The 72,089-nt window shown below is 36.4% G+C and overlaps 1 protein-coding gene and 1 long non-coding RNA gene across 4 annotated transcripts; both read right to left on the reverse strand.

Moving 5' to 3' along the window:
• Positions 1 to 17,199: 17,199 nt before the first annotated feature.
• On the reverse strand, positions 17,200 to 55,648 carry LOC149557013 (uncharacterized). Of its 2 annotated transcripts, none has more exons than XM_089831666.1 (2): positions 55,212 to 55,643; positions 17,200 to 17,467 (listed from the first exon to the last, which is right to left on the reverse strand). In XM_089831666.1, the coding sequence occupies exons 1-2, from the start codon at positions 55,520 to 55,522 to the stop codon at positions 17,260 to 17,262; spliced, it is 519 nt and encodes a 172-aa protein (XP_089687792.1). In that variant the 5' UTR covers positions 55,523 to 55,643; the 3' UTR covers positions 17,200 to 17,259. The 2 variants fall into 2 exon arrangements, with proteins under 2 accessions (XP_089687792.1, XP_089687793.1); XM_089831667.1 differs by lacking the exon at positions 17,200 to 17,467 and adding an exon at positions 43,630 to 44,062 and having other exon boundaries at positions 55,212 to 55,648.
• Positions 40,855 to 43,471, reverse strand: LOC149557014 (uncharacterized). 2 transcript variants are annotated; one of them, XR_016364830.1, is made up of 2 exons: positions 43,238 to 43,471; positions 40,855 to 43,067 (listed from the first exon to the last, which is right to left on the reverse strand). It is a non-coding gene; the product is annotated as an uncharacterized LOC149557014 (long non-coding RNA). The 2 variants fall into 2 exon arrangements; XR_016364829.1 differs by having other exon boundaries at positions 43,221 to 43,471.
• Positions 55,649 to 72,089: the final 16,441 nt, after the last annotated feature.

Here is a 72,089-nt window from a genome sequence, read left to right on the forward strand (position 1 = left end):
ATTGTGGATTATGATTATGTTTGATGAGACTACTCACTTATTACCACATAGATTGTGGGTATTCCTGCAAAAAAGAAAAGCACGTCGTGATTCTGAAACTAAGAACTATGATTTGCTTGAGCTTGATGGTAAGGAGAGTAATTTATGCAAATTGAGGAGTATGTGAGGTAGAAGAAAGAGTTGTGAGCCAGGAAGTTGCAAGGAATGGAAGCAAAAGCTTGAGATTTGGGGCGTTTTAGAATAAGGAAGGTTTACGGGTTTCATGGAGAAACTCAAGGGATGCAACTTGGCTATTACGAAGTAGTTCATCAAAACTTGGAAGAATGGTAGTATTTTGGTGGGTAAATAGAGAATGGAAGTCACAGAGGAAATTATTTTTGAAGCCACTGGTCTAGAAGCAGAAGGTATCAATTTCTATAGAGACAAGAAAATTTCAGACAAAGTTGTGGATGTGTTTGCAAAGACGGCCAAGGAGAGAAACAAGTTGGTCAAAATTAACAACTCTTACTTCAGCCTGCATTCTATTTCTATACCATTGAGGTTTGTTATGTTTGTTGTTATTGAGTATTTAACCCTAAAAGGTTTTTTTACTAAGATTTATGGCCACCATTTCATGTTGATTAATCACTTTAGGCATAGGGTTAGAATAAATTCCCCTTTCTACCTAAGGCTCTCTAGATACTACCATCTTAGCCCTTCAGAATGACCTCGAAGGAGATCATGCTTGTCATGAGGGTTTGATGGTGTTGGTTATTTATTTGCTTAAATCCAAAAAAGTGGACAGACCTCACTTCAACAAAAAGATTTTGGAATGTGATACCGAGGGGACTGATTCAAATGAAGCCTATGAAGATGATATTGAGGAAAAAGAAGTTGAGCAGTGGTAAAAAAGAGGAAAATCTTTCCCTGGGGGCTTGACTTCTAAGAAAAGGAAAAGAAATGAGGTGGAGTATGATACAGAGACTGGGATGGATGAGGATTCTGAAGAGGAAAAGGGGAAGAAGACTGGGGGGGAAACTAGTAAATTTAAAACAAAAAATAGTTTGAAGACGGATGATAAATATTTGAACATCCCCTCAGATGATGATCTTCTAATCCAAAAAAGGAGGAGGACCTGAAAGTCAAGAAGATTTTGTTTCATGGGAAGGATGATGATAAAGGCATTGAGGATGCTGACCTTGGGAAATATAATCTAAACATTCATGAGGAAAATTTGAACTAGACTAGTGCCCAAGATGATCAAGGGCATATTAAGGGTGTCTTTGGCAACCTCGATGAGATGAGAAGGGACATCAGCAATATGAAGGACCAGATGCAGGATATAAGAAAGGATTTTGAACATCTGAGCAAGACTAGTAGAGGTGAGCTAACTTTAGGCCATCACTTAGATAATCTCTCAGAGGTGATTGGGAATGTTGAAGAAGTTAAGAACTTGATGAAGAGAGTACCACCTCTTGAAGCCAAAAACAGAGCTATGGAACAAATGTTGAAGGACATGCATAAGAAGATGGATAGCATGAAGAACAAAGTTGATAGTACTAAGAATGGGTTAAAGAATTTTGCTGATAAAAAATGTTCAATATCGAAAGTTGTCATGGAGAATACCAATAATTTGTTGAATAAGTTGGAATAGGGGAGAAACTACGGTACAAAGGATATGAAAGATGATCAAAGACCCAACAAGCACACAAGGGAAAATTCAAAGAAGGCAGACGTTATGGATGACAAAGAGATTGATGAGTTGAGGGCCTCTACTATGAACATGAAGATCTCAATTGATCATGTTGCTGAATTACTGAAGACCTTATAGTTGTCCTAATATTGTCTTTTTGTTGTGCTTCTTCCTACTTGATTTTTTTTGGTTTTTTGTACTAGCTTGTCTAGTTGTGTGGTGTTGATGCACATTTTCTCATGGGATTTCTTTGCTTATCTATTTGTTACTTTGTAAAAGGTTTTGGGTCCTTTCAAAACCTGTTTTTACTTAATCAAAACAATTACTCAACAACATAAATGGCACTATGAATGTATAAGTCAACATGGTCAAACACATGAGTAAACATTGTTATAGGAATCTAATCAAGTGCAAAAAGACGAATAATACACAATGCAACCAGTGTTCCATTTTAGGGTAATCACATAACAACATTGTGATACCATATCGATCTAGGTTACAATTGGTACAAACCATAACAAAACCATCAAATACATTGTATTCTTATAAATTAGGCATAAGCATAATCAACTAGCTAATGCAACAATATAATCAAATCACCCCAAGGGTGTAGACCACTCATGGGTCCCAATCATGGTCACTCACAAAGCAAGATCATCAAGGTTGCATCCATTAAGATGAATTACAGAAATTGAATAGGAGGGACACTACATCCATCATCTTGGACCCTATTTAATCTCCTCTTGATCAAACCCATCTCATTTTTACATCTCCTCAACGTCATTTTAATTTCAATTCTAAGGGGGGGAATATAATATCATCACCTTTCAAAACTGCAAAGTAATCAAGACCCAACCGCTAGGGGCATTTCAGCTTCATCACTTCACATCAAGTTGAGATTATTTGATCCTCTACATGAGTGATTTGATTGCTCCAAGTCAAATTGCTCAAGATAGGAACTTAACTTAAACATGTACATATCATTTCTCATTGCACCACATTAGTCTAATAATGTCTGAATCAATCAAAATTAGTCCTATGTTCATTTTCATCGTTTCACATCAAGCTATACATTTACAATCTTCTTCATCAATTCTAGTTCAATCAAGTTCAAATTCGGTGAAACTAATTTTCGTTCGATCAATTCGGAAACAATTTCCTCACAAGCTTGTTGATTTTTGTGTGATCAGACTCGAAACTATTTTCATATCAAGCTCACTAACTTTTTGTTGATCAAGTTCATTGCTCTTTGTTTGATTCATTTCTTCAAAATAGTTGTTTGACATTGACATATTATTTGACTCAATGTATTGCTCGCATAATAAATTAAAGAGAGGAAAACATAATCATCCATTTTTGTTCTAGTAAAATATGTGCCCCTAATCTGAAATAATAAATTTAAACTAAATATTAGACCCTATTATGTATTAAATCAAATCTTGCATAGTTAAATTCATCATTTTAGCCAGTTAATCAATTTTATCCTAAGGTTTGACTGTTTAATCCTAAGTCTATTTAGTTAAAAGAACCCTTTCCTCTTTTAATTAAATAAATTAAAGCACCCCTTTTAATGTGCACATGAAATAAATTTTTAAAATTTCAAATAAAATAGATTAACTCCTCTTAAGTGCACACCTTTGGGAAGTTTCAAAAAACAAGAGCACATGGATCACTAATGGGAATATCTTCATTTCATCTCATTTGTTCGTCTCATTCTCACATATATGAATTGAGGCCTCTATCTTAGTTCATAGGATCCTAACTTTTGTGCTATTGTTATGTTGCTTCTTTGAGTCATTACTTTGAGCATTTTTAGCTTTGTTGATTATCTAGTTCATTTCTCTTTGAACATTATATTAACTCACATAGCTTAATTAAAACGGTTGTAATAAATCATTTTATTTACCTTATCTTGCATTTTAGCTTAGCAATCATCATTTTTCATGCATTCATAGAGTTCTTGTGATCTTGCAAATCCATTATATGATTCCTCTTTGAATCTTCTATTTTCCAGTGTACCTTGCAAATGTTTCATTGCTCAATCTAAGAGAATATCAAATAACAAAGACTTTTTGTATACTGTGAATAGGAAGTTGCAAGTCACTTTTCAAAGATTTAGATCAATTAATCTTTGAATATAATGTTCTACAAAAGTATCAGTGGCTTAACTTAGCTATCACAAATTTACCGATACAAGCTCTACAATGGGGAGTACTAGATATACATAAATTGAGGCATTACTCACTTGATTACAAACAATAGCATAATCATAAACTTCTCTAAGGAATCAAATGCATACAAGTGCATATAAATACCAAGAGCATATATATCAATAAAAGTACTCTAAGAACAATAACTACAAGAGTACAATGTACATACATCATGAGTTAAGTAAAGCATATCCCAGAGCACTCAATGCTCAAAATCTCTAAACCTGGAGGAATCCCACCACGTGTACATCAATCCTCAACAATGGTATAACAATGCAATGCCACCCTACTATGTGGAACCCTCAGGTCAACCCCATCATGCTCACGTAGATAATAGCATAGCCATAAACACAAGGAAAACATGCAAGAAAGAAATGACCAACACACGTGCTAAGAAAATGCATAGTCTCATAATAGAGACATAGTAATTCAGTGTTGGTGAAAAATGCATGTTAAAAGAAACATAGAGATCACCTAACATGTAAACCAACATCCAATCTCAAATGTAGAAGCATGTATCACAACTCATCAAGGTGTTTCTCAACACTGCTGGACCTAGATACAAGAGTGCTAATCATCGAACGTATCACACCCACACAAGGATTAATCCTGACATCTAGGGTTGCTTGCACAAGTGTCTATTTGCTTTAGTTTTTGTTATTTTTGATGTGGAAACAATCTTTCTCTATCCATGGACTATGAGTTTTAATATTTTGGGTCTTTTTAAATTTATAGAAGATTTTATTTTCGTAATTATTTTAATTGTTGGTTTAGTGTGTGCATGGAGAAAAGAAGCATTGGAATGGTATTAACCCCCTACATCTGGGCTCGAGTACCATATACTACCCAAGCAAGGGTCAATCCTAACAACCAAGGAATACCAATTAATCTTATTTAATATTTTTAACCCAATTATTTTATTATGTTAGCATTTCTTAAATTAAACCCCTAAATGCCTCCAATGCAACCACTTATGGGTTAGGGTCAACGTAAGGAGCTACTCCCTATAATAAATCCACATACTTATTCCAAGGCTCAACATCCCAAGATAGAGAACAACAAAATAATATAAACTTAATCTACATGAGGAGGTAACAAGTATCCAAGGACAATAATAACAACATCATCCACGTGTCTAAATGAGGACAGCATAACCCGAGATTGTCTACTCATCTACATGAGGAAAAACATGTAATGTATCATCATGATGAAGGGTGATCCACTTAATACCATAAACACATAACAAAAATAAAGAAATGGCAATAATTTGCTAGAACAGAAAAAGGGCTTCTTATTATCTCCAAAAGTATGGAATTATAGATTTCAAAAATACAATATACAAAGCCACATGGGCATTTTCCTTACAATATCATGTAAGACAGATCTACAAACCACCACCTAGAACTTCCCTAGACAACCCCATGGGCCTTCCTTATATGCGCAATTTATATAGCCCAACAAGGTTCTAGATATTTAGCCCTAACCCTTGAGGCTCAAAAATCCTTAAATTATATTTTTTTCACATTTAGAATCAACTCAAGACAATTAAAATTTGTATTTTTAGGTAGCCCAACTTCCAGAGGCCATTACTTTTAAACCGTAGACCTAATTGGCAATTGTAACCACTTTTCGAAAATTGGAACTCCTGATCTATAGCAACTAACTATGCAAGCATCTATTGGCCAAGATTTGACCTCATTTTGGAGCCTCTAAGGCCTCAAAATTGAGCTCAGTTTCTATACTAAAAATCTTCAATAACTTCACCAACACATATGATATGGTAATGAAACTCAGCGAGTAGGCTGTTATATCCAAGATGAACCTCCACCTATGAAATTAGAACATTCTAAGGTCATGTGACTAACTTACTAAAATAGTAAGCTTCCACAAATAGAAACTCTATACTAAAATAACCCTTATTGAAAAACATAAACACAAATATCTTTGGGTTATGCAAAATTTCTCTTACACCCATGATGCTCAAGCATCAGACACCAAGAATAATTTGAGAAGTGACTCGGTCACGTCTTACATGTTCAAAGGAAAAAAAAGACAATTAACCTCCTCCCTTTTCAACCAAGATGAATCTTCTATAGGTCGTCATTTCCTCTTGACCAAATATTATTCATATGTTTTGTTCCTTGTGCTTCTACCAATATGACCATCTAGAATATCATCAATCTCCTTTTTAGTTAAAGTAGTTTTTAAATACTCCACTACACTTCAGTGACCTTGTCTTCAACACCTCCTTCATGATACTCTATGAGTACTATAATGTTAAAAACTAGTGAAATATTCAACTCAGTGGGCAACTTTACTACATAAGCATTTCTTGAACCATGCTTCTTCACTATCTTACATGGTCTAAACTTCTTTATTTTCGACTAGTTATATATACCTACTAAAAATTGCTCCTTCTGTAAATGAACCATTACTTCATCCCTAATCTAAAATTCTTTATGCTTCCTTAGTCTTGTGTTGTGTATTCATATTGGTAATGTGCTTCCCCAACTCCCCATGGATGTTCTTTAAGTATTCTACAAAATCTTGAGCTTTGGCACTCCTTATTCCCCCCCATCCAGTTTCCTCAGTTCTTAAGCTTTGATTGGACTACTTCCATATACAATCTTCAAGGGTGATTTACCAATGCTTCTATTGACACAATTATTATATGCAAATTCTTCATATGATAAAATTAAATCTCATCATGTTGGCTTATCTCCAACCAAACATCTCACTGAGCTCCCCAAACTTCTATTCACCACATTTATCTATCTATTAGTGTGTGGATGATGTGATGAGTTGAACTTCAAATATGTCTTAAACTTCTTTCACAATGTGTGCTAGAAATACCCAAAAAAAAATTGGTGTCTTGATCTGAAACTATGCTCTTTGATAGACCATGTAGTCTCAATAGTTCTTTGAAAAATAATTTTGCCACATGAACAACATCATTAGTCTTCTTGTAGGGCATGAAGTATATCATCTTTGAAAACCTATCAACCACCAAAAAATTTGAATCATGCCCTCACTGAGTTCTTGGTAAACTAAGAACAAAGTCCATGCTAACACCTTCCCATGACTTCTCTAGTATAGGTAGTGGTTGATGTAGCCCTATATTTTTCTTTGCTCATTTTACCATCTCACATACTTTACAACTATGTACAAACTTCTTAACATCTTACTAGCCAGTAATAATTCTAGCTAACTAGAGAAATATTTTTATCTCTACCAAATGTCTAGCCAATCCTCCACTATGTTTCTCCTTGATGAGATACCTCATAGATTTTCTTGAAATGCACAATTGACTTCCTCTAAATAGAATTCCATCTTGAATGATCAAATCTAATCACTTTTCTTTGTCAAATGTAACAGGTTTTGTACAAACTACCCAAGCTTCACAAAAATCAAGATCCTCTAGATACAAACTCTTGATTTCCTTGAACCCAACCACCTCAATTTACATCTCTATCAGCAAAAGTTGCTCTTACTAAGAGCATCTGCAACCCTATTAGACTTCCCACTCCTTTGTTTAAAAAAAAAAGTATAACATTGCAAAAACTCACCACATTTCAGATGCCTCTGATTCAACTTTCCTTGACTATTCAAATATTGCAAAGCTTGATGGTTAGTATACAAAACAAACTCCTTTAGAAGAAGATAGTGTCTCCACTTCTTCAATGTCTGGACTATAGCATAAAATTCTTGATCATAAATAGAATACTTCCTCTTGTGATCATTTAACTTCTCACTGAAGTAAGCAATAGGTCTACCGTATTTGCTTAAAACAACTCCATTTGTAGTACCACTAGCATCACAATCCACTTGAAATGCCTTATTAAACTCTAGAAATGATAAAATAGGTTTTTTTGTAAATTTCTATTTCAACAAATTAAAACTCTTATCTACTCTTGTAGTCCACTTAAACTCCCTATTCCTTGCATTGTTTTGATCAAGGGTCCACAGACACTGCTAAAACTCCTGACAAAATTTCTATAAAAGATAGTCAAACCATGAAAATATTTACCTCAGTAGAAGTACTTGGAGTAGGCCATTTAAGGATAGCTTTCACTTTCTAAGGGTCCACTTCTAGACCTTCTACTGAAACTACAAATCCCAGATACACTAACTCCTTCACAAAATTGCACTTCTTCAAATTAATCAACAATTTCTCTTCCTTCAACTTCTCAACCACCCTATGAATATGCATCATATGCTCCTCCAATGTCTTATTGAAGATCAAAATATCATCTAGGTAAACAATGATAAACTTACACAAAAATTCTTTCAGTACCTCATTTGTGAGATGCATGAAAGTGCTCAATACATTGGTTAACCTAAAAGGCATGACTAATCACTCATAACACTCTTCCTTTGTCTTGAAGGAAGTCTTCCATTTGTCTCCTTTCTCTTCAAATTTATCTTTCTGAAATACACCACTCTACTTAAATAATCCATAATATCATTCATCTTTGACAAAGAAAATATACACTTGATTATGATCTTATTAATAGCCTTATACTTTATACACATCCTCCATTCTAGATTCTTCTTTGGTGCTAATATTGCTAGTATAGTGCATGGACTCATACTCTCTCGAATCAACCCCTTCTACAATAGCTCATGTACTTATTTGTTCAACTCTATGCTTTCTGTTGTTGTCATTTTGTGTGTTGCCATATTTGGCACACTAGCTCTTGGAATCAAGTCCATCTAATGATTGATCTTTCTTACTGATAGTAATTCAGGCATATTATCAAATATAATTTTCTAAAACTCATTCAACAAATCTGCAACTTCTACAGGCATATCTTCTACTTCTTCTTTACCATCTTTTGGAATTAGCAAAACACGTATGCTCATGTCTCATACCCTCTAGGAACTTCGTTCCATCGACAAAACTTATTTTAGTATTACTACATACCTTTCATTCTATGTCCTTTACTAATTTATCTTATGTATCACTCCGTCCTTTGTTACAAAATAGGTATTTGCATGACTATCATGCAGAACATGTCTGTCAAACTACATTGATCTACTCAACAACATATGACATGCTTCCATAGGTATGATATTACACAGTACCTCATCATGATAGCTAACAATCTAAAACTTTGCTAGGCATTATTTATTTCCCATGACCTTTTAGTCGTCCTACATCTAGGTAATTATGTATGAGTGTAGGTGTTTTTGCCTCTTGAGCTTTAACTATGTGACCATCTTTTATGACACCAAATTTTCAATGCTTCCACCATCAATAATCATCACAACACTTATCCTCTCACTTACACCTAGTGTGTAACAAGCTCCTCATTTTCTCAGGTTCATTCTCACCACTCAGTACGACTCTTTTGTTAACTAGAACTTCTCATCTTTTAGCATCTTTAGAATGTGATGACTTGTCATCCTCATCAACATGTGCAACTATTGTCTGGTGTTCAGTTCTCCTATCACTGCTTCCTTGGCATTGAGGACATTCATAAGTCCAATGACATTCTTCTTCGTAGTAAAGATATGTTCCACTTAAACCTCCTCTTCTAGGTTCTTGGCCTTGTCCTCTTCCTCATTGATCTTTATTATTCTAATCATGGAAACAATTGAAATTTTTTCCCTACGAATTCTAGCTCATTCTTTTTTTTATGATCTTCATTTCAGCCTCCATAAAATTATCTGTTGGATCTTTCACCATGACCTCTTCCACTCTATCTACTCACAGACTTCTTGTTCAACTTTTCATCTACTCTTCAGGAAAGTTGGTATGCCTCTTCAATACCAATCATTCTAGCCAAACACAACTCCTCCTGAGTATGTGGTCTTAACCCATTAAGGTAATAGGAAACTTTCTCCTTGTCAGCTTCCGCATGACATTTTTTAATGAGGGCTCAATAGAACTCTTCGGTATACTCCTCAATAGATATTCCCGCTTGCTTCAACCCTTGTATTTTTGTTATTAGATCAAGCTTATGATCAACAAGAACGATCTTCATTTCAACCTCCATAAAACTATCTGCTGGATCTTTCACTGTGACCTCTTCCACTCTATCTACTCTTGAACTTCTCGTTCAACTTTTCATCTACTCTTCAAGAAAGTTGGTATGCCTCTTCAATACTAATCATTCTAGCCAGACACAACTCCTCCCGAGAATGTGGTCTTAACCCATTAAGGTAATAGACAACTTCCTACTTGTCAGCTTTCGCATGACATATTTTGATGAGGACTCAATAGAACTCTTTCGTATAATTCTCAACAGATATTCTCACTTGCTTCTACCTTGCATTTTCATTAGCAAGTCAAGCTCATAATCAACAAGAACGAATTGTCGCTTCAATTTATCCACCATCTGATCCCATCTTGTCGTCTTCTCATTTCCTCTTCTATTTTGCTCTAATTGAATCTCCTACCACTAGATTTTCACATAACCCTTCAGTCTAGTCTTTGCAAACTTAACCCTATCAGTATCATTGATATCTTCATACTCAAAATATTCTTCTAACTTATTGATTTAGTCGACCAATTCCTTGAGTTTAAGATTTCTCGAAAATTGTTGGGACCTCAATCTTAGGTGTTTTCCCAATTTGGGAAATGGCTCTAAAAAATTTCTTCCTTTTGGTTCAAAACTTTGTCTTACTACAAAGTTTTCCTTCTTCGATTTCATCCTCGATTTCATCTCTTACTACAAGATTCATGCCTCTGCAAATCTCTACTTGCAATGCATGCACTTGCCTCTAAAGGGCTCTAACCTCAAATGACACATCTTTGTCTCTTCCACCATGTTCCCTTTGTGGAGACATTTTTACACTTATCTACGAAACCCTAAACCATGGTCCTAGTGCAAATTGCCTCATAGTTGGTGATCTATCTCACACTCAAGAACTCATGCTCTAATACCACTTGACGACAGGTGCTCCCCTTAATACCACAAACACATAACAAAAATAGAGAAAAAACAACAATTTGCAACAACAAAAAATGGGCTTCTTGTTATCACTAAAAGTATGGAACTACATATTTCAGAAATACAATCTGCAAAGCCACATAGGCATTTCCCTTACACTATTTTGTAACTCAGCCACAAATCACCACCCAAAATTGCCCTAGAAAACCTTGCGGACCTTCCTTATATAGGAAAATTCCATCACCCGGAAAGCTTCTAGATATTTATTTGTAACCCTTGAGGCCGACAAATCCTAAAATTATACTCTTTTCATATTTTATTACATAGAATCGGCTCAAGACAATAACAAATTATATTTCTAGGTTGCCCTATATTTCTAGGTTGTCCTACTTCCAAAGGCCATAACTTTTAACTATAGATTGAATTGACTATTATAACCACATTCAGAATTAGTAATTCCTACTCTACAATGACTGACCATGTAACTCTACAAGGTTTGACCTCATTTTGGAGCCTCTAAGGCCTTCAAAATTGAGCTCAAAGTTTTCATACCGAAAATTTATACCAAGAATGCTCAATAACTTGACCAGTACATATGATATGACAATAAAATTTAATTGGCGCGCTGATATAACTAAGATAAACCTCCATCTATGGAATTAAAACAAAATAAACTCGTGTGACCAACTTACTAAAAATACTAAGCTTCCATAAATAGCAACTCTGCACTATAATGACCCTTATTAAAAAGATAGAAATAGAAATATTTTTTGGTAACGCAAAGTTCTTACACCTAGGATGCTCCTACATCACATCATCATGGTCTACACAAATGACATAAACCAATAATGCATCAAAAGCACAAAGAATGAGTTGGAGGAAAAAACCACATCAAAACACTCAAGCACCAAAAGCGAGAATAGATTCTTGAGTCAAATCTATAAGAAGCAAGGTAAACTCAATTGGCCTCAATCCAAGAGGTACAAGTGACTCAGAACTTGACATAGGAAGATAGCTCAACTACATGCATGAATGTAGTTTCAACACTTGACATCCACTCATTACATGCGAGCTCAATCTCAAGCATGGATTATGCCAACACAAGGCACAAGAAACAACAATAAAGGCAATAACAAGAGGATGACTTAACTCCCAAATCACTCAAGAAGAAATTGAGCAAAACAACAAATAGCTCAACTGGTCACTATGCCATGAGCATGGTTCCCATGGAGTCCATCAAACTTTATTGTTATAACATGAGGTCAACTCCAAAAGCCAACAAGAAAAGGTTAGAGGATAGGGCACTCCCAAACAATATAGGCACCCAAAACTAAGTGAAATTAACAAACACCCAAAAGCCCAAACTACTCATATGGTCGCTATGCCATGAGTTTTAATTCTTAGAAAATCCATCACACGTCTAGTGGAAACACAAGGAAGACTCACAAAGATCAAAATGAACAAAAACCCAATTTCTGTCAATTTTTGACGAAGTGCAAAATTTAGCAAATAAACATCAAATGAGCATATTTGAATTGCAATAAAATACAATCAAAAATTCATCTATATAGTATGTCCTTGCAACATTACAATACTTGGAGGACTACCAATAACACTCAATCGTTCTCGCCTAACACAGTTTTACACATCTTTTGGGTAGCATGCAAAATGAGGAAAACATAAAAATGCACAAAATTCAAACATCTCAAAAATCAATGAAAATAAAAACCCATTAGTTTAATCCATCCATAAATCTAATAAAATTTCACTTCTAACATAATGGGAGAAAACAAATAGGTTCACACTAGAAAACTTTCAACTAAAAATATCATACACTCGTGCACACCCAAACATGCAGAATAAGCATAAAGGAAAGTGGGGAAACATCTAGTTACCATCCCATAATGAAAAAGAAAACAAGAATAAACTCAAATAGACAAGGATTGATTAAAAACACAAGAGCCCTACCTCTCACCATGTTGAAGACCCTAAAATGACTAGAAGAAATGATTACTCCGCATAAATGTGAATGGCTTCATAGGGGCTAGAACAATTGCCACCCAGTTCTAACAAGTTGCTACCCATATGGATTTGACATTTGGATCAAACCAAACATGCAAAACAAGCATTTTCGCTAAAGCATTTTGGAGAAAATCGCCATTTTCACCAAAAGAAAATTGAAAATTGAAGAAAACTATTTTTTTTCAATTAAAAGAGACTTTTTTGAAAAATATATGGCACTAAAATAAATTAAACTAACTATAGACTTTTTCAAGTCACCCCAAGTTAATTCCAATTACATGGAATTCAACTATGACCAAATAATAGGTGATCAAAATAATTTAAATTAAATCAATTTAAATCCCCAACTATATAAAAAACTCTGTTAGGGATAGTGGCTCGTCTCAGGACACTTTGGGGGTAGATTTGATGGTTGTTGATGGTACGAATGTTGACCCAACGGTGGTGACCTCTTCTGTTCTCCCTCCTTTGGATTCTATCACTAGTGTTTCAATTGTAGCCCCTCTTGTGGATCTCTCTCTAGATGTTGTTGTTGTACCTTCTTCTGATGTGGCTCGAATTTCTCCCCAGGTCGCAGGGGTTTTGGGGGTTGGTTGTGGTGTTGATGACTTTGCATGGCAGAAGGCCACTGGTATGGTGGAGGATGGTTGGACAACAGAAAAATTAAAAAAGGTCAAGTCCACCAATCTAGCTTCTGATAAGGCATTACATTCTCAAAAGAAGGGACCGAAAGGGAAATCTTGAGCCCCTGTCCTGTTTCGGCTCTCTTGGCTTTTTTGGCCTACTGTACTTTGTAGTTTTTACATGGTTAGGGATTTATTGTCTATTTCTTTTTTAACCATGGGGTTTTAGGTGCCCGATCAAAACCTATTTTGTGGCTGAGGTATATTGTGTTATCTGTGTTGCCACCATGGTCACTTGGTTCTTTGGCGACCTGTTCCACCTATGGCTTGTAGTATTGTTTGGGTTGGGCTACATTGAAATATTTTCCAATTTGTAAAAAGGGTTCAGGCTCCCTTCAAAACCTGTTTTCCTCAATCAAAAACATATTTAATAAATCCTTCGACAACAATTATAGGAACTCTAATGTTGGCACACGCAATCACTATCTCAACACAAGTACATCATGAAGTCTCAATTCATCAACATGTATCAAATGGATAATAATATAACATGGATACATTACACATACAAGGATGACATTAGTTCAATATGTAAGGCCAAAGTCATTATCTCTCAGTGCCACTATTGGGATATAGACACATACTCAAATCTTGTACCTTAGGATGAATGTATCTAGTACTTGTTCACTCTAAACATGCAAACATCAAGTGCAACTACTCACAATACATAAATAGCCAAAGTACATATAATATCAATAAGTGCCTAATGGCACTCTAGTGACACATTCAGACATAAAGAGTGTTGTGGCACTGGCCATCCCATACGCTACTCCTCAATGTACATGGATATTAAATAGCATTACATTTATATTAAACATTCCATTTAAAATACAATATTCAAATAATCATTCTATGGCTATTTTGCATAAATCAATGAAAGCAATAATTGATATCTACATCATGAAAGCACAATATGCCACTTCAATCCAACAACATCATAATAATCATAATCAATAGTCTTGAATGTAAAATAGATCAAATATCAACATAAGGCATCACCATGTAAATATGATCAAAACATTATAATAGCATAATCTAATAGATAAAATCAACAATGTTGTAGCAACATAAAAATAGTGTTGTAATCAAATGCATCAAACACAGTGCAACCACCAAATCATATCACAAGCACTAGCACTAGCACACACATCACTGAAACCATTACTCACATTGACCTCAACCTCAATAGTAATCCTAGGAATGAGCATAGAACTAAAATCATAACACAAGATTAGTAACCAAGTCACATAATCAATATAAAATCATAACACAAGATTAGTAACCAAGTCACATAATCAATTCAACTTGTATAAAGCATAAATAATTTGTCGGTGCAACAACATAAATCAGGTCATCTTGAAGATACAAACGTCATATGGATCTAACATGATCATACAATACAAGCATGAGAGTCCAAGTCACATCCATTAGGATGTCATGCAAAAACTAAATGGGAGAGGCACTAAAATGATCTTTTAGATGGACTTGTATCATCAGTGCAAATTTTTGATTCGTGCAAATAGATAGTTCCTATTGTACTTATTACTAAATTGGGCACCACGGAGCATATATAATATTATATATTTTGTTCTCCTTAAGGAGACAATTCTAAAATGTAAATGTGAACGTGAGATGATTATTTGAAATGTAATGTTTTTGAATAAGTGAAAAGAAGTTTTGAAGGGGCCCTAAAACATTGTACAAAATAGGTTTGAGAGCGACTTGAACCCCCACAGGTACAGATTTTCAAGATATCTCGCAAGATGAGACAAGACACAACCAAGGAAAAGGGGCAAAACCAACAAGCTCCCCCATCAAAATGAGATGTTGCATGAGAAGGAATAGAACTCAAAAGATATTGGCATACAACCCAAACCTACCAATACAACTAAGATTTTGCTTTCGTCTTACCCTTATGGGAACAAAGGCTCATATCAAATGAGGACTATGAAGAATAAGATTTATTATTTTTAATTGTAATCCAACCCTCTTCCACCCTAGAAGTAGCTTCCTACAATGACAAGGAATCCATCACTAAAGTATCCCCACCTAGGAAGACAAACAAGATCCCGAGGAAGGGTCTAGTAGTAACAGAGACAATTGAAATAGGAGAAGGAAAGATTGAACCCAAGGATCTAACAAGAACAATAGAATAGGCAGGACTGACATGAATCTAAAAAGGCAATGTAGATCTAGTGGAAGCATGAGATCTAGAACCAAAGACAATCACACCCTGATCAAGTATACCACACTCAAGATGACCAACACCAATGAAACTAGAAAAACTAACATCAATCAACCAGTCACCTGGCAGAGGTAGAAGTAACAACAGTACATTGTACCACATCAACATCTGAAGGATTAAAATCAACATTCAAGGAATCTTGTGTTAGCACTTGAGAAAAGTGCTTCTTTCAAGTACTGTAATGATCTGAAGAAACTACTTTCCACCAAGAGACAAAAAAAAAAAAAAATTCCTAGTTCGCATTGAGCATACACATGACCAGCCTTGAAGCACCCTATGACATCTACAGTAGATGCCCTCATAATCAAGTGCCTAAATCCATGATACCATACAAGAATCAAACTTGATCTGAGTAGGGAGACCCTTAGAAATATTCAAATCAATGAAAATATAAGCATAAGTAGAGTAGAAGATTCCAAAAGAATCATCATCCAACATCAAACAGTCCCCAAAAGGTTCTCATAATTCCTCCAACACAGAGTCTATCCAAAGATGAAGGGGCGGGTTGGGGAGTCTAACCCAAATGGAGATCTTTCGTAACAACTCTTAAGAGAGATTAAAATTAAGTTGCGATCGTTTAATCATCAATATATATTTATCCTCCCAACTGAAAATTAATCACACAAGACCTTGGATCTATCTTCAACAAAATCATATTTAGCAGTAAAAAAAACCTTTTACCATAGGGAAAATGTGAACAGTACTTGCAAGGATTGGTTCCCAAATTTTGGATATCCACTCGTGGAGTTGACAGAGACTCAACCAAAAACCCCAAGAACGACAGATCACCCCATGAGATGAAAAGGTATTGGTATTATGGGCAATCTCCTTCTTTGTCATTGTAGAAAGCTGAAAGGCAATAGATTTGCACACCAAAAATGGGTCTTTATGTTGCAACTCAGCATATTTAACCAAAGGCACACCAATAATAGTGCCATGACACGTGCTTGCACCCATAGAAATAGTGGCAAACAAATGAGGTTAATACAAATGCCAAAGTAATGTATCATAGAGCTATCATTATGTGTAGTAAGTTGCAAGCTTAATGTTTAAGTTAATATTTGTAAATGTATTTTTTTTTTTAAATTCTCATTCTTTAGCATTAACATGGTTGTCCTTGCTAGTCCCTAGTAAGGTGTTATATCATGTTAGATTATACTATGCATTAGATGCATAAGAGATAACAAACCAAATAAATTTGAAACCCTTACCACTAATTATTGAAAAAAAACAAAAGGTATTATTTATTGAAAATAGTTATGTGAGGCTTCTTTATGCCAAAGAATAAAATAATAGATAATTGACTAGTAATCCAATCTATAAATCACGATTTTGTTGTTAAAATTTTAGTTCACAAGTACTTTGCTTCTACTAACTTGGTCATAAAAATAAGGAAAAAAATTTTAAAACACGAGTTCCCAAGTACCATCAATACATTAGAGAGGTTGAAAAAACTTACAAACAAAATCACTTAGAAAATTTATGATTTATTTATTAACATTTAGTCAGGGAGGAAGCATTCAAGGAAAGCCTAGCGCTTAGTTTTCTTTTTCTTAGACTTGATCTTGGAACCAAATCCTCTTTTCACATTTTCATTTGAACCAAGATTCTCTTCTGATGCAATGAGACTACTTTTTGCAACGTCGTTACTAGAATCTGTCTCTTTGAAAACAGTATCTTTGAATATCATATCGGGCACCACATAATTTCCCAACCAAAAAATCAGCAGAAGTATTGCACTGTGACACAAAAATAAAATGCATGTATGAATTATACAAAATTATCGATTTAATATAAATAAATCAGCTGCTTGATTTCTGTGAAAGCAATGATAAATTGCATACGAAAAAGTATAAAGCCATGACTATCATCCAATAATTCCATACGTTTATAGGTAAATAAGATTTTTTTTTCAAATTCAAATATTAAAAAAAATCAACTATATAATGAGTTGAATGCTATAAAATCAAAAAAAAAATTAAATCCAATACTACAAGCACACAAGACTCCTTTTGTTATCATTACAATACCTTATCAAGAACTCTTCAAATAACTCCTTTTGTTATCATTCTAATACCTTATTAAGAAAATCTTCAAATACATCATGTAAAAACAAATGAGTAAGCATTAGACAAAATAAGTTTAAGAATGAAACACATTAGTTTAAACAAATTATCTATATGAATTATATTTTAAAGATTTGTTCACTTTCATACCTGTGCATTAGACAAAACAAGTTTAAGAATGAAACACATAGGTTTGACCAAATTATCTCTATGAATCATATTTTAGAGATTTGTTCACTTTCATGCCTGTAAATTAGGTCAGTTTAAAATTTGTAATTCTTGATTATGAAAATTGCCATCTTCTTGTTCTTTTGTGGACACTATTTGGTGCTCCTTTGTCTACTATCTTCTTGGTTGTAAGCTTCCAGTCCCATAGACCCAAGTTGTGGTCTTTTGTTGGACATTAATAAAATTATTTGATCTTATCTTATCTATCTAGACCACTTATCATAGAAATTTTCATAATAATAATAGAATATAATTAATAATTATCATTTTGCTTTCACATAGTTTAAAGTCCACCTTGGAATTCAACTTTATAGAGATTAGAGGAATAACTAATTCAAGGTTAAAAAGAGGATTAAATAATCTCCACAAAGATAGCTTTTATAAAGTCTATTGCATCTTACAATGTGAAATTCATCTATTTATCTACATAAATTAAAATATAGCTTGGTTTTGTCGTCAACAAAATACCATGATCAATATTTTTTTATTACCTTGAGAGCTCAAATAACACATATAAGAGATGAAACACTCATTACTCTAACCAAAATAGCCCTTGAGAGGTAAGAATGTCATTTGGCGGACTAGATCAAGTAGTGAGAACAACTCATTCAAAATACATACATATATTGATTAGAATCAAACAAATAGACAACAGTTAAACTAACATCATATCTTGAAGAGAGTTAAAAAAATCATAATCTAGAAAAATAAAAGCAACGATAACATATTTATAATGAGAACATATGCAAAACGCACTTGTCAATCTAGATGGTAGTATAGTCACTTCAAGGCACTAAAATTATGAATAAGCTCCAAAAAGATTGTAGCATTTAAGTCACTAAAATAGCATATAATAAAATTAAAATGTTTTTGATTAAGTAAAACAAGTTTTGAAGGGTGCCTGAAACATTGTACAAGTCTAAAGAATTTCAATAAGTACATAAACAAAAAATACAACAAACAAAAGCAAAACCGGTCACCCCCCAAACAAAGGGTAACCAAGGTGACAGAAAAGCCTATCACTAGCCAAAACCAAAGATCCAGCTAGAAGGCAAATGAGAGCCAAATACTACAATGGAGCTCACAATTTGCCCTTTGATTTAGAGCCTCCCTTGCACAATCAAAGGTTCATTTCTAAAGGAGCAGATGGCTTAGTTTTCTTTCTTTTTACCGCAGTCCAACCATCCTCCACCTTAGTTGCCTCAATAATCCAATCCCCAGAAGAAACTGAACAATGGAGCCCAGGGGAATCAAAAGCAACAACAATCTCCCTAGAAGAGCCCGTAGCCAGCTGGCCCCCCACAAGACCAGGAGGAACATCTGATACAAGGACAGGGGCAAGAGAGGGTACAGGGTCCTAGCCCCCAACAGGACTAGGAGGAACATCCAAAATAGGGGCAGGGGCAGGAGAAGGAACAGGGACCTGACCAGGAGTCCGAACATCCACCGCTATCTCCGACACCAAATGATCATCAGCAGGGAAATCATCCGCAGGGTCATCCACTGAATCTAGAGGCGCATCCATGGACTTAACTACCGTATAGTGTTCAGAAGAGGCCCCTGACCACCAGGAAGGTGGTCGCCTTGATTTAGTCTTCACAGGTGCACAACGAGCAGCAATGTGACCTGTCATATGACATTTTCTATAGCGAAAAGGGATACCTTCATAATCCAATATTTGGGTCCAAGAGCCTCTCGAGGATTCCAAGCAAACCTTCTTAGGGAGGCCCTTTGAAATATCCATCTCTACAAGAATTCGAGCACATGTCGAATGGAGAATATCCTAAGTGTCTGAGTCCACATATAAAAAATCACTGATGGCATCCCCAATAGCTTCATAAACAGAATCTAGCCAGAGATGCATCAGGAGATTTGAAATCCGGACCCAAATAGGAACCATGTTAAAGGATTCTATAAGCGGATTGAAATCCATATGCCACAATTTGGCCATAAGTGGAAATCTATCCTGCCATGAAAAACTGTTATCGCACAAAATAGTCTTCCTCTCTTTAACAATTTTAAACTTTACTATGAAAAATTAAAATGTTGAACATCATTGTAAATCAAATTATAACTCATTGATAATATAAAAGTAATCCAAAACAAGCATAATTTGACGTAACTCACTAAGTTCATGTCATCTATTTAAACTATGACAGTCTCTCTCTCAATCATAGGTTCCCTTTATGGCAATGAACCATGGCCCACAGTGATAGTGGTTATTACAACTCTTTTTGTTGATAGTGTTTACTTTGAGCTAGTTTTACCTTAAGGTTTCTATCAACATTGGCTGAATTTGGTGAGGGTTGTTGATATGTAAACTAGGATTTATAAGTTTTATAACTTAATCCAAAATACAAATTTAATTTCATGATCCTGGTAGTAATTATGTGGCTATGTGTTTTTAACCATTGAACTTGAACTCGAGCTATGCTTTGAACACTTTAAATTAACTATGTTTAAGATGATAAAAGAGAAAATAATAAAACTAAAAGAATAAGAAAGAGATAGAAGAGAAAGCGCAAACATTGGATGACATAGTTTGTCCAGTTAGGGCTATATCTCTGGATCCGCTTCTAAATGTGGGGAACGCTTTATTAAATTTGTCAAGAAAAATTGCCTTGTCACAAATTTCAAGCTTCAAGCCTTCACAATCTATTTTCTTCCTTTTACAATTTTTGGTGTAAAACAACACCTTGTAGATTCTCACAAAGGATTCCAAAAACTCCTGAAATTATATATCCAAGAACACTCAAATTCTTCCAAGAATGCCAAAATTTCCCCTCTCAAGGATTACAAAAAATTCTCTAAGACTAATTCTTTCACCAAAATTCTACCAAGGCTAGTTGCCCATCTCTTCCAAATCCTCCCCCTTTATACATAAATTTTACTATATTTAGTCAATAACCAAATAACAAATTTAATAACCATATTCCCATTTTACATAACAAATTAAAAACTCCCCTTGGCTGCAATAATTATGAGCCAATTAAAAAAACCTACCCCTTGATATTCATTTGTTTATACAAATAATATAGAGGTTTGAATTAATTTAAGGCTTATTGTTTTAACAAAGTTTGTTTTTACCTTTACTAACTTTGTAGGCATGTTTTTACTAATTAGAGATAATAAACCGGATATTGTTCTTCCACAAGAAATGAAGATGCCAAAAGATAAAGTTGAAAGTTTGTTTTTGTTTTAAAATGGTAAGATTTTAGGGGGTGATGGTGATGAGGCCTCAGGGGGTATGGTTGTTCTTTGGAATGATTATAATATTCATGGGGAACTTGTTTCATAGAATAGGAATGTGATCAATATTAGATTCTCTAATGCTAAGGATGACACTTCTTGGGTGCAAACTAATGTGTATGCGCATAATATTAAATGGGGTACAAAAGCTCTTTGGATTGAACTTTCTAATCAAAGAAAGAACCTTGTGGATGAGGACTGGGTCATTATGGGGGATTTTAATACTCCATTGAAAGAAAATGAAAAGAAGGGGGTCGGCCAGACCAATTTGGACAGCAGGATGGATTTGATGGAGTTTATTGATTTTCATTTACTGCATGATATGGATTTGCAAGGCGTGGACTTCACTTGGATCAATAGAAGGTCGGGTAAGGACCTTATCCAACTTAGACTTGATAGAACCCTTATTAGTAATGAATGGTTTCAAAGGTATAAATGTTCCCTATCTGTAGATGTGAGAGTGAGTTCTGACCATTATCCCATTTTTCTTATGGCTGACCCAGTCTCAATTAATAAGCACTATCCTTTTCACTTTGAGAAGATGTGGACTTTACATCCTGGGCAGGAAAACTTTATTAAGGATTGGTGGGGGATTCATGTTGAGGGAACAGTGATGTTTAAAAAGTTGCTACAAAGCGAAAAAATGTTAAAGATAATATTAAAAGATGGAATAGGGAAACTTTTGGAAATATCTTTGATAGTAAGAGTAGGATTTTGGAGGAGTTGAAAGAGATTCGGGATAGCATTCAATCTAAGGATTATGATAATGCGACTAGGGAGGAGGAAGATTCAAAATTGGTGGAGTTGCATGATATTATTACCAAGGAGGAGATGTACTGGAGGCAGCAGTCTAGAAAAGTGTATATCAAAGAAGGGGTTAAGAACACTAAATTCTTCCATATGACCACTTTGAAACATAGGATGGCGAATAAAATCTCCAAATTAAATGTCCATGGTGTATTTACAAATGAGGATGAGGCTATCAAAAGGGAAGCCATGAATTTTTTTAATGGGTTACTGGAGAGAGAATAGAATCCGGATAAGGAAAAACAGCAGGAGTTTTTGAAGTGTATTCCAAATTGCATTTCTAATATCTAGAATAAAAACCTCGCGGCCATCCCCTCCAATGCTGAAATTACTAAGGTTGTTTTTCCTTTGAGGGAGACAAAGCTCTTGATCTGGATAGTTTCCCCTTCCTCTTTTTCCATACTTACTAGTCTATCATTCAAGAGGATTTGTTTAATGGAGTCAAAGAATTCTTTGGTTCTAGAAAACTTCTTAAAGAGCTAAATGGTACTTTTTTGGCTTTGATTCCCAAAAAGTCAGGGGCTGACAGCATGTACCAATTTCGACCAATTAGTCTTTGTAATTCATTTTATAAGATCATCTCTAAAGTTCCAACTCTCAGGATTCTAACTTTTTTGCCTAATCTAATTTTGAGAAAGCAGAATGGGTTTGTTCCTAGTAGGCAAATTTTGGATTCTATTATTTCGATGCATGAAAATATTCGCTCCCTCACCAAATCCAAGAAAGAAGGGTTCTTATTAAAGTTGGATTTATCCAAGGCTTATGATAGGGTGGACTAGGATTTTTTAAAGTGTGGTTTAGAAGCTTTTGGGTTCAGTAATAGATTTTTGGAGTTGGTTCATATGTTGGTTTCCTCTGCCACCTTTTCTATTCTTGTTAATGGTTGTCTGACTCCTTGCTTATGGGCTTTTTTCATGGACTTAGACAAGGGGATCCGTTATCACCAATTCTTTTCATCCTTACGGTCGAGTGTTTAGGCATATTTGTGGAAAATATCGTCCAAAAGGGGGATTTTGTGGGTTTAAGACATTATAAGAATTTGACTTGCTCCCATCAGCAATTTGTGGATAATTCCATTGTGATGGGAAAAGCTAGTAAAAAGTGCAATAAATATCAAAAAGGCTCTTGAGGATTATGGGCAGGCTACAGGCAGATTATTAATTGGACCAAACGCTCGATCTATTTCATTAATGTTGATGAGAATAGGCATAACAGAATTAAAGACATTATGGGGTGTGAGATTGGCAACCTTCCAGAGTCTTATCTTGGGTTACCTCTTTGTCTGGACCCACTTAATTCCTTTTGTAGCTCCCTGATTGACAAATTTCACTCAAAGTTGGTTGGAAAGGATCTCTCCTTAGCTAGGTCGGTAAGGTCATGGTTCTCAAATCCACTTTACAAAACATGCCTTTATATGCTTTGAGTGTCTTTAAGATTCCTAGGAAGTATGCTCTAGCCATCGAAAAAATTCAAAAAAAATCTTATAGGTTGGTATGGAAAAGAAGAAAAGATTGGTTGTAATAGCTTGGGATAAGGTTTATATGCCCATCAAAAAAGGAGGCTTGGGTCTTATAAAGATTATTAGCATGAATGATTTTTTACTTGCTAAGCTTATTTGGAGATTTCATATTGAAGATGGAGGATGGAAAGATATATGGAATCATAAATATAATATAGAGAATCATGGTTTTAATCTTTTTTTGGAAGCATGCTCAAAAAAACAAGAAGATTGTTAATAAAAGGGTAAGATGGAAGGTTGGAAATGGTAGGACTATTCATTTTTGGGAAGATATATGGATTATTGATCATGATTTGTGTTCCGACCAAAAATGGAATGGGTATATGGAACAATGCAAGACTATGTTTGGGACTTTTGTTGCTGATTATTGGGATGAAGATAAATGGGTGAACCTATCTAAAGTGGATGAGGTTCTTAATGACCTTAACAAAATGTTGAATGTTGTCCTTTTAGTCAATGAGAAGGATTCTTTAATTTGAAAATACCATCCAAATGGAAAGTTTCTTGTTTCTTCTCTGTATGGTAATTCTTTTGAAGATTATCATGCACCTTGCTAGGCTAAAGCTTGGTTCAAAGGCTTGACACCCAAAGTTAACATATTTTTTTGGATTTTATTGCAAAATAAAATTCTTACTCCTGATAACTTAATGAAGAAAGGTATGTGTCTTGTTAGTAGGTGTTACCTTTGTAAGGAAGAGGAAGAGTCGGTTAACCATTTGACTATTCATTGCTCTTATACAAGAAGGTTATGGGAGAGGATTTATAGACTTCTGGAAGTAGATTGGATCTTTCCCCTTAATATCCAAGAGTTATTCTTAGCTTGGAAATCTCCTTCCCACAATGCTTTGCTTAGTAATTTATGGGACTTCATCCTTCCATATGTTTGTTGGGGTGTCTGGAAGGAAAGAAATGATAGGGTTTTCAGGGGCAAGGAGACTTCTTCCAATCAGTTATTTCATAAGATTAAACATTTAACGATTGAGAATATTAGCATAATGGGGAAAGGTCAAGAGCCTCAAGATGATTGGGAAGCTAAAGTGATTCAAAATTGGAATTTGGAAGGAATAAGACTCTCAACATGTTAGTAACCTTAAAAATTTGGCTAGGTGGGATTGTCCACCTCAAGGATGGTGTAAGATTAACTTTAATGGGGCCTTGAAGGGCAACCTGAGGATTCTTGGTTGTGGTATTATTATCAGAAATGACAAAGGGATTAGTGTGGGGGTTATAGCTATTCCTATTGGGGAGCAAACTAATCATGTTGTGGAAGCTAGTGCGGCTCTCTATGGCCTCTTATTTGCAAAGAGTGTGAACTTGGAAAAAATATGGTTAGAAGGGGATTCCCTTAATATTATTAATTGTCTTAATAATGTTAATAACCCTTCTTGGACAATCCATAATATTATTTGCAAAGCCAACAACTTGATTAATTCCTTTGCGGATTGTGTCATCACGCATAACTATAGAGAAACTAATGATGTAGTTGACTGGGCTGCGAATGTGGCATACAAAAGCCATACTAAGATGATATGGAACTATGGTGACAACATCCCTATTCACAGGCTATCATTGATAGAGTACAACAAAATCAAAAGTTTGCAAAAGAGTTTTAACAATGATGAAAATGGCATTAAGAAATAATTATGAGTTGCGCAGGAATGAGGAGTTGTGGTTAATGATTATACTTGATGAGACAACTCATTCATTACCACAGGGATTGTGGGTATTTTGGCATAAGAGTTTTCTCTACGGGTTTTTTGAAATAGAGTTTTCCATTTCGCCTGAGAGTATTAGGATTGTAAGGATTTATTGCAGTTTGAAGATGGGTGGTAAGAGAAAGAAGGTTGAGCCTGCAAGCTACAAGGAATAGAAGAAGTCTGACATTTGGGATATCCTTGAACAAGGGCATTTTATGAGCTTCGTGGAAAAGTTAAAAGGGCAGTAACCCAGCTATTACCTATCAGTTTATCAAGACTTGGAAGGATGGTAGTATCTTGGTGTGAAACCGGAGAATGAAAGTCACGGAAGACATTATAGCTAAAGCCACTAGTCTCGAGCTGGATGGGATCAATTTCTATAGTGATAGGAAGCTGTCTGATCGGGTTGTTGATGAGTTTGCGGAGACGACCAAGGAGAGAAACAAGTTGGTGAAAATTGGTAATACATATTTTAATCCACACTCCATTTCCAGACCTTGGAGGTTTGTGATGTTTGTTGTGATTGAATATCCAACTCTTGATGGTCGTTTCACCAAGGTCTTTAGGCACCATTTTATGTTGGTCAACCATTTCGGGCATTGGGTTAGAATTAATTTCCCTTTCCACCTGAGGCAGTCATTGGATAACACCATTTTGGCTATTCAGAATGACCCTGATGGGGATCATGCTTGTCATGAGGGTTTGATGGTGCTGATCATGAATCTCCTTAAAGTCAAAAAAAAAGTGGATAGACCCCATTTTAGTAAAAAAAAAACCTAGAGTGTGATACTGAAGGGAGTGATAAGGATGAGGGCTATGAAGATGAGATGGAAGACAATGAGAAGAGGAAAAATCTCTCACTCGGGAGCTCCTCTACCAACAAAAGTAAGGGGAAGGAAGTGGATTATGAGAAGGACACAAATTCTAAGGACTTTGAGAAGATTATAGGGAAGAATATTGAAGGCAAAACTAGTACTATTATCATAACCAAGGGGAAGAACACTAACAGAACCTTGAACATTTCCTCTAATGATGAGCCTCTTACTCAAAGGATGCGGAGGGGTAACAAAGTGCAATCTCAAGCGAAGATTGATGACATTGGCATCAAGGAAGCAGATACGAAGAGAAATACTATGGATATGGATGAGGATTGCCTTAATCAAAGTAAGGACTATGAGGAATAGGGGTTTATGAAGAGGACCTTGGGTAACCCAAGGATAATGGAAAAGGATATTTCCACCATGAAGGAATAGATGCAGGATATCAAGAGGGATTTTGAGCAGCTTCGCAAGACTACTAGAGGGGAGAGGACTCTTGGTTAGTATCTAGACAGACTCTCTAAGGTTATTGGTAATGCGGAAGAAGTCAAAAATTTAATGAAGAGAGTTCCACCACTGGAAGTGAAGAACAAAGCTAATGAACAATTGATTAAGGATATGTAGAAAAGGATGGATGGCATGGGAAACAGAGTTGACAATATGGAAAAGGTTGTTAAAAAATTGGCTGACCAGAATTGTTCCATATTGAAGACTATTGTGGACATCACTCTGTTGGACAAACTGGATCAAGGAAGTATTCATGGTTCTAGGGATAGGACTGAGAATGAGGGCCTAGTAAACACACCAGAGCTAATTTTAAGAAGACAGAGGTGGTGAAAGACAAAGAAATTGAAGAGCTAAAGGCCTCTACAATGAACATGAATATCCTTGTTGATTAGGCCGCTGATATACTGAAGACCTTGTAGCTGTCCAGGTGTTGTCTTTTTGCTGGCATTTTGATGTTTTTTCCTATTTGTTGTTTTAAGGCTTTTGTCTTAGTTTGTTCTATTTTTTTGGTGCTAATGCACAATTCCTTGTGGGCTTTCTTAGTTGTTTTTGTCTAATACTTTGTATAAGGTTTCGAGTCCTTTGAAACCTATTTTTACTTAATCAAAACTTTGTAGGAATGTATTTATCATGTTTGTTAATTTAAAACAAATAAAATAAGTTTTTATAGTTCACATGTGCTTAAATATGGGTTGCTTGAACACACACTTCATCAATGCTAGATGGTCTAAACATCAACAACGTATGTTTTAAATATGAATGCAATCCACCTATATACTCTAATAAAGTATCTTGTGTATAAAGAGGAATACCAAGAATTAGTGTTTTTTTCCTAAACACCTCTATACTCTTTCACAATTTGTCTTTTCCCTTTCTTTAGATTTTGCCAATCCATAATAACTTGTTGCATATAACCCAAAGGAAATGACTATTTCTTTAAAACGGAAGTAAACTCTTGCCAAGATGAAATAATTTTACCATGTGTAGCAAGATCTCTTTCGATCTTACTCTCCCACCAGACTAATGTGATACCTCCTATTCTAAGAGTAGCTAGTTGGATGTTGGAAGAACCACCCAAAATCTTTTGAACTCTATAGTATACTTCAATCTGCTTAAGCCAATTATCTAGTTTTTCTGCATCCAATTCTCCATTATATATAGGCATATCAAACTTTACAACATATCTTAATAAGGGTGTCTTCATAGGTTTCTTTCTAGAAGAAGTAGACAAAGAAGATGAAGAGGATGAAGAAGATGAAGATGAAGATTCAAGAAGGTCACTACCATCTCCTACTTCTTTAGCTTTGTCATCTTTTGACAAGGAATTAGCTTCATCCTTCTTCCTAGCCTTGTATGCCTTTCTCTTCTGACATTCATGTCTTTCTTAGAGAAGAATGTCCAACAATTTCTTCATTTCCTCATAAGCTCTTTAGAAGGCTCCCTCATCAAATTTGGGATGGCTCCGTTCAAATGCCATTACTCGTGGAAAAGTTTTTTTTTTTCAATCTTTGGATTGAACTCTGCAAGTTCACCTTCTCCTTGTTTCAATCTCAACTTGGTTAACATTCACCACCTACAATTTCTTGCAAAACAAGCTCTAATACCAAACTTGACTTGTAAACTAAGACTTGCAAGTTTTATAACAATCAAAAATACAAATTTAATTCCCTCATCCAGGGAGTAACTGTGTTGCTATGTGCGTTTAACTATTGAAATTGAATTGAAGTTATACTTACAACACTTTAAATTAACTATGTTTAAGTGCATAAAAGAGAGAACAATAAAACTGAAAGAATAAGGAGATAGAAGAGAAAACACAAACACACGATAATGGAGTTTCTCTGGTTATAAATGCATCTCTAAATCCGCTTCTCAATCTAGGGACCATTTTATTAAATTTGCCAAACAAATTGTCTTGTTGTTCCAAGCTTTCACAGTGTATTTTCTTCCTTTTACAATTTTTGGTGTAAAATAACACCTTGTAAATTCTCATTAAGCATTCCAAAAACACTTGAACTATTTTTCCAAGAACACTCAAATTCTTCCAAGAATGCCAAAATTTCCCCCCTCAAGAATTACAATAATTATCTAGGACTATTTCTTTCACCAAAATTCTACCAAGGCTAGTTGCCCATCTCTTCCAAATTCTCCCCCTTTATACATAAATTTTACCATATTTAGTCAATAACCAAATAACAAATTGAATAACCATATTACCATCTTACATAACAAATTAGAACCTTTCTTGGCTGCAAAAACTTAAGAGCCAATTATAACAAACTAGCCACTTAATATTTGTTGGTTTATACAAATAATAGAGGTTCGAATTAATTTAAGGCTTATTGTTTTAACAAACTTTACAATGTTTTCTTTTACCTTTACTAACTTTGTGGGCGTGTATCTACCATTATTGTTAAATTAAAACAAAAAAAATCTGCTTTTTATAGTCCACATATGGTGGGTTAGCTCACGCCCCAATACACATTTATGGTTTTGGTTGTATCTGCCCTAAGACATAACAAAATCAAACCTGTTGAGACATAACAAAACCTCATTACATAATTTTGTTTGAAGCACAAACAAGCAATGTGGATAAGAACACTACCTAAGTGCCACATGGCACCAATTTGTTGTGTAATGCAAGGACACATGTTATCACATGATTTGAGCCACTCTACATAATGTCATGTCACCCAGTCTTGCCTTGTCATCATGCCACATGTTATGCCTTCTCAGCGAACATGTGTCGCCATTTGACTGGTTGTGCTAACTAGCTGCTGACATCATATTGACGTCATCCAGTCAACCCTTTTCCTAGGTAACTCCGATCGACCATAACTTTTGGATGCAGACTATGTTTTCAAAACCAAAAATAGTTTCGGAATCGGCATGACAAGCACTACAACTTTGTATAATTTTAACTTGGATTTGGGACAATCCATTTTTTTCTTTTTTCCAGTCAACCTTTGTTCACTAGTTTGGCTAGACCTTTAATAGAGCATAACTTATGCATACAAGCTCCTTTTGACTCTTTCAAATTGCACCATGTCCAATTTTCTGAGCTCTTCGCAATGATGCTAAGTTTGAGAGATTTTGAGACTGAAAAAATTGGCTATTCTAGATCCACCTAGATCATTTGTTCCCACTCAATAGCTTTTGGGCCTCCAAAAGTCTATTTTTATGTAGAACAAAAGTGAGGGCATGTTTGCATCACTTGTCCAATATCACCTGTACACCCTACTAGAATTCCAAACATACACAATGAATAATGAGATATAACTGCTGACACAATCAACTATACTCCACCAGTATTCATTCTTACATCTATTATCCACATAGTACCAACTAGCATGCAAAGAAGCAACAACACCAAACAAACAGACCAAATGGAAAAAGTATCAACATTTTGGATCTCTTGTACAAAAACACCATTAGAAAATGAATCCTTCAAACCCTTTATTACCATCACTGGTTGAGGACTTGATTCATCTTATTACCTATGATAGGTAACCTATTTCTTTTGTTGACGAAGTAGTTGCATTATCACTGCCATCATATTTGCCTCGTGTCCTTCACATCATTTAGAAGCCCTCACATTTCATGGAATGGCATTTGTTTGTGTCACAATAACTTCTCCTTCACTTCATTATGGTTTGGAGATGTAAACCATTCTCAACCTTCACCATTATTTCTAGTTGTCACAAGAGAGCAAGCATCGCAAGTTTTATGCCCTTTTGGTATCTTTGTATTTTGTTTTGTAATGCTCAAGTTATCTTTGAGTTGGGCCTATCTTTGTGATGATCAAGTATTCATTCCTATCAGAGGGAAGTCATACAATTATGTTTGTTATAATTATCAATAAAGGATATATCTTGGGTGTGGCCAAGTTTTTCCCTCAAGTGGGAGGGTTTTCCTAGGGTGTCTCTAGTGTCCTTGTGTTTCTTTCCTTATCTGTTATGTAATTATGCCATTCTGTTTCGAAAACTCAACACCGTGACATGTTTATTGTTGGGTCCCTTGTGCAGCGTACTTTACATAGCTTTTGCATCTCGCATTTTCCTCGAGGGCATCGACTTGTATAACTTTATTACAGTTTGCATTAAAGGAAGGTGTCATTGCAGTGGATGAAACATGGTCTTCATCTTCGTTTTATGTATTGCATTTACAAGTATGTACTTCTGCTATCAAGTAGGCTGGTTGTAAACAATCCATGTAAAATTGTCGAGATGTTTAAGCAATGTGCTCTGACTTTGTTTAACAGGCATCTCTTTTACATTTTCATACCTGGAGATGTGGTTTACACCATGTTTGTTGTTGGTAAATTATATATTGTAGCTGACGGGTATAATAGTATCTGAAAAAGCACGTGACGGTTGAGTCACCCCTTCGGGAAGGTATATGTACACTATCCGGAATGGACTTTATAATCATCATTAGAGTTATTGTAATAAGCATATTGTGTATATGAATAAAGCATTTGTTCTGCGTTATATCTTGTTATACTACATGTGTTAAGTATTCTTTTACCCTGTACAGTAAACATTTGGCGTTGTTGCCAATTGAACTTGGAACGAAAGAAATGTTATGAAGATTAATGTTGACATTGCTTAACATGGATAGAAATAAGATAAAAGATAAGGATGAAATATGCATAGCACAAAAAGTTTTAATTTTAGCACTTCAGGCGGAGTGCAAACAGAAGCTTTAGCAAATTGCCAATGGACACCGAGAGGGTGAAGGGGCACAAACGAAGGGAGTGCATTCACCTAACAGGCCGAGAAGTGTCAAAGAATTGTTGGAAGAGACTCGACAACGATTGAATTTGGTGGAAAAAGCAAGGGAGTTCCTTAACTTGTATACGTCAAGGGTAGAGCATCCGAATGGAAGGGAAACAACTCGCATGGCTCAAAGTACCAAGGGAGCACAAGCGTGTAGTGAACTCTTTGTTCCCGATACACCTAATGAATGGATACAAGAAGAAAATTGAACTTCACTTGAGGAAGATCTTTCACCAAGTAACGCGGTTGTTGGAAGTAGGATGGTTGCCCGAAACAGTGCAGTTGTACAGAACAATGTGGGTGTGCAAAACAGCACAAGTGCTCAAAATAGCACGGGTGTGCAAATTAACGCCGGTACACAAAAGGTACCTCAGAATCGGAAGAAAGTAATAATGGCAGGACCAAAAGAGAAATTGCCAAAGTTTAATAGAGATGGGACGGCAAATCCAATTAGACACTGCAAGATGTGAGAAACAATATGGATGGCAAATGGTGTAATAGATAAGGATGATTGAGTCCGACAGTTTCCAGCAACCCTGCAGGGTGTGGCAATTGATTGGTTTGCAGATGCAGATCCTTAAAAGCTAACTACATGGGTGGATGTCAGAAAAGAACTCATAGCAGAGTTCCGACTACTACGGGACAATAATGAAAATGTAGCAGAGATATACAACACAAAGCAAGGAAACAACGAAACAATTTGTGCCTATCCAAGATAGCTAAAAGAGCTAATTGAGAAGATGGAGAGTCAACTAGCTAACAGATTGAAGAAACGATGGTTTGTTGAGAGGCTACGGCTGGCTCTGAAAAAGAAGACGAAGATTGTACCACTAGCATCATATGTCGATGCGTATAATCGCGCGATGGATCTGGCGAGTGAACATAAGACAAGTAAGAAGAAGAAGCATAAATCGTCGAATTTAGACGATTCGTCGTCCGAAAGTAGCAATAGTGATGAAGAATCAAACAAAAAAGTTCCAGCATTACAGAAAGATATGCTACAGATGATGAAAGAATTTAAGAATTTGAAAAAGAATCCGGACTCAATGAAGGGAGAATTGTGGTGCGCGGACTATAAAGAGGATGGCCACACAAAGGGTTCATGTCCGAAGAAACAATTTTGTGATATATGCCAGGTAGCAGGACATTCCATAAAAGAGTGCCCATTTAATATGAAGTCAAAAGGACACTAGCAAGTATTACTGACACAGGAAGTGTCCGCCAGAACAAACACAAACAATGATGCAACTTCAAGAGGATATCGCAACAATAATCAACACGAAAGGGGTGGTAATAATAATAACAATAATAACAATAGAGGCCGGGGTCGAATACAGTATAACACGAGTGGACAGTCAATGATACAATGTCATGCGTGCAACCTCTGAGGGCACTTCGCCAGAGATTGTACCACGAAGGAGACGCCGCAACTGTTACGTAGATGGTGTGGTCCAGGAGACCACGAAGATTCAAAATGTCTGAAGCAAGGGGTAAATTTGTTAAGCATTGAAGCATGTGATGAGAAGATACTAGCCATTACATGTAAGCAAGTTAAGAAGGCAAAATACCCTGATGCAGAGGAAGAAAAGAAGAAGTTGCAACAAGCACGAATGGAGTTGGAAAAACAGATGGAAACAGGAAAGTTGCAAACTACCAATACCTCGAAGAGGAACTTAGTTGAACAAAACATGATAAGACAGGTAATGCAAACAGACGTCCCTATTAAATTAAATGACCTTCTCGCAATGCCCCGGTTATAGATGGTCATCCTAAATATGACACCGCTTCTAAAAGCGACGGAGGAAACAAGGACGGTAGTGGAACAACAGCAGCAAACCCAATGCTACTGACACTCACGAAGGGAAGGCATCCAACAGTAGTCGAGATGGGCATTTTGGGAACTATACTGACAGACACAATTGCGGACGAAGGGTCGAGCATGAACATGTTACTGGAAGATATATGGAAGAAGTTAGGACAACCTACACTGTGGCCACCTACATTCCAGTTACGATGGATTGGCATGGAATCAAACTGTTAGGAACCCTGATGGCACAACCGATAACCATTGGGATGCAACCATTTTTACTAGATTTTGTGGTCATTCCACTGAAAAGAAGAGAGTATGACGCTATCCTTGGACGAGGTTGGTTGGTACAAGCAAAAGAAAAACATGACTGAAAATGAAATACCCTATCCATACAACACAGAGGCCGAAGATTTGTAAATGACCTGCACAAACAAATGGTAGGTGAGGAGGCGGTGTCGTCAGATTCCAAAGGTGAAGGTGAAGGGGACAACGAAAGGAAGAAGAAAATGGAACCTAATGAAGAGGGAGTATTGAGACTGGAAGAAGGGTCGAATGTTGATTACCTAAACTCAGTGAATGGCCTATTCCACTGGGAAATGGAAGATTATGAGCTCTTTCCGAGCTGTAATATGTTAAGGGTCAATGAAGGTGAGAAAGATGAGGAAAATGAATGTTCGAAAGAATACAGAGAAGCAGAAGAAGGAAAGGCAGTTACGGCTGAAGCTGAAGGGAAGAACATATAATATGAACCCAGAAAAATGAAAGATTCCACTATACGGTACACAGTGAACGGACCGCGCAGAAAGGAAAGGTTACACCGCACCATGGATATAGTAGAAAGGTGCCGACAACAAGGAAAACACATCATACGGTCTGCACAAGAAACAAAGAGGAAGAGCTTAATAAAAACTACAATTGCACAGAGTGAAGGTTCTAGAATCAAGAATACAGTTATTGGCGACAAGGAGTTGCAGCCGACAGAATTCATGTTACCAAGTTTCAAAAACAAACTAGGCGATATGGATAGTCTGAGGGAGAGATTGTATAATTTAAATAAACTTGATGAGAAACGATTGCAGACACAATGGGCCACGAAGATTACACAGAACAAGCATAAGGCATGGCATGACAAGCACTTGAATAGATTTTAATCGGGACAATTAGTTTTGAAGTATAAGAGGTGCAATGAGATCAGACCAGATAGATTTAAAATAAAGTGGGTCGGGTCATATAAAATTCGTGAAGTGGGCAATAACAGAGCAATAAAATTATGGACGCTCGACGAGAAGTAGCCGATGCAATAAATGGGTCGAAGCTGAAAATCTATCATGAAAGAAATAATGCACTTTCGTGAACGAACAACTGAGGGATATTATAAAAATAATAAATATTAATGTATATATGTAAGATAAGTAAATGTAGTCAGAATATAAAGTTGAGCATATTCTCTGAGCACGAACTCGGGAGTAATAAAGTAATAAAGAACAGGATTATTAAATTATAAGGAGTAGTCAATTAAAGGACCATACAACCTAAAAAAGAAGAAAATCTAAACCGTACAGCTATTGGGGGAAGGAATAGTCGACCGTACGGCTCGATTTGTGCAAACAACTAACCACCATACGAAAGGAGAGCAAAACTTAAAACATTGTACAGTGTACGGCCCGCACAAAAGGTAAAAGAAGAGAAATATTACTATGGATCGTATGACACTCAACAGCAAAATGGAAGTTGTGTCGTACGATGAAGCAAACAAGAAGATGGAAGCGCCATCGTACGAACCATATGAACAAGGCAGGAGATCACCGTACAGCCTTCGAAGTGCAAACAAGGTATGTCGTATAGACCCAGCAGAAAGCTAATCATATCCATGCATAGTGTACAGGCCTAGCAGGAAGCATATTGCATTCACATCGTATGTCGAGCTTAGGCAAGGAGATAGGTATTGTACGGATGTAGAGGAAGAAGTGTCCATTGTACAGTCAAGCTATAAAAGACAATTTTCGTACGACTATCACAGAGCATTACAGGCGATTATTCACTGTACGACTTTTTTAAAGGAGGAAGTGGAAGCCGTACTCTTCAAGAAGCAGAAGAGGTAAAAAATAAAAATAAAAAAATGACGACAAATCAAAATAGTTGACAATGAATAACGTATGATACCAAAGGGAAGGAAAAGACATAAACAGGTAGTAAAATGTAAACAGTTGGCAGGAAGAGTATAGGATTGGAAGAAAATCACAAAAATGGTGTGTTCCATGGACTTTTGTGTGAGTTTAAGGGTGTTAATTTAGTCTTGGCAGCGGGGACACTACCCCTCGACCCCGCCCTGTATCGCGACGAGCGCACCTGGGGATTTGCCCCGAGACCCCGCAGGGGTGCTACCCCTCGACCCTGCTGGGGGCGATGCCCCCTAGACCCCTAGTTAGTTCAATTATCAGTCATGAGAAGTTTGACCAGTTGACGAGACCTAGAGCTACTACAGGCATGGAGTGTTTGTATGCCAGAGGTGGAGAGGGCACTGGAGAAGCCTTTCGAGAGGGGTGCTATGCTTTGAGGCACTCGGAGTAGGTGTTTGACATGAGATTGTCTTGGTGGATGCATAGAGAGCTCGGGAGGAGCTAATCATCAAGTTGGAGGCAGTAGAGCAACACTTGGCTCAGCATACCCAAGAGTTGGAAGTAGAGAATGCGGCACAGGTGGCTATCAAGGTCAAATTGGCCAGGGAGACAGTATTGTGTTAGCAAAGGCTACAGATGCAACATGTTTTGGAGACCAGTTTGGTGCAGGCACGGGACGAATGTGAAAGTGGTGTGACAAAAAAATATCTATCCTGTTATAGTTAGTTACAGTGAGTGTATTCTATTTTGTTAATCTGTCTCGAATATTTTGTAATTGTCGTCTGCAGACGAATTTACTTTTTGGGGGGGATGATGTTGTCGGTAAATTCTATATTGTAGACAACGGGCATAATAGTATCCGAAACGGCGTGTGATAGTTGAGTCACCCCTTCGGGAAGGTATATGCACACCGTCCAAAATGGACTTTGTAATCATCATTGGAGTTATTGTAATAAGCACATTGCGTATATGAATAAAGTATCTGTTTTGCGTTATATCTTGCTATACTACGTGTTAAGTATTATTTTACCCTATATGGTAAACAATGTTCTTTGCGGTTTCTTGCCTTTTAAATTCTCTTAAGTTAGATCTTTATTTTAATTTTTCATTTCTAGAGTTGTGAAGCTCTTTAATTCTGGTCTGCCCCTTATTCTCCCAATTGTTGACTCTGTCTTATTGAAAATTATTTGATGTGAGGCACTACATTATTTTATCAAGGGGAATAATCATAACACTTTGTATTCCAACTTTCAGGAGCTCACTTTGCCAAAATTTGCAGCTCTGTTCACATTCATCTGCCTCAAAGCAAGCAATTAGCTAAGAATGACTGAGCTTATTCATGGTAGATTTGAACAATGGTGTTAAATCTTAAGGTTATAATAATAAATCACTTACTAATGACCTGTTTGTAAGAGATGTTCTTGAATAGCTTCTGGTTCGCGTCAGTGATTTGGAGAATGGGAATGGCAAATGGCAATGGCTCCACGTGCTTTTTATGGAATAGAAAGAATTGTCTGTCAAACTATACACTTCCCTTGGGCATTGATAGTTTCATTTTCAAAATTCTGACCTTGATTTTGGGTCAGTTAACATAAACTATAGGTAGTTATCCACTCTTTCCACTTCTCCAGGCTAAGATGCTTATCCGTGAAGTCTCCATTTCTCATAATGCTTCTGAATTAAAAAAGTCAAAACATGGAGCTTACATTATAAGGACAGGTGGTTTTTGGATTGCGTTCATTCACGCTCATTGACCAGAGAACTTGCTTGGTAAAACAAAGCCAGGACAGAGAGTTTTTGGCTTTGGGTTCATTTACTCTTAGCCTTTCCTGGGGATTCAGACCAGGATAAGAGATTTTGGGTTCAGGAAGTCAGGGAACTTAATCGGTAATTAGGCAGCATAGGTAGCTTTACGGGAGAATCATGGAGTTTTTCAATCTAGTACTAATCTATCTTAGATACCCTTAACTGCAAATGTACAGTTTCCCAAACATCCCAGCAAAGATTTGGGCATAATATTCATCTGGGTGGTTCTCATTAACCCATGCTTCATAAGTGTTGGTTCATGAAAAAACCACTCTCTCATAAGACATTTTAGTCCATAACCCTTTTGTTTTGCCTATGTGGAATAATGCTTTCTGAGGATTGCATCTCCATCATTTTTTATTCTATTTTACTCATTTCAGTACCCATGTGGTAGTGCCTTGGGGTGAAATTATCAAATGATTACTTTTAAGTTTTATGTTTTTCTTTGTTAGTCTTATGTCAAATCCAGGGCTCTGTTTGTCTTGAATAGGCCTGAAGTCTCAGACAGCAATCATGTCATGTTTTGCTCACAGGGAAGATTTGTGTTTTCCTTATCTTTCTGTAATTTGAGTGGGTGTAGATCAAATCCAACAGGAAAGATAATTCCAACACAGATCAGGAATGCCGAAACGGGCAATACTTATAAATTTCTGAGAAGTGAGGCATCTTGCTATTCTGCCGCCTTCGGTTTCATTGAAGGCAAAATCTTCTGTGCAACCTCTTACTGTAAGTGTAGCATGAATACCACTAAGTATAAGGAGATAAATATGTTAAATTTTGAGCATGGGTCACTATTGCAATGGAAACTTGCCATTTACATTTGTCGATCTCACATTCTTCCAAATTGTGTTTTTTTGCATCCCATGACATAACAACTCCTCCCAAGATACAAGGCCTCTCCCATTCTTTAGTTAATCTTATAGTTCATGTTTTTGACTGAGGGAAATCTGAGCTTCTCTTCAGCTCTAACATCAGGACTGAGCCAGATTTACATTACGAAGGAATTGTTTACATTAGTACATAATATTTTTGGTTCACTGTTAGTGATTTTCTAAGAGTTGAGCTATGTAAGCAGTGTATGCTGTTTGAACTTTTGTCTGGATATTATATAAGGAATCACAAGGTAATGTAGATTTATATACTTCATTGCACAACAGCCATGCCAACCACATCCCACATTTGATTTCTGAATATTTCCTTATGGCTAGTCTGGAGAACATATAGTGATACTACAACATGTGTTTGTGTGACCTTGATGAATTGGACATATGCTCAAACAATGCCTTGACAGGTGAGCCTTCGTCTCTTTTATTGTAAACTGAGGAGCAGAAATAAAAATCTCTGCACATGTGAATATCATTGTGCACCTGCAGATATGGCCATGTTATAACATTAAGGATTATATACAATAGATATAAATTTTGAAATGTTCCAAGATGAACCATATGCTGGTTTTGCATGGCTCAGCAACACATCAGGTACAAGTCCACTCAATCCTCAGATTCTAGTTTGTGAAGTTAATGATTTTTCCTTTCTGTAGGTAGCTTTTCCTATGCATAGAATTTGGCTTGATGTGACTCGTCTAGTTACTTTTCCCATGCTAATTATGATAGCTGGCTTTGAAATGTAATAACTTCCTACCAGGGGGATTATGTCCAGAAAATAAGAAGTCAATAGTTGATCGGTAAGTTTATGTTTTCTGAAAATTTGAACCCTGTTCCAAGTTTCTTAATATCCTGCAAATGTTGCTGTTGAGTATCATAAACTTTAAATAAGAAAGTCAAATTATGCCTGAGCAAGTATCTTGATTGTGCTGGGGCTCAGTAGGCGCTGATGTATGTGGAAGCTGTTGCCAATCACTCTCTTCAAAATCACATTCTGCTAATGTTTTTGATCTTTTCAAAATGCAAATTGAACCTAAACTGTTTGGGAAGGCATTTTGCAAATTTTCTTTTCAGATTGTTCAAGCAAAGGAATCTTTTTGCTTTTATTAGTGCTTCCAAAATAATCTCCGTCTTTTCTTAGTGCTAGCACAGATCCTCTGTTCTTTTATCCATCTATGTTTATATTTTGACACCTTACATACTCTATACCTTCAAATTGCTTTTGTCCTTGACATTTTTTGTCCACTACTTGGTAATTTTGTGTGTCATTCAGCTCCCCTCTAGTGCATACAATATGGTACTCCTAAAGTGTAGGCTTTTATAAGTATAAAATTCTTATGTGGATGTATTATAAGTTGCAGACGCATATGGTTGTATTTGGGAGGGGAAATTGGGAAAAGTCATATACACACAGAGATTATAGTAAAAGTGTACAGCAATTATTGGCTGTTTTCTCTGAAATGGAAAGGGGTTAAATTTTTAATTATACTTATTCCAAATGATGCTAAATTTAGGTTATCCAGGAGTATATAACTTTTTAAGAATCTGATATTGCTTCCTGTTGTTAATAGAAATAAGAAATGGATCCTAAGTAAAACTATGGAAACTATTTAAGTGATTATTTATGAACTTTGGTTTCAGAGTCCTCAATGACGATGCATCTATCTTTTAGGCAGCTATTCCAAAAATAAAATAGGCCAATGTCTCCATATGGAGCAGACATAGATAACGAAGGAACCAAGTAGTCAATGTTTCAGTTATTGCTTATAGTGTCAATGGACTGTGAGTTTTAAAAAGAGTATAGCTGGATCACTGTATTTTAATATTCCTGATGACAAGGAGATGCTGACCACTACCTTCTATTAACGTCAGACACAACTATTGAGCCTGTTCATCAAGTCTGTAAAGAACAGAGGCTTATGCCTAACATAAAAAATTCTGAGCTCGTCAATTCATCAAACAACTACTTGGTTGGAACATTAGGCATCATTGTTCATGCTTCAGCGAGGCATGATTAGAGCCCGGACTTTCTGAATGTGCAACTTTCTTAATTCTTGGTCTTTACATCTGCAATAAAAATCAGATTTAATGTTGCAACCTTTGCTTGTACGAATGATGTATGCTTTGGAAGTATTTTCTTGACTTACTACAGAGTGCTTGAGATATGAAGGGAAGGTATATGTGTGTAGGAGAAAGCAAGCCACAAAGGTACAAAATCCACAGCCACCTATTATAGCAAAAAAGGAATGTACAGAATATGTCTGCATAAAGAATCAAGCTACAAAAGGAGAAACCCCAGAACCATCTTGGCGTATAGCTAATGGTAATGTTGACCTGAGAACTACTGCATCTAAGGAAGAGACAAGGAAATGTGTGCAGCAGAAAGGAAAAACCATCTGCTGTAAGAGATTTCCCTTTTGGCTGTGGGCAGAATGCCCCTCTCATCAGCCAGCAAGTACTGAATCATTATCGTGAAACAGATACTAGGATAGACTCCACAAACCAAATTCCCAGCTCTGAAGAAGCAGAGGAAGAAGAAGAGTAAGTGTAAGACTCTCTCAGTATTGTGTTGTGTACACATGCAAAATTTACGGCATGTGTGATATTACCATGTCTCTTGTAACTTGATCATCGAAAAATAAAGTTTTAGTGCATATTACAAAATGCCGCTTCCCCCCAACACTACATGCTCATTCCAATCTTCTCATTCTTTTGTTTAAATACAGATAGAAAACTGTAAAGGAAAAGTAAACATGTATGCATATCTCAAAGATATACATTGGAGTAGTGCTTATTCGCAGAATGAATTTGCTACAAGAATTATTACACCAATCATGTCAGTGAAAATTGTAAAACTGTGTCATGTTTCTAAGACAAAGCGCCTCTGAATTCATCACTAACAGTACAGTATTTACTCAATTTCTTTTAAGGCTATCCTGCGTAGTGATAACTATTCAAATGGTCTTATGCACCATTCTGGTTTTCCCGTTCTGATTATCAATTATTTATTTGCAATGAACATCATCTCAAAGAAGACCATCATTTCACTCTGCATTCTGAATCTATGGACCGATCATTTGTACAACAGTTGTTGAAACTCATCAATATTGTTACACAATTCAACATTGGTACATATACAAAGCAGGTTGGTAAAATAGTCACTCGATTGAAACCAATATGCTACGCAGTTAACCTATTCTGCAACTTAATAACATATCGGAGGTACAATACATGCAAAAGGATAGAGCTCACTGTTTTTGCTTTGCATTTGTCCATTAAACTGCTTCTTCGGCAACCTAATGAATGTCATAAAATCCGGCAAATAAGCCATCAATGACCTTAAGCCATGCTTTTCTGAGCAAACAACTGCTGACTAGCTCAAACTTGACAGTGTGTGATTCGTACCAAGCTTTTTCTAGGACTCCATAATTGTTTTACCTTAAGCAATGCATTTAAGTTGTGTTAGTTTCATTTTCAAAAATGTTATACATTGACATTGTATTCTCTTATTTTTTGTTTTGTAGGCTGCTCGCTATATCCAGCATTCATGGAAGTCGTACATGTACAATACCCAAGGTAAGTCATCAATTGCTACAACCTTGAGATATTTCCAATTTAGATAGGGTCCTTTGCATTCACACTGTCACCTTCCTTCTACACATGCATAGTTCAAAGTAAATAAATTATAATCAATTTTACCGAAGATTGGAAAACAATAATGCAATTGCAATTACCAATGAAGAAATTAGCGCAGCAACTACCCTCCTGCAACCGTAGTCATTTTCTTTGCAATCGTCATTTGTTTAATTAAACCCCACAGTATGCTCTGCCAGTTTACTTTCCAATAGGATCTCTGACATTGTCTTGCTTTTGTCACAACATCTAGGCCATGTTAATTGACTTTGTAGCAAGAATTAAACACTGATAATGTCTTCTAACTTTTGCTTTCCAGATTGCCCATCCAAACGGAGCTTCTAAAAAACCTCGACACATGCAACATTTAGGGTAATGAATCTAATGACAAAGCCTTGAGATTTTTGTTTTTTTTTTTTTTGAATGCCTCAACAAAGTCATTAGTATTCTACAATGTAACCTTCCCCTTGTGCAGGTCTTGGCCTATGCTGTAAACAAGAGCAACACTCTTGCAGTTATACTATTTAACATTGGTAATGACCTGTTACAGTCTTGTCAATATACAGCCCATACACACCTGAAGCATTTGCAGTACAAGAGCATTTTCCCACGTCCAATCAAATGACCAATATGCTAGCAAAGAGCTTTGCCCATATAGCAAACGAGCCTCAAAATCTGATTACAATAGAAACGTACAATTCAGATGGCCAATTACAAATGATATCAATTAACAAAGCCCTTGACAATGTGCACTGCTTTCGATTGATCCATTCAACTTCAAAATCGGTGACTGCTTATTTGACACAATCCACCTTTTGCTTCATTGCCAATATATGCCTAATGAACTTTGCAGTGGACTTCTCAAGCATTTCTTGCATTGTAGACAATGGTTGTGTTATAGCTCTAAGATGCTTTGAACATGAGTTGCACCCAACAATACTGTGTGATTTGCACAAGGCACATGACAGAACCACACAGACTTGTGTAGAATGAAAATTTCAGTAACACAAACCAACACAATGGTGAGACCAGAAATTGAGGTGACACATTCCCTGTCCAATGGGCACAGTGGTTGACCATCCCCATATGTCTTTGGTCATCAACACGGAAAAAAACATATCTGCATTTTCAACAAAAATGCATCTCATCCTGTAATATCAATTCTATTTCATGATGTTACTCCAACATCTGGACACTATGATTCATTTTTTTCAAGGGATAGCATAGATGATGCACAACAAAATATGCAACCACAAACACCAATTGTACACTGTAACATAGTCGATGTCTGGAACAAAACTTGCTGAAGCATTTGACAAGGTTGTCTTCGGTCAGCTTAGTGCATTCACTGCTCCATGTGATGAAAGCATGTTTGCTGCTATAGCCTTCCTAGCTGATAATCGATTCGATGCAATAGCTGTACAATTATTCGTAGCTCTATCATTAGCTAATGGATTGAGAGTGCAAAACAAATTTAAATTGTCATGCTTTAAGTTATTTCAGCAACCTTCTTTAACAGATAACTATTCTCTTTCACAAATGCAAACACTAATATCTAAGATTGAAATACCATAATCTGAAAGCCACCTTGATCTGAATATATTGCTTACTGTGGCTATCCTCCACATTTCATCTAAATATATATGTATGGCAAGCATCTCCACAACCAAAAAAGTATACTGCAATCACACAGAATCGAAGCAAACAATTACCAGGCAAGCGTCGTTCTAATGGCATTATAGAAGCCAACTCATGCTTCCTGAAATTATGACAAATGCATTTTCACTAAAGAGCACAGACAATTGTGCTATAACAAGCGCTAGCACTACACAAATTGCAAAATTGTCCAACTTAAATTTGAATGCTTCTTGCTCATTGCAATTACTAAAAGCAGCAATACATAACAAGGATATGAACCAGCAGGAAATAGCAAATGATCATGCTACTGGATCAAAAAAACAACAAACCAAACACATCTATACACAGGCCAACAGAAAATATATATATTTCATAGGCCAAGGCCAAGTCACTATCCCACTAGACATGCACATGCAAGTACACAAAACAACGCAATTGACAAATCCATTAGGGTATAATTGCAAAGCATTAAGGATACACCTACCCAATCATGCACTTTTTGCGAGATTTTATGTTTCCAAAAATATGTCTACAAAGCTGACAAAGCATTGTCCGTGCTTTGCCTTTTCTTTCCATTGCAACCAATGTGAAAACAATTTTAATAGGGAGGCCATTTACAAATGATGTAAAGAAGCTGCTACAATTGGTAAAGTCCCCACTTTGGCTACTATGTGGAACATAAGACACAACAACCATACAAATGTTCTCCATTCCTTAACCACTTTAGAAGAAAGGCTTGTCTCCCTCTGTACTACTTTCACCCAGATTAGGCAACTACAATACACAAGAGCACAATATGGCTTAGACAGTACAATTATCAAATGTCCCTGTGGATTTCCACAAAGTGCAGAAAGCATTACCTAGACAAATAGACTAAACTAAAATGATAGCAATTAGATTAAAGTGCAAGCTACAATACAAAAATGCCTATGCACAAGGTAATGTTAGACCTGCATGTGTCATAAATGCTTTAACATTGAACAATGCTATCAAAGACACCCCTATATATGAAAGAGAGTGTCTTGATTAACAAAGATTGGGAAAATTTATTCACCAACAACAAAGAACAGGATCGAACAGAAATTGAAGTAGAGACACATATAGATGACCTGTTGTCAAGACATGATGAAGAATCCATAACTTAGTCACTTATCCACTAGTTGAATGATCAATCAAATACCTCAATACAAACATTATTGAAATCACACCATCAGAAAGATTCAAAACTCTTTGCATATTTCAGGATACCTATTCAAAAGAAATGAATTTCCAATGCTCTCTAATGGCTCCACATGACCAAAAGATGTTACAAAAAAAAAATTGTACTAAAGAATTATAGAATATTGTAATGTTTCTTTAATGGTCAACTTACTTAGTCTTTAGATTATTACGTAGTTTCTATTTTCGTCTTTAGTTCACAATTGTTTCTTTTATAAACATCATCTTTGCAAATCTATATAAGGAGCTTTCATCGCCTCTGTTTAATACAACTACAACATTGATTTACCATAACATGGTATCAAAGCGGTTCGATGGGATTTCATTAAATTTGGCAAATTTTTAAAGAAAAATTCAAGCCTCTTTTGATTTGGAATTTTTCCCAGAAATTTGTTTTTTGGTTTTTTGATATAAAAAATTGTTTGAGGTATTTTATGAAAATTTTGTAGATCGTCTTCAAAGATTTTTTCTTAAAATCACAAGCCTACTTGAGGGTTTTGATTGCGCAATTTCTTGGTTTGGGCAAAAGTCTCTGATTTTCGAAGCTTCCATGCACTGTTTTACCAAGCGAAGTCTCGCGTTTTGCTGCATCAAGATTTTTCTAATGAGTTTTCATAATTTTTTTTCTTCAAAATAATTTGATGGGTTTTCATAATTTTTTTCCCTCAAAAATTTTTTGATTCTATAATTCACAAAGTTGTGTGAGATTCCTTTGTGGGTTTATAATTTTTTCCTCAAAGATTATTTGGTGGGTTTATAAATTTCTCCTCAATAATTATCTAGTGGGTTTATAATTTTTCCGCTTCCCTCAAAAAGTATTTGTTGGGTTTTACCATTTTCCTCATAAATGAAGTTTGTATTTTATTATCTATCTCAAATTCTGTTAGGTTTTGATTGATTTTTCACCTCAAAAATTGTGTTGGTTTTTGATCAATTTTTCACCTCAAAAATTGTGTTGGGTTTTCATTGATTTTTCTCCTACAAAATTGTGGCTTTTTATAGTCTGTTTTGGGGCATCATGCTCACCTACAAAGTTTGGAGGGTTTGACAAATTTTCCTCATAATCATGTTCTCAGTGCTTATCTTTGTCTCCAGGGAAGAGCAACTCCATTATCCAACATCATGATGGATGTTTTAGTGATGGTTTATGCTCAAATGTTTTGTTGATTCTAGGAGGGTTACTGGTAGACTCGTCTCCGTGGCAGGCTCTTGTCTCTTTTTGCAAAGCTTTCTAGAGGAGACACCCTTCTCTGCTCTTTCATGGACGGATTTTGGCTTCTTGATCATTTACATTTTGCTGCAGTTTACATTTTGCAAATTCAATGAGGGTCTCAACTATAGCAAAATGTTTTGAACAATTTGTGACCAAAAGATAGCAATTAGACAATGAACATTAAGGGAGGGTATTAGAATATTGTAATGTTTCTTTAATGGTCATCTTAGTTAGTCTTTAGTTTATTAAGTAGTTTCTATTTCCGTTTTAAGTTCATGATTGTTTCTTTTAGAAACATCATCTATGTAAATCTATATAAGGATCTTTCATCTCCTATGTTTAATACAACAACAACAACAACATCAATTTACCATAACACAAATAACGAAATGGGAGCTCATGCATAAAAACTAACTTCACAACACATATAACAAATATGTTTTTCAAAGCCATCAAAATCATTATCCAACAAATATCTTCACTAGCATGGGTTCGTATAGGGAAAGCTGAGTTGAAAGGTCAAACGTTGACTGCAAAAGATGTACACAATCTTGCAACCTAGAAAAAATCTTAAGATCCCTGTTAGGCTTTAGATCTCTAAGGAGTATTTGCATGTCTCCTGACTATTTAGAACACACCAAGGAAAACATATTTGCAATGATACGACAACTAGACCCGTTAACTTTCTTCATGACTTTTACAAGTGTCTAACATTTCAGGGAGTCACTATGTAAAGCATTGCAAAATACATCTATCAAAGCCAAACACAACAAATGTATAGAAGATAGAGACCTCGACTTTGAAATTAGAAATAAAACCAAGAGCTTTGGAGTCGCTATTTCAACCACAAGTTATTTGGCAAAGTTTCAAATCACTTCTTTGTGATAGAGTTCCAACACTGAGGAAACGAACATGTCCATTCCATGTTATGGGTAAAGGATGTGCCTATATATGGACATTGTCAAGACAATGAAATCATAGATGTTGTCGACAAATACATTTCATGTGATATTACTAAAAGCAAATCTTGTCAGAATGCAGACAAGTCATCATACAAAAATTACAAAATGTCGGCTTGTCAATTCAACTTCACATTACCCCCCATAAAAAGGACAACAATATTAGAGCCTCTACCAATTACCAATATCATACTCTAGTACGCAAAGGAGGACACATTCAACAATTTCTTGGATAAATTCTAAGCAGATAAAGCAAATTACATTTCAATGTTGTAGGCAAAAATGTCATAGTAAGTTCTACTAAAACAGCATCAATTAACATTTGGATAAATGCATTTGCAAAAAAGGTACCCCCACTATGGCATGCAAATACAGATGCACAATTTATCTTGGGTTTCACTTTTCATTTTCATTTTGTAGAATGTTTTAGATAAAGGGTTGTCTCTTTTTTTTCTCTAACCCTAAGTTTCAAAAAGAAGATATGGAATAACAATTTGGGAAAGTGAATCGTAGTGATTTCGATGTGATACCATGGTCCATGAATGTGGTTAATAATGAAGTTTTGGCATTGCCATACCCTAGATGGCTCATTGTTGGCAAACCTCCTGTAGTTTCTCTGGAACCTTCTTCCTAAGGTCCTTGAGCCCATTGGTAAAATTCTTCAAATTGACAAATCTAATACCCTTATTCCTAATATGGAAGTGAGGGTTCTGGTCTCTATTAACCCTAGTCTTAATTTTTCAGAGAAAATATGGTTTGATGTTAAAGACCAACCCATTTGTTGTCCGCTTACATTTTTGGGAGGGATCAATGCTTGTTATCTATGTAGAAGAGATGGGCATAAGAGGCAAAATTGCCTGTTGTTGAAGAGACGACCTACTGTTCTTCCCAAATTGAAGGAGGCTTTCGGCCATTCATCAATAAAGAAGTTGCCCCCCATTCCTCCCCTCTACAGTTGGAGAACTCGGATATTATTAAAGCTCCGTTAGATGCCCTCAAGGCTAATTGTGTCCCCTTTGTTGCGCCACCCCATCTACTACCCCTGTCCATGAAGAATTAAAGGATCTCCCTCAAGTGGAATCCATATGTTTTTCTCTGGAACCTTGCTCTCCAAAGACAAGCACAAAACCTTAAATGCCTAGCAGATTGCCCTTGAGAGGATCAAGAAGAAAGATGAGATTATTAGAAAAACAGACCCCTCCCAACACTCCTCCAATCATCTCCTTATCTATAGACTCTATATAATGACCCAATGACAAGGCCTCCACCCATCCTCTTGCTCAGAGTAATGAAGATATTCTGGGTTCCCCTAAACCAAGTGTTGACTTAGTGGTTCCACCCATTCCTAACAAAGAGGTTAAGTCAAATATTTTTGTTCCTCAAAAGGTTGATATTATTGATAGAGAGTTGGCTAAGAAGCTTCATGATGATAGTGACTACAATGTGGTGGTTATCCCAGCCCACCCACCCACCCCTCCGGTCTCACACCCCCCTCCCCTCGCCCCCTCTCCACAAGTGGGGCTACCAAACCAAGTCTAGGTCCAGTTTGATGCAGGATACATTCCCTATTTAAAACAGGAGGATTGATGACGGCCTTGAGGTGGATCCTGAGAGGGAAGTAGACCTAGAGGACTTCATTTTTATTATTGACAAGTATAAGAAGCACGGTAGGAATAGGAGCAATGGTAAGGAGGTCATGGTGGAGGATAGGAAGAGGAGGTTGCCCCTAGAGGTAAGAGAGAAAAGCCTAAGCTTCTGAGTGGCAACATTGAGCCCTCTAAAATTCCAAGGAGAAAACTACTGAACTGTTTTAAAGAGCTTCCAAGCTTCCATGAACACTAAATAAATACAATGTGTGCCATGAATTTAAAATGTGTCACTTTGAATGTCAGAGGATTAGAATCTCTTGAAAGGAAATATATTCTCAAAGAGTTTCTTAGAATGTACAAAGATGTGGACTTTCTCCTTTTGCAAGAAGTTAAAGTTGTAGGCTTTTCACTAGACATTGCACTAAGTGTATTTGGAAGGATGCCAAATCTTATTCTACCCCACACCCTAAATGCAAGGGAGACACTCCCTTACTCATAGGGCCTAGATGGAATAAATATGTTCACAAGTGGGGTTCCTCTCCTTGCAAAAGAGTTATTTGGGTCTCTTTGATTTATGAAGGTTTGGAATTTGGCATTTGCTCAATCTATGCACCTAATGAGCCTTCAAACATGAGTGAGCTTTGGAGATGGCTTTCCAATCTTTAAGGCATCCTATGGATCATCTTGAGAGATTTCAACGTGATTGAAAGACCTCAAGACAAATCTGGTGGTGTTAGATTCAAATGGAAGGGCAATGAACAACTTTTTTGGAGTAGGATGGTCTCAAAGTTTAAACTCTTTGACCCCCCTGATGATATGAAAGGAAAGCATAAGGGCATCTAGTACACACGGTCCAACTATCAAAGGGGGGATAAGAGGATTTACTTCAGGTTGGATAGGTTTTAAATGAACAAAGAGGTTTCAGCTGTCTATGAGACCCCTTTGGAGAATGTGTTAATGTTATCCCTTACTCCTTATCTAACCAACATCCTATTGTGGCCACCATTTTTCCCATTCACATGCCCACTCTTGAGCGCAAAGATAAGGGAGGTTTTGCCCTTAATATTTCTCTTCTTAATTATGAAAGAGATGGGTGCAGAATCTGTCTTCTTGGAGGGCTTTGTTTCAAGTTGTTGGTAGGAAGAGAGCAAAGGATTTCAAGAGGAAAGAGGTTGAGTTAGTTGATGCCCTTGGTAATGCAAAATTGGTAACCCAGAAGAATCCTTCTAATCTTATTGCAGTAGGTTCCTTAGCCAAAGCAAGAAATGATTTATGTATGCTTCAATACTACAGAATTCAAGGAGCCAAACTGAGGGCTAGGGTGAATTAGATAAAGCATGGTCATAAAGGGTCAAAGATTTTCTTCCAAGTCCTCAAGAGCAAGGAAGCTAGAGATAGGATTGACTACTTGTGTGAAGATGGGAACATGATTAAGTCCCAAAAAGAGATCTTGAAGGTGTTTGCTGACTTTTATAGTAAGTTGTTTACTTCTGAGGAATCTGATCATTCTATGGAAATGGTCACAGACAAGATCTAAGGGATCATCAATAAGAAGGTTGAATAAGATGTGCTTTTCCTCGACAAGCCTTTGACTGTTGATGAGATTAACACTGTAGTTATGAGTACGAGTAATAATAAAGCCCCAAGACCAAATGTTCTACCTATGGAATTATATAAAGAAAATATTGCCTAGATTGGTGGTGAGCTCCTTCAAATCTATAATGAAGCATTTCTCAACAATTCTAGGCTCATCAAGCTCATCCCTAAGGATGGAGACAAAACCTTGATTAAGAAGAGACCTATCACACTATTGAATGTTTCTTACAAAATTCTTGAAAAAATCCTTGCCCTTAGGCTTGCAAACATTCTTCCCCAGATTGTTAATCAATCGCAGATAGGATTTGTTAAAGCGAGGTATATTTTGGAGAACCTCATTACTCGGGAAACTTTGGAATGGGTGAAGGTTTGAGGACAAGAAGTGGGTATGCTACTTATTAACTATGAGAAGGGTTATGACAGGAATGAATAGAAATTTATTAAAATGATGCTCGAAGCTCTACGGTTTCCTCCAACCTTTTTTCACATGGTTTCTACTCTAATAATGGTGCTTGGGCAGCAGTTGACGTTAATAGACTCAGATTAGAACAATTTGAGCTGACCAAATCAATCAGGCAAGGATATCCTCTTGCTCCTGCCCTTTTCATTATTGCAGAAGACTCCTTGCATTTCTTGTTAAGAGATGACTCCCTTTCCCCTAGGGTTGTTGGAGCCACCCTCCCCAACAATGAGGAATTATCCAATGTCCAGTTTGCTGATGAAATTGTTATCTTATTTTGGCTGAATAAAAATAACATGTCTAATCTAATGGGAAAGATTGGCATTTTTTGTGCTGCATCAAGCAGTAAGATATCCTTGTCTAAATTAATCCCCTTAGGCTGGGATGATGCTCCTCCTTTGTGGTGCAAAATATTTTCCATCTCTTGGGGAGGACCTAACCAGGTGGTCAGATACCTCAGGATTCCCCTTGTTGTAAACCCTGATCTCAAAGAAATGTGGGAATGAGTGAGAGCTAAGATTGAGAAGAAATTGGGAAAGTGGAACAATAGATTTCTCTCTTTGGCTGGTAGGATGCAGGTTTGTCAGAAGACCCTTTCATCCTATTCTATTTACTTTTCCTCTGCTTCGCTCTTCAATCATGGTTAGTTTGATTTTATCCAAAGAATTATTAGAGACTATCTGTGGTCTGATGGCACTTAATGTCCCCTTTTTGGGACATCAAGAATTTCAAGTTAAATTCATAAAATATTAAATTTGACTTGTGAGAGTTTAAAGAAAATTAATAAAAGGGTCGATTTAATATTGTAAAGGGAGTTAAACGGTGTCAAAAAGGAAAGAGACGAAAGGACAGGAGAAGGAAACTGAAGGGTCCTCATTTTGAGCATATTAGAAAGATGAGTTCTTTTTCAGCATGCTTGGATTTGAGATTGATCTTCTAGTTTCTCTTTGCCAACTTTGGGAAGCTGCTAGCTTTCTCTTGTTGGAGCCTGAGGACAAAAACCTTCAAGATTCTCCAGGTGGATTGGACGTAGCCCCAATTCATCTTTGTAGTGGATTCACATCAAAATTCACATTGGACTTTCAGGCGCACTTTATTTGTTTATTTCTAATCTGACTATAATTATGTATTTAAGATTGGATTTGATTGTTAATTGTATTGCTGATGTATAATGCAATAACGAGTTATTAAGTTTAATGAGCATTTGCAGGTTATTTACAGTTCATTGATGGTTTCTTGTGCTGGTTATTTTGTATAAGATATATGTTTATATTCTGAAATTGTCTATGGGAAAAGTTGGAGAAAATATCCAAATGGGATAGTATATGGCACGGGAGGCAAGAAGAACTATACTGTGAGTTGGGACTAGTGCACTAGGAGCAAAGAGCTAGAGGATCTTGAAAGATTTCAAGATTCAAGGTATTACTTTAGCAGCAAAATGGGTGGCTAAGGACACTCAAGGAAATGAACCTTGGAAGGTGTTAGTCAGGAATAATATCAAGAGAGCAGCTCCTTCTCAGGCCAACTCATGGTCTGGACTACACTTGTTTTACTTGTTGACTATTAAGAATGATGTCAGGGTTGAGGGTTATGTGGTCTTTAAATCCATATGGAAGGCTTGGAAGGTTGTGAACCACTTAATTTTTGGTAATGGTTTAGTTGTTAAGAATAGTAGGATTTGTGGTGGCAGAAGTATTTCGTGGAATCTTTCTTGCTCTCGCAAGTCATATGCACTACTGCAGGGGTGTTCTGTAAAAAACTGGGCTTCCAAAGGCATCTGTTATTTCAGGATGTTATTCATAATGGATCTCTTATTACATGGGATGAGTTAGTTAAGAGATTTGATATCCTCACCATCCAATGGAGAACCTACTCTACTTTGAGACTTTCCTTCTCTAAGCTTAAGTTTCCCAGTTCTTATTATTGCCCCTCTATCTTCTCCTCTATGTTCAGTTGGCCTGACTCTTCCCCCTTGCATCATAGTAAAGCCAAGTCCATTTACTCCCTCCTTACCCACAAGGTTGACATTCTAGACCACCTCAACATCAAGTAGCACCTTAACCTGGAATCCTAGACCTGGAGCAAACAACTTCTAAATATGTGGCATAGACCCATTGAACCAAATATTAGTTGTTTCATTTGGCTCTCCCCCTGCACAAGCTTCCCTTCAAAAATCCCAGTGGTGAACCTAATATCTGTTCAGTGTGTAGATTTGTTGAGTATGTTCATCATGTCTTCTTTGATTGCATCTTTGCCAAGGAGGTTGGGGATCTTTTGGTTTGGTTCTTAACAGTAACTTCCAAATTGAACATGTGATTTCAGGATATATTCTAAGTGGCAACAAGTTTTGCAATGTCTTTTGGTCTACCTTTTCTTCTTGATTGCTTTGGATAATCTGAAATCTTTTGGTCTACTTTTTCTTCTCGATTGCTTTGGATAATCTGAAAATTAGGAATGACTATATATCTTCATTGAGACGTCTAGACATCTAACTGAGTCTATAAGGAGACTCATATATCCTAATATTTCTATACAGGTCACAGCTATACTCAAACTTAAGGAGGATAAGTTTCTAAAATTGCTCCAGGATGGTAAAGTGGAGGTAATCGGGAAGAAAGTGGCATATGGTTACACCGCAGCTAAGGAGAAAGATGAGTTTGATATCGCCCTGGCACAATTCATACAACAATTGAAGAGAGATGGTAATTAGAGGACTGCAAGTGGTAGCTCCAGTCATGACAGGGCAGGTGATGGTGGGCAACATGTAGGGGCTCAGGCCAGTTCAGGACAGAATAGTGAACAGCATCCAAATGTTCAGAGCAGGGCAGAGATGATTAGTGGGAAGCAACCATGGGGCCAAGACAACACAGGGAAGGATAGTAGGCAACTTCCAGTTCAGAACAGGGAAGGTGTTCGTCTCAAGCATCCCTTGATGCCTTTTGCAGAATTTACTTATGTGCATCCACTGATCCTAGCAGACCTACAAATGTGCCTAATGTGTTGCCAGCAGAAGATCCAGAAGCAGGAGTATTCAACGCACCTGTGGTCGGTAGACCCCCATCCACAAATGCCAATGGCTACAGAGCAACATATATGCACCCATCCCAGTGTTTTGCTCTTATATGCTTTATATTCCTTCTACGAGAATGTGCATTTTCGTGGCACCGTAGACAGTGCCTCCACAAATACGGGATGAGCTTTTAAGTATTAATGCTTCTACCTCTTACTTTTGTAATACTTTGATATAAACCCCCAATGTAGTTTTATTTTGTATATGCTGGACACAGTGGTCCTGATATTGTAATCGTATTGATGATGTATATGTTGTGATATTGCTATCAGGATTTAACTATGTAGTTTTTTGAGTCAAACTTATTAACCTGTGCTTCATGAGTAGTGGTTCACACGAACCCATCTCTTGTGAGAATAAATGGAAAACTTAGCACTCATTTGATCTAGGTGATGCTCACAGAGGTAAGGCACGGGGACTTCCTAAGTGGTCACCCATCATAGTACTACTCCATCTCGAGCACGCTTACCACACTTAACACTCATTAGATCTAGCTGAGGCATCGCAACTTCCCTGAAGTTCACCCATTCCAGTGCTTCTCCAGCTCGAGCATGCTTAACTATAGTGCTCGAGCTAGAGCAGTACTGGGCTGGCTGACCTCTCGGGAAGTCCTAGTGCTTCACCTCTGTGAGCATCACCTAGATCCAATGAGTTCTAAGTGTTCCAATTATTCTAATGAAAGATGGGTTCATGTGAACCACTACTCATGAAACATGGGTCAAGGAGTTTGACTCAATAAACTCCATAGTTAAATCCTCATAACAATATCACAATCTGATTTGTTGTGGAAAATATCTCCTCCTTATCGATGTATATGTTGTATTTACTTTATATTTAATGGAAAAGAAAAAGTAAACTATTCAATGGAAACTTACCTTCTAGGTCCATCTGGTAGTGACATGATATGATAGATTATATTTTGTCTCTAGTGCACTTTGGGAAAAAACGACAAGTTCATTTCTTCTATTTCTATTTGACCCGCACAGTCTCCAAGTTCTTGCTTTTGTAGCTCTGTAAAATGGACACTGCATATTCTACAATGAATGGCTAATGAAGACCTCTATATACCCCTGCTCTGACTTTGATTCCACTTGCTGCTCTGTTCGCAGGTCAGATTTAAGAAGATGCTGAAACGTGCAGATACTTTCGACTTCACTATAGTCTTCATAAGAAATACAGATATTAAAATTTTGTATAGAAATATAGCACTTCTAGCTACAGGACAATGTCTTTTGATTGTATTCACAATGGAACTACGCAAAATGAATGGACTGGTTATTCTTGATTATCTTTGCAGTAAGAGTTATATATGTTTATGGAACAGGACAATCTCTTTTGACTGTATTCAAAATAGAACTACGATAAATGAATGGATTGGTTGTTCTTGATTACCTTTGCAGTAAGAGTTTATATGTTTATGGGGCTAATTATAGTTATTTCATATCCGTACGTGTATTTTTAACAGCAGGGAAGTCACCACTTAAATTTATTAAATCATACATTATGCTGCTACAGACAGAAAGTGTCATGTTTGTACTGAATTCTAGTGGTGCAATTTTGAGATCTCTAGCGATAAGGTACAGTTTCTGATTGACTACAGAATGCATGCGTCGAAACTGCGATACACTCTGCTCCGCCCTTACCGAAGGCAGGGACTGCAGCTGCGCGCAGCACTTGTTTGAATACATTGAATGTTTATTATTGAATTGGAGAACATTTTATTTTGGCATGAAACAGTAGGGAATTTATGTAAATTTGAGTGAGTTGAGGAAAATGGTAACTTAGCAAGGAAATGGGTTCAGGAAAATGTGAACTTACCTGGCAGAAAAGAAGCCTGTCAAGTCTCCTCCGGCGGCAGGTGAATTGGGAGCGGGCTTCAAAATATCCTTGAGAATGTCGATAATCCTTTGCCATTTCTCAAATAAACTCATATCTTCTCGTTTGCCCACCACATCCACAACGCCCATCACACAAGAAGAGGACAGAATTGTGGGCATTTGGGCAAGGGTTACAGGCACAGGGTTCCATCTTTTCCGAGGGTTTGCTATTGATGTTCTCTGCTTGCTAAACAAATGCTTTCGCCCAGGATAGCCCAAGTGAATTCTGAGGCACACGCTCCTGCTCTCCATTTTATCTTCTTCCTTCGGAGACTAATCAGAGGGCTCAAATAACAGGGCAAGACAAGGCGTGGATTCAATCCGAAGATCTTGGAGTGCAATTCAGTGGATATCCACTTACAGTGACTTTATATACTTCAAGGCTTGCATAGTCTTCCATACATTTACATTTGATTTTGATGAAATCTTTATATTTCTATTTTTATTTTTATTTATAAATAGACATTCATTTCTTCCTCTATGTCTCTATTTTAGCTTGCCCTTCTTCACATTTCACTTCTATGTATCTATATCTTGTTTCCTATATTTCTCATTGATTTATTCTATGTAGGTGTTCCATCTATCTATATATCCAACATCTATATATTGCCTCATATATATTTATCATTCTCTTCTTTTATCTTTCTCCTCTACTCTTCCCATTTATTTCCCTCCTAATTATTAATTCCTCTTTATCTATATCCAAATGCCTCTTATCTACCTTATCTACCTATGTATCCCTACCTTTATATATTTCTCACCCACACATTTAGACACTTCTTCTTTCTCCCTCCCTATGTGTCTCTGATTTGACCCTCTATTTACCTTTATCTATATCATGGTTCCTCTATTTCTCATTGATATTATCATCCTATCCATATATTTATTATTGATATAATCAATCTATTTATTTATATATCTATGTGTATATTGTGTGTGTGTGCGTGTGTGTTTGTGCGTGTGCCTGTGTGCATGTTCGTGTGTGTGTGTGTGTGTGTGATATTTACTTAGCAACTATCTACTTATCCCCTCATATATCTTTATCATTTCTCATTGACTCTCCTTTCATGAATATCCCCCTCAATTATATTTGATTATGATACATATATTTGCACTCTATCCCTATTTTCCCTCCTTTCTTCTTTGATATATCACTTTATTTCCACCTGGTTACTTCTTTGTATTTGTCCGCTTCCATTTAACACACACACACACACTCTCTCTCTCTCTCTCTCTCTCTCTCTCTCTCTCTCTCTCTCTCACACACACACACACACACACACACACACACATTCAAAATATCCAATGGATATAAATGAATAAAATAACTTAGGGACTTTTTGACCAAGTGATTATTGTAGAGGTAACATAAACGAGGATTGTGAATTCATTTGAGCTCTCTCTCTCTCTCTCTCTCTCTCTCTCTCTCTCTCTCTCTCTCTCTCTCTCTCACACACACACACACACACAAACCATCATCATCATCTTCATCTTACTATAAAATTGAAAAAACTAAATACAACCAAATGTATACATTAATATGAGTTGGGGTTGACTGATAAATGCATTCAATACTCTCCTTGTAATAACATTTCAGTTTATTCCCTTACCATTCTTACATGTCAAGCAATTATAATTGACTCTTGGGAAGCTCACAATAGCATAACTTCACTCCTGACTACTTTGGTGCTATGTGTCCTATTCTAAAATAATATTCTATTCTTATATCATATTTCTCGAATTTATAATTTATTGCTAGCACTCTTTACATCAGTATTGATTCTCTAATAGACAATGTCTTCTATATATGGACCTAAGTCTTTTTGCATGTACCAATATTTATGACGCACCAAAACATCTAAGCATCATTTAATATATCAATCAATAAAGCTATTGTATGTCATCATTGTAATTTCACAACAAATGCTACTTTCTAATATTCTTTTATAAACAATCATATGACTCATATAATATACATTTTTTTCATATTAAATTAATAGACATATGTACAAATGGGATATTAGGGAAAATACTCTCTCTCTCTCTCTCTCTCTCTCTCTCTCTCTCTCTCACACACACACACACACACACACACATTTCCTATATGAAATGGATAACCTAGCATTTTCAAATCAATAATTTAAATTTGGCTTTATCTCATCATCTCTATCTCTTCATTTACATCTTTCTTTGTATATGTATATCTCTTTATCTCTTTGTTCCTATATCTCAATTAGTATCCTTATCCCCCCCCCCTCTCTCTCTCTACTCCTCTTCATATATTTTATATTTTCCTCTCTTCCCCTCTCTCTCTAGTACTACAAATATAAATATGTTGATAACATTTTCTATAACGTTCAAATTTAATAATGTAAACTATTATATTCAAATAAAACTACTCGAAATTTATTTTTAACCAAAGGTTGATACTTAATTATAGTTAATAAAATAGAAATGGATGTTCTAGATTATGTTACGACTCACAATGTGTTTAATTAGGGATTGATTGGTTTGAATTTAAAATTTATTATCTTTGAAATATGCTTCTTGCTCACTCACATAGACACTCTTTCTCTCTCCCTATTTGTATCTCGTCTTTCCCCTTTCTTTACCCTTTAGCTCTCTCTATCTATATCTCATTTCCTCTATGTGTCTTTAATTTATTGTATCCTATGTGCTAAAATGTTGCCACACTTCTATGAATCATTACATGTAAGAAAACTCAAGAATGAGCCCTCACAAATCGATCCATAGCTCTCTACTCATAGAGTGCAAGGGTTTGCAATGGAGGCCCTCAGTTTGACCTATTTTTGTGCCCATGCAAGTACACCATGAGATGAGAGATTCAAAGAGAAAAAGCAAGAATGCTAGTCTCCATGATCTTCAAATATGCATGAAAATAAGATCTAATCTATGAAAGCAAAATCTAATCTATAAATGCAAGATCTAAGCTAAAAGCCCATGATGGGTGCAAGAGAGAAAGAGACAAGAAAATAGAAGTTCTCCACAAAAAAATTTTGTATTCAAACTCCTTCAAAAATTGGTCTTCAAACTTGCAGCATAACGATAGCATAATCATGGGTGTCTAACATGAGGAGAGGGCTCTCCCTTATAAAGGAAATTATGGAGGTGAGAGGCTTCTCACAACCAATATGGGATAATAGAGCTTGATCCATGTGAGACAAAATTCCACCAATTAGAAAATAGGAGTGGTTGAGAAGAAAGTGGTGATCCATGTGAGACAAGATTCCACCAATTAGAAAAGAGGAGTGGTTGAGGAGAAAGTGGAAAGATAAATCCCACTTAGATCACTTTTTTAAGTGTAGAGAAATTAGATAAAAAGAATTTATTTTATTTCCTTTTTTCATCAAAAGAGATATTTAAGTGGGATTTTTATTTAATTAAAAGGGAGCAAGTTCTTTTTAATTAAATAGAAGATATTTAATTAAATTAAAAGAGAGGTTTTTCTCTTAATTAATTAAATGTGGATGAACTGTTTAATTAAAAGAGAGGTTTTCTTTTAATTAAATGGGGATTTTATTTTATTTAATTAAAAGAGAAGATTTTCTTTTAATTAAATAAGGCTTGGAATAAAATGATCAATCTTAGAAATGAAATAAATCGAATTTGATCAAGGAAATTGATTTGAATTGATTTAATAAAATATTACAAACCATTGATTCAGAAAATTTGATAAATTGATAAATTGAATAATGGGGGCCCATAGTCTAGGCGACCATTTTTGGGTGCATACATAGACCATAGTCTATGTGTCTTTAATTTATTGTATCCATCTATCACCTTATAAGTCTTCAAAGATGAGATCAAATATATATCCAATATTTTTGACAATGGATAGTACTATATTTGAATACTGATGCAAGAGCATCTTGGGTTTGCTCGGTGACTACTTTGGAGTTCATGGGAAGAGGCTCAGTAGTTGCTTTGGAGGGTGCTTGGACTGATACTCGGTTGAAGAAGGACTGGTGCTTGGCATGCTCCAGGAGCTCGGCATGGCCTATGGAGCTCTGCATGCTCTAGGAGCTCGGCATGTGTTGGAACTCAGAAATGTTTGTGGGAGCTCAGTGATGCTTGGTTTTACTAGTGCTTGGCTTGGTCTTGGTTTCTGTTGGTGCTGAGTTGTTTGTGAGCCGACTTTTGGCATTATTATGTATGGGTATTTAATTTGTGTTGTGGCCGACTTGTGGCTCAGCATATATTTAATATGAGGGGTTTATTTTAATTTGTAATTGCTAGGCCGACTTGTGGCTTAGTGAGGTATAAGTAGGGGGTCTTGTGCAGTCTTTTAGGCATTCATTGATGGAGTGATTCATTCATTCGGAGGAGTGACTCTGGAGAGTAGCTTAAGGGAGAGTTTTCCTAAGTCTATGGATAGAATGCCGAGTGTGAGGCAGTTTATAGCAGAATTGTGGTGGAGTTGTGAGTGTAGATAGAGCACCAAATGCGAGGTAGTTTACACTTGGATTTTGGATAAATTTTGAGAAGAGCTAGTAGTTGTGGCTTGGAAAATAAGGAGATTTCTTAGTGGGCTTGCGAGCACAAGTTGGATCTTCCTTGGAGGTTTCTACCAGAGAGTGGATATGGACTAGCTAGGGTTTGGATTGGATCTTGAGAGATCTTATAGAACTATTATTTTACTTGCTTTGTATTTGGCTGTAACTGGGAAGGCCTTATAACCTGACACATTGCATGTAACAGTTATTTTATGAATAAAGAGTTATGATTTGGCATCAAATTGTGTATCTTGCATTGTATTTCTACTGTGTGGTTATTTGTTGGGGGCTAGGACATCTCCTTTAGGAATTCTCTTGCCTTGTATTGCATTAGGTTGTATCAGAGTAAAAGTTGTTCCTAAGTATGTAGATAGATCATTGAAATTGAGGCAATTTGCACCAGGACCTTGGAAGGACATATGGTTGTGAAGATGGAAGGTTGATCTTGTTGAGGCATGATCGCAGAAGAGTTTGAGAGTTGCAGATCTGTGGTCCTAGACTTGTGATGTGGTTCTTGATTGTTCATGTGAGGTGGTAGGTTGCAATCTAACTAGCAAACAATTTGGGTTTATCACAAGGAGCATGGGACAAATTTTTTGCAGAGGGTTTACGAAGATCTTGGGAGATGGCTCTGAGAGGATTAGACCCTAGGATGATTACGAATCTCTATGATGTGGTGGAGAGGAGGTTTTCTAAGATGTTTGCTTGATTTGAAGCTAGCTTGGCTAATCGAGTTAAGGTCGGGGTGAGGAAAGCATTTCATGGATGTTTGTGGAGTTGGAGTCTACCGATCCATAAGAGAGTTGTCTAGATGGTTAAGAGACTTGTTCGAGAGAGAAGATGACATGGCAAGGTCGAGGTGGAAGAGGGTGATTTTGTTGATCAATTTGTGGAGCTTGATGCAGAACTTGCAGAGCAACTTGAGGTTGTTGCTAAGGATATTCCTAACCTTGTTGATGCTAGGATGGAGGTTGGTTTTCATGATCTGTTGGTTGAGTTTGACATGAAATTGCAAAGCACTTGGTCATGGATGATCTAGTTGCTATTGGTAAAGAATTGTACGTTGTAGAGCATCTTGTTGTGAGAAATGAGATTGTTAGTGTTATGAGTTTGGCATGTGTTGATGGAGATCTACATATTGATGTTGATGTGGAGTTTGTTGTTGGTAGTGTGGATTCACTAGTTGCTAATGTGGATGAGGATTTGATGTTGAAGCATTATGTTCAGTTTGTTCTTGGGAGTGAGCATGCTAATTGTACACTCGAAAGTGTCCCACTCTAAACCCTTCTATCCAAACAATTCCATGAGTTTCGAATGCTTGGATGCCGGCTTAGAGCTCCCTATCCACGGAGTGCAAGAGAGTATATTTCAAGAATAAAAAGGCTCTCAGATGAGCCTTAGAGATACTCTTCTTGCTAGTAAACCATGCAATGGGAGGTTCCAAAGACAAGATGCAAGAATGCAAATGTCCCAAGGAGTTCCTCAAGAATGCAATGCAACTAAACATTAAACTAGAATGAATATGAAAAATGCAGCTATGCTAATACATGTATGAGAGTGTTACAATACCATTATTAAGCTATGTGAGATTAAGCTACATGTAAAAATGAAAGCTAAGCTAAGATGCTATGGTATGAGAGAATGTAGACAAGAAATAGAAGTTCTCCACAAAGCTCCAAAGAAACCTGTTAGAAAACCTGCAGCATAACAATATTCAAAATGAGGATGGATTGATTGAGGGGGAAAGCTCTCTCCCTTTTAAAGATGTATGGACGGTGGAGATCAAGATGAAGATGGTGGATGATCAACGGTGGAATTCAAAAAGAGCAGTGATCCATGTGCACACACAAGTCAACCAATAGAATATAAGTTGACTTGTCATATAAGACAAAAGTCACAAAGCCTTTTCTTTTAATTGCAAAATAGAAAAAAGACTTTATGTGTGCACTTTAAGTGGGTTAGAAGAATGGGGTGTTTTATTTAATCAAAAGGGGACATGTTCTTTTAATCAAATAATGAACTCAGGATAGCATAGTCAAACTATAGGTTATAATCAAATAAATTGATTATTAGCAATTTGGTCTAGATAAATGATTGAATTAATTTAGCCAAAATGTTGAAAAGGGGGCTAATAGTCTAGATGACCATTTTTAGGTGATTACATTTGCCCCTCTTTGACTAATGTGTGATTGATCTAGGAACACATTATGTCAAAGAAAATCAAAGCCAAGTAGGCGATGATAGATATAGATGTCTAATTCCAAAGAGTGAAATGCGAAAATAGATAGCAAGTCCTGAATGCACAGCCTGATAGCAGTAGTACTGAACACTAGGAAGAGATGATGTCAGAATTCAAGAAGAATACTAACACTTAGAAAAGCAGATAGAGTGAGAGCAAGTGAGAAGATCAAACAAATGCTCCTAAGCAGTGATAGAGTATTTCTGCTCCTTCGGGATCGAAATTGAAATGAGGTAAGGGGGTGCAAAAACTGGCTAGAAATGAGAAAATTAGAATATAGCAATGTCCAAGATAACAGATAGATGATTAGAACCCAAGAATGACTATAAGAAAATGATAAAAGGCCCCAGTTTGACTAGAGTTGACCTTGAAGGATATAGCATAAAAACTAGGTCAAAATGAGTAGAAAGGTGATTTTAGACATGAAATGGTTGAATTTGAGTATATATGAAGTATGGAAATGATGAAGACATGAAGAAATGAAGATGCCCCAGTGATGATTCAGAGATTAGACCTCAAAAGGTCAGCTAACTGCTCAGAAGAAAGTAGAATTTTAAAAGACAATTTTGACCATCAAGATGAACTCAAATTTGGATTTCGATCCCGAAAATGAATCTAGGACGTCAAAATTATTTAAGAGGTCAAAACTTTATATAATGTGATGAAAAGATAGAAAAGAGATGAAGCGAAAGATTAAGAAGGTGAAAAGACATGAACAAGAAGAAAGTAAAGAAATATATGAAAGGAGTTAGCTGATATGTCCACAAAAAGATGAAGAGAGAGCTCTCCCCATATGCAAGAATGCAAGACTAAGCTAGAAAATGAACCTAAAATGCAAGCTAATATGCAATGTGGTTTACCAGCAAGAAGCACATAACATTTAGACTCTTAATTTCATCATTGAGCATTTATTAGGGACATCATGAGATCATACAACCATCACTAGTATAACTATGAGGATATGAATATGATCGATATTAGATAGGTATGTGAAAATCCAATCTAAGCATCAGAGACATGTAAGTCAAGATAACTACACAATTAGATTCCCTAAGTTTAATTTAGCAAGATTACACCTGTATCAAGGCATACGTGCCAAGATAAACCCTGAGTGCGGTCTTGTGAAACAGTCAAGGATGATACATTTATAAGTCAAAGTGTTGAATAGGACAAGCATGAATGCTTACAACACTATAAACAAACAAAGTATACTCACAAGCAGAAATCAAGAAGACATGCCCCATGCCCCCAGTCTTCTAGTCAATGACATCCTCGAAAGACTATTAGGGAGGGAACACATGGCAAAGAAATCATCATAGATAGCACACAAAGTAGATAAAGATCAGCATAGCTCAGTCGTTTAAGTGTTAAAGTGCATGTGTGTAAGTCACTTGGCCATTTCTTCAAGACTTGATTCTGATAGTGAAAAATATCGCAACATCGGAGACCCTAGGTAAACTATCTGTAAAGTGTTGAAAAACACTTGATGTCAAAGTGGGTGGGGGTAGTGTTAAGAAACACTATTTTGTGAGTTGTCAAAGAAACCCTAATGGACAAGAATACCTCAATAGGCTAAGCAGTTGTGCCCCCAAGATGAGGACAAGAAACAATTCTAAGCTAGGAAATGTGTAGCGAAGTGGATGATTGAGATAGATAGACATAGGTGCAAGGGTCTCAAGTAGTGCTTGTTTCCAGGTTTTCACCACTTGACAGATTTTTTTCAGGACTTTTTTTTCAATTTTTTTAATTTTTTAAATTTTTTAAATTTTTTTTTTTTATGATACACCAAAGTGCCTATTGCTAGGTTTTCACTAAAAAGATCTTTTTTTCAGGACATTTTCTAATTTTTAGGATTTTTTTCAGCATCATATATGATTTTTTGGATTTTTTAGAATAATTTAGAGATCACTAGTTCTCAAGCAAGATCACATCATTTTCTCCCAATGTCTAGCAAGGTATAGGACACGATGGAGAAACAAGCTGATAGATAAGCAAAGATGCATGAAAAAAGAGTATGAAGCAAGTGAAAGTGATCCTCAAGGACTGACTCCTCAAGAGTACCCAAGCTAGGGAAAGAGGTGAAATAGTCATATGAAGCATGTTTTGGATAAGCAATGGAAGAAATGAGCAAGATAGCATGTAAGATAAGCAATGAAGCCAACAAGTGCGATAGCATATAAGATAAGCGATGAAAGCTAATGAGTAAGATAGCATGAAAGCGTGTAGTCCAAAAGAGTAGCCATGTCAAGAGACCTATGAGAACCATGTTTCATTTATTATGATCAAGACCAAGGGGTCAACTAGATAGTATACCAATGGGATAGAGCAATAAGAATAAAGCTCAAGATAGAGGCTATGAGTGAATGGGAGAGCACAATAGAAAATCTCATGGATAAGATAGCTAATATGAAAAGATAGCTCAACATTGTCAAGATCAAAGAGAGAAGAGAGGATAGATGGATGATGGAAGAATTACGCATGATGTCTGTTTGCTAGGTTTTCATCATGGTACTTATCTAAGGTGCCACAAGAAGTAGTTTTTACCATAGGATAAATTTATTTCTCTTTACTTTTGCTACCAAGGTGCCACAAGAAGTGGTTTTCACCAAGGCACATTTTCAATTTTTTTCATTTTTTTCTTTTTTTTTTCTTTTTTTTTTTTTTTGAATTTTTTGAATTTTTAGAAAGAGCTCAAGTTGTTTGAATGTAGATAGTGCTCTTATAGAAAAGATAAGTCATGATAAGCCAAGGCCATAGAAAGGTATGCTCAAAGATGTTGATAGGGTGATGAAAGAGAAATGGTAGTAGGAAGATTGTATGGAGGATAATAGTTCATGTATAGAAAGTTAGTGTAAGCTTTAGAGAATTTCATGAGGGTAGTTGAAATATTGTACAAGATCAACATTGACACACACCTTGAAGGGTATTGGAATGATGGAGGAATCATGGATGAAATAGCTTGAGATTTAGATGTATGAGCTGGTAGAAGAGATTTGGAAAAAAGTCGAGTGGAAGGCTTTGGAATATTTTTAGGAAGATTTTTGGAAGAAGATGGAATGGAAGCCTTTGGAAGCTTGAATGTCAACTTTGAAATATTTTCAGTCTTCAAGTCTTTTAAAAGAGACTTTGGAATCCATATAGCTTTAGATTTTCCTCGTTCTTTGGGTGCTTGAGATTGCATTTCTTCAATGATGGATTTAGCAACCCACATTTTTTTTGATTTAGCTCTCTTAACAGTGGACCTTTGCGGTCTCTTTTGTGCATTCTCCTTCTTAGCATTCACATGTCGATTAGATGGGACATAGTGATCTTCATTTTTCAATGGATTCTTATGTTTATTCTAACTTCCAAATGACTTGGGATTTGTGGATGAATAAGGATGATATGACTGGTTTAGATGTATAGATGGGTGAAAAGTCATCAAGGATGAGTGTCTTTGTTGATCTTGAGGTATTATAGGAGAGATAGGGAATGAGCTATGAGTGAATGTAGGAGATGGAGGAACATAAGGCCCCAATATGGATGGAAGGTTTGAATGCTTTAGCTTAGATGGATAAGGACCAAGGATAGATTTAGAAGATGCAAATGGATAGTGGGAAGGGATATCAACATCTTTAGAATGAGCAACATGGTCAAAGCCATCAATAGACTCATGAGTACCTTTGATAGGAACAACATTTTTAATAGTAGCACTTGAAGCTTGAGCACAATTTTGAAGTGGATATGGAGAAGTAGAACATGAGGGGGTGCTTTGATCTTGACAAGTAGCCTTGGATAGCATATGAAGAGAAATTTTCTCATAATTTTCAGTAAGCTCAACGGACATAATGGAAGTGGTATCTTCATCATACTTAGGAGGTGGACAAGATATAGGATATGGAGGGGAAAAATCTTGAAAGAGATGAAAGGGTGTGTGATCTTGATCTTTCTTGACATTTATAGCTTTTTCTTTTTGAGAGTCCTCTTGACATGGAGCCACTTCTAAGGACAAGGGAGAATGAAGAGTGAATGGAGTAGTGCTTGGATTAGGCATAGTAGTGCATGAAGGTTGAGGATGTTTAGGATTAGTAGCATAGAAAAGGTTTGTAGCCAAGTGAAGGTTAGCTTGAGTTTCTTTTAGAGGTAGCCCTTGAGGATACACATAGTCAATGTGGAAAGCATTAGGTTCTTTATTTGATGGAGGCATGTTGGAAAGATTTGAAGTGTTTGGAGATGCACGAGTGTTGGAAGAAGTGGAAGATGTAATGAAGCCACTACTAGACATAGGTTCATCAATGTAATCTTGCTCAAGAGAAGTATCTTCACCACATGAGTCACTAGAGGTTCCAAGATCAACAATCTCATCATCAATGAGATCTTGGATTTTATGTTTCAGCTCTATACAATCAAAAGTAGCATGGTCATTAGATTGATGATAGGCACAATAGGTATCCAAGAATGGATTTCCATATGAGCTAGACTTAGGTAACACGATGATCTTATTGCCAAGAAGTTTTTGCAAAGTGTCATCATAAGAATCTTCCAAGGGAGCAAAAGTTCTATTAGAAGTATGTCTAGGATCTTCTTGTTGTTTCTCAAGTGAATAGAATGCATTCATGTCTTCATCATTATCTTGGTCAAAGATAGGTCCATCATGAAATTTTGGCATAGGCGCAAAGGAAGTATCACTTGCTTGTTCCTTAAAGAGGTCTTTAGATCTAGAAGATGAAGATATTTGATGTCTTGAAGTAGAGCATGTAGACCTAGAAGAAGAGGATGACCTCAAAGAAGGTGACTCATATGCATGTAAAGACCTTAAGGAAGATTCATGTAATGATGCAATCTTCTCCTCTAACCTTTTCTCAAGTTTAGACTTCATTTCTATCATGCGCTTAGAGAGATGAAGGTAAGAAAGATCATTTGTCTCTTCTAGTTCTTTATATTGCACATATAGATCTTGAAACTCTTTAGTGACATGGAGGATATCATGATCATCTAGATTCAGTTGAAGTTTGGTAGCACAAGGTTTAGATCCCATTGTTCTAGATGCAAAGCCAAGCATAAAAGAGCCTACAAGATAACTTGATGTTGAAACTATAGGAGGTAGAGTGTTCACTTGCCAAGATAGTAGAGAGAGATTAAAGCGACTTGTCAAACAATATGTCCAAGAAACTTATGACATGAATGACTCAAGTCAATAGCTAGGCAAGATGCCAAAATAGCCAAATAGATAGAGCAAGCAGGGTGACAAGTGAACAACTCTCCAACCCAAGAGTGTAGTCAAGAAATCAAGGTAACCATTTTAGCAAAAGGATAACTAGCAAGCATGCATAGACCATGAAGACAAAAAGACCAAGAGCACTAAGACCAAAAAACCACTTTAAGCATGTTCAAAAACTAGAGACATAGAAAATCAAAGTCAAATGATGAGACTCCCCTTAGCAAGCAACACAAGAAAATATTTGCATTTGATGTTTTGACTTGGTTGACAAAGTTTGACAATAGTTGATAGCATAGCAAGTTTGATGTTCAAAAGCAATTTCTTTCCAAGCAAGATAGTGACACATGGAGTATTCTTCAAACAATTAAGCAAGGGACAAAGCAACCTTGCATGATACAAGCATATCTGAGGTCTCAAAAGAATTCCTTAGAATTATTGTCATGTGTATGTTCTAAAGATTTTCACAGGTCTAGCACATTCGAGAACACATCAAGCAATATCTACCTAAAAGTCATGGTTCATTACTCAACAACTTGGCCCACGCTTGATGCTCCTTCGCCTCACACCAAGTGGTTTCCCACAAGAGATATTGGCTTTGTCATGGAAGTGCCATAAGCACAACCAAGGGAACACATATGGTGAGTGTAAATCTTGGGGTGATCCGGGTAGTCCACTAGGATCGATCCTTGCACCAAGAAGTTGAGCGGCTAAAAAAAAAGGCAGTTACTAACTTAGAGTTTTTAGATCAGGCTTCCGTTCATAGTGTTCCTCTTGCTCCCAATTACGGGACACCTCACCTTGCGATGAGTAACCGATCTCGCGATCACAAGAGTACCTTAAGCATTCTTGCCTAGTGATCTCCCTATGGTCAAAATCCCATAAGCAATCACACTAGGCGAAGACAAACACTACATCTACCAAAGTTTTGTGTCCTTGATAGCCTTGAGTTTATAGTGGGTTGGAAGAGCCAGGTAATTTGCTTGTCCCCACTTGGGTCGTCCCTCTCAGGTTGTCTGAGAGCAGGCCCTCTAAAGGATCTTAACTATACAAAGTGGATCAACTTTCGGAAGTCAAGATTTCTGATTCACCACAAGGGTGAAGAGGATACTCTCCTATTCCAATTGTTTTCTCCCAAACACGCCAAGAAGATTTAGTTACCCTTTGGTTTTGAAACCAAATGTCAAGTCAAGATTTTTGATTCACCACAAGGGTGAAGAGCATACTCTCCTATTACCAAAAGACTCCAATCACAAGTTTTATGTGCCTATGAAAAATGAACAATTATTCAATTCCACACATGAAAACAAAAAAGCAAGAAATTTTGAGTTTTTATGCTTTGGGCAGCCCTGCAAACAATCGTTAGTAGCCCTTGTGCATTTGAAGCTTTGACATGCGTTTTTTTTATGCAATGTTTCAATTTTTTTCACAAGGATGGCAACCTGAAATCACAACTTGTTAGCAACAAAAGTTAGTGTGAAATAACATAAAATAGTACAATAAAAAGTGGATAGTTGCCTCAAATATCCAAGTTATCTTCCAATCAAGTGTATGCAAAGAAAGTGCAAACTAATCACAAATGCTCTCATTTTTACTCTTTGCTTTTGACCTAGTCAACAAGATTAGACTTTTTTGCTATTATTTCGAATCTAAAAACATAAATGAAAAGAAGAGACCCCTATTAAAAATCAGAGAGCTTTCTAAAAATGCAAAAAATTTAAAAAAATCTCTTCATTTGCGCTCTCGAGATTGATTTTGTCAAAATAGGCCAAATTTCTCAAATCGAGTTTTTGATCTTTAATACGACTTCAAAATTCAAAACACAAAAAAAGAACCCCCATTAGAATTGAAAAAACTTTTTGAAAATGTAAGTTTTAAAAAAAAATTCGCTGATTTGCGATCAGAAACAACTTTTTATGAAAAACAAAGAAAAACTCATAACTCCAAAAAATCACATCAAAATGCTTTGAAAATCGGACTGAGACATTTTGAGCATATATCCAACCTACAAAAAAAAATTTAGAACCAAACTCCAAGCGGTTTAAAAGATTTGATCAAATCTTTAAACCAACTAAGTTTTTGGCCTTCAAACCAATTTACTTATGGCTTGGCCTTAAAACCAAAGTGATAATTCTACAAAAGCATTTGATTAGACCCAATATGCTGCTGTAAAAAACCAAAGATAAGAAATGAAAGCAAATGGAGCTGAAAATTTGATTCAAGCCCCACGGTGGGCGCCAAAAATGTACACTCGAAAGTGTCCCACTCTAAACCCTTCTATCCAAACAATTCCATGAGTTTCGAATGCTTGGATGCCGGCTTAGAGCTCCCTATCCACGGAGTGCAAGAGAGTATATTTCAAGAATAAAAAAGCTCTCAGATGAGCCTTAGAGATACTCTTCTTGCTAGTAAACCATGCAATGGGAGGTTCCAAAGACAAGATGCAAGAATGCAAATGTCCCAAGGAGTTCCTCAAGAATGCAATGCAACTAAAGATTAAACTAGAATGAATATGAAAAATGCAGCTATGCTAAAACATGTATGAGAGTGTTACAATACCATTATTAGGCTATGTGAGATTAAGCTACATGTAAAAATGAAAGCTAAGCTAAGATGCTATGGTATGAGAGAATGTAGACAAGAAATAGAAGTTCTCCACAAAGCTCCAAAGAAACCTATTAGAAAACCTGCAGTATAACAATATTCAAAATGAGGATGGATTGATTGAGGGGGAAAGCTCTCTCCCTTTTAAAGATGTATGGACGGTGGAGATCAAGATGAAGATGGTGGATGATCAACGGTGGAATTCAAAAAGAGGAGTGATCCATGTGCACACACAAGTCAACCAATAGAATATAAGTTGACTTGTCATATAAGACAAAAGTCACAAAGCCTTTTCTTTTAATTTCAAAATAGAAAAAAGACTTTATGTGTGCACTTTAAGTGGGTTAGAAGAATGGGGTGTTTTATTTAATCAAAAGGGGACATGTTCTTTTAATCAAATAATGAACTCAGGATAGCATAGTCAAACTATAGGTTATAATCAAATAAATTGATTATTAGCAATTTGGTCTAGATAAATGATTGAATTAATTTAGCCAAAATGTTGAAAAGGGGGCTAATAGTCTAGATGACCATTTTTAGGTGATTACACTAATTAGATGGTTGAGATTCTAGTGTTTGACAGACCAATGCAGATGTGGATGATGTGCAGATTGGTTTCTTATCCTTGTTGGAGTGGAAGCCTTTGGTGAAGATGAAGACATTGTTGATATTTCTTTGGGCATCAAATTGTGGGACACACTTTTCTATTTACCTAGGGAGTTTGATGTAGGAGCATCTTGGATTTTCTCGGCAACTACTTTGAAGTTCATGGGAGAAGGTTCAATAGTTGCTTTAGAGGGTGCTTGGATTGATACTCGGTCAAAGAAGGTCTAGTGCTTGATACGCTCTGGTAGCTCGGCATGGTCTATGGAGCTCGACATGGTCTGGGAGCTCGACATGTATTGGAATTTGGCAACACTTGTGGGAGCTTGACAATCCTTGGTTTTACTAGTGTTCTGCTTGGTCTTAGTTTTTGTTGGTGCCGAGTTGTTTGTGAGCTGACTTTTGGCATTTAATTTATGTATGGGTATTTAATTTGTGTTGTGGCTGACTTGTGGCTCAACATATATTTAAAATGAGGGGTTTATTTAAATTTGTAATTGTTAGGCCAACTTGTGGCTTAGTTAGGTATAAGTAGGGGGTCTTGTGGAGTCTTTTAGGCATTCATTCGGTGGACTGAGTCTAGAGAGTAGCTTAAGGGCTAGTTTTCCTAAGTCGATGGACAGAATGTGAAATGTGAGATAGTTTATAGTAGGATTGTGGTGGAGTTGTGAGTATAGAGTGCTGAATGTGAGGCAGTTTACACTTTGATCTTAGATAAATTTTGACAGTAGTAAATTTAGGCCTAAATTTTGACGCAATAAGGTCAAAATTGCAACTAGAGTTGGTCGAATTGGCAACTAAACTTATTGTCGATCTTTTTTAGTTGGTTTTTCAACGCAGACATTTTGCATCAAAGTTTTGACTTCATAAAGGTGGAGTTATCGACGCAAATTTTTTTTATTTCCTTAGTCCAACCTGAACTATTATTTTCCCATTTGTGGTCATCACTGGTCAAAATTTTGACGTAAACCCCTTCACCTGAGACGACCAAATGGCCAATTTTGTGTTGAAATTGCGACCAACACCCCTTAATTTTCTACACTAGTGCGATACATTTGATGTCAAAGGGAAGACATGTGCATCACAATTTTGACCAATGCTAGGTAGAAATTTAGACAAGCTATGCCAATTATTGTAAAAGCTTTGCTCTCATAGGAGCCTTCTAAACTGCACAAAATTTGATTCTAAAGTGTAATTGCTCAGTGCATGAGAGTCAGGGTATCATGCACATTTCTACCTCCACACCATTGTTTCATTCATCACATGATTTATTCCATACAAAACAATGGGAAGGAGGAAGAAATGTGCATGATATCCTAAGTCTCCACTGAGCAATTATTCTTTACAACTCAAATTTTGTGCAGTTTAAAAGGCTCCTATGAGAGCAAAGCCTTTGCAATAATTGGCACAACCTGTCTAAATTTTGGTTCTTGAGACACCATTGCTTGTGAAGACTATAGGGAAAAATAAAATTAGGAAAGAATTATTTATCAGGAATGAAAGCCAATAATTTCACTTCAAACAGATAAACATGACAAAAAAACTTACAGTCTCAATCACATCATCATAAGAGCACATATATAACTATAACTATAACTATGTCCAAAACCAACATAATCTACAAATATCCACAATTCAAATATTATCCCTTGATGTTTTCTT

Source organism: Cupressus sempervirens, chromosome 5 (genome assembly GCF_028749045.1).
Source record: "Cupressus sempervirens isolate cs-2001-9-10 chromosome 5, ASM2874904v1, whole genome shotgun sequence".
NCBI classification, from domain to species: Eukaryota; Viridiplantae; Streptophyta; class Pinopsida; order Cupressales; family Cupressaceae; genus Cupressus; species Cupressus sempervirens.

Bases quoted from the DNA above. Each gene is read 5' to 3' on its own strand.
- LOC149557013 (XM_089831666.1), bottom strand. From the start codon at position 55,522: ATGGAGAGCAGGAGCGTGTGCCTCAGAATTCACTTGGGCTATCCTGGG. The intron at 17,468-55,211 runs GTAAGTTCACAT...TTTGTGTCACAG, and splicing joins ACAGGCTTCTTTTCTGCCAG to TGCAATACTTCTGCTGATTT.